Here is a 72,089-nt window from a genome sequence, read left to right as displayed (position 1 = left end):
TGGAAATCAGTATTGGGAATTGAAGAGAGTTGCTTCAAGAAAGTAAGATTGACACTACTAGTTAGGAGAGAAATCTAGTGATTATAGAAGCAATAGTAAAGGTTGAAGGAGTCTTTTCCACATCGACTTTTTTTGTTCTCAAAGTTTAATTGTTTCTATGAAAACTTAATTTTTTAAAGCAAGACAGAATAAATTGGATACCAATTGGTGGTATAGGAATAATGACATTTGGAATAGCTTAGCCCATCTTAACCAGGATGGGACCCATTGATAGCTTAATTAGGATGGGACCGATTGATACTGCACAACACTTTAAGTAATTAGCACCCCCACCCCCCCACACACACATGCATGGATGCACACACACATGCATGGAATTGAGGGGCTTGATACCTTGTCAAGTTTAAGAATTGTTCAGCACTTGAGGCCAAGTGGGTAGATGAGGAATTCTTCTCAGATTATTCTTTGTGGATCTACTGGATATATCTTCCCATCTAACCACAAATCCATAGGTGTTTTTCCTTAATTTTGAAGAGCTACCAAATCACTTTCACTCGCCAAGGAGGATTCATTCCTATTTAGAAATGGTCTGCATCAATTTGAAAATGGATGTCTACCTTTTTATTTTTCTTGAGGGTCTCCATGGTTTTATACACTTTACGTCTAGCATAATATAATATTGACATCAGCAAACAACATATATATTCAACACACAAAACTAATACCACGTACACAGATGATGTGAATAATAAATAAAATTACCTTGCCTTAGGGAAAAATAGTAAGAAACTTAACTTAATAAATTGCACAGAACATAATAACATTAAATACACAAACATAATACAATTAAATATCACAAATATTGTTAAACTATGCATGTAAAGTAAATCAAAAATTTAAACTAACTATATCAAACATGCTTTTAAAAATAATATTAATAACAAAACAAAACTAATATCACATACAAAGATATCACATAAGAAATAAATAAATTGACTTGCATTTAGCGAATTTAGAGGCACACTTGACTTTGTAAATCATAAATAACTACAAATCCAAATCACATTTGAATACTACAAACATTGTTAAACTATCAAATGTAAAATAAATAAAAAACTTCTAAATGAACAATACCTAAGTCTTAGTGGTCCCTCTTGTATTCTAGGAGGCTGAAGTTGATGGATTTTGCTTCAAAAAAAATAATATTCTCCCAAACGTCTCGAAATCTATTTGAAACAATATTTTGCAGAAAACTAATACATTGTAAAGTGATAGAAAACAAAACTAATATCGCATATAAAGATAGCACACAAACAATAAATAAATTGGCTTACATTTAGCAAATTTAGAGGCACACTTGACTTCGTAAATCATAAATAAACAACACAAATCACATTTTCATACTAGACACATTGCTAAATTATCGAATGCAAAATAAATCAAAAACCTTTGAATGAATAGTACTTGATTCTCAGTGGGCCCCCTTGCACTTTTGGTAGCCAAAGTTGATGGATCTTGCTCCAAAACAAATTATATTATGGCAATATTGAAATCTATTACAAATAATCTTTTGGAGAAAATTATACATGATAGTAAGACTATAGTGACTGCTCTTTCTTATAATAAAGCCTCTATAAGCTTACTTTTCTTTCAAAACAAAAAAATCTTTCAACATTTTCAAACAATGCAGTAAAAGAAAACAACACAACTACATAAAACGAAGTATAAACTAATTGTTTCTTCAAAGTTACATCATTTCCACTCTCTTACATTGTTCCAAAGGATATCTCACCTCAACTTCCATGAAAGCTACATCAAGCTCTTCACATTCATGTCCCCTCACAAACTAGTTTTGAGATATGGACAAAGTCAAGATTGATTTTCATGCATAGCCAAAACAAGACTTATCTATATAGAGTTTGACATGAGAAGTCTTAGACTTATGCATTATTGCCTTGGTATTGAGTTTTTTAGAGACTTAGAAGCACCTTCACGAGCCAGTAGAAATATGTGGATAGCCTCCTAAAGAAGTTTCATATGGCAGATTGCAAGGTTGAAGCCACTCCCATGGGACAGAGTTTAAAACTTACAAAATATCCAAGCAAGCCTACAATTAATGATTTAAGTACTATTGGTAGCTCATCAAATCTCTTATATATCTCACTATCACAAGGCCAAATATTTGTTATACCATTAGTTCACCTGCACAGTTTATGGAAAATCCAAAATAGTATCATTGGAATGTAGCCAATCGAGTATTAAGATACATTAAAGGTACAAGAATGTTTGAAATATAATACAAAGGAAGTCATCCAAGGATACTGTGACAATGACTATGCAGAGATTAGGATATGAATTTTCCCTTGGTCAAGGTGCTATATCATGGTTGTCAAACAAGTAGCCAACTATTTCTTTGTCTTCAACTAAAGAAAAATATAGGGCACTCACAACATGTGCATGTGAGGCTATGTGGCTAAAAAGTCTATTGTCAAGAACAGATTACTTTGATGAGTCAAAGACAACAATAATATATTATGATAATCAATTGGCTCAAGAATTATCCAAGAATCCAATATATGACTCTAGGGCAAAGCATATTGATGTCAGAGATAACTTCATTAAAGAAAGAGTATTACTTTGGTGACATCACATTGCAATATTGTGACAGCAATGAGAATCTTGCAGACATCTTTACCAAACCACTTGGGAAAGAGTTTTTTGAGAAACACGACAAGATCTTGGTTTGACACGATCTTGAGGGAAGATGTTGAGCATTCATGTCAGCATCATTTATTATCACATGTGCATAGAACTAACCAAAAGAGTGCTAAAAGGCACAAGGGTTGGAGATATTAAGCCTAACCCTAAAGGAGTTTATATGCATTCTTTATTTTCAACTAAATCTAGTGTACAGTTAGTCATTTGTGGTGTGCTCTCTAGCTATTCCCTCTGTTCTCATCTCCACTCTTCTCCTTTCCTCTCTCCATATTTGTTCCTTTGATACCAAAAGTACTGTGGTGGACTTGAGAGAGGTCTATGTGGAAGTTGCTAAAGAATTTCAAGAGGTGCAACTGTAGCAAAGCTTGTAGAATTGGATAGAGCTATTGCCATGAGTGAGAACCAAGTGGAGGAGCTAAAGGATAACATTCACACTCTCAAGATGAAGTAGGAGGAAATCAAGAAAGAGCTTACCCATGTGCAACATGAGACTATCATATTGACAATCATAATAGTCAAACTAGAGAGATATCCTCTTATGAGGCCATTAGTGAGAACCAAGAAAAGGAGCTAAATGAGAATGTATGCACTCTCAAGATGGGGCAGAAAGGAATTAAGAAACAAATTGCCCATTTACAAGGATGATATTATGATATTGACATTCATAATAATAGTTAAACCAAAAGAATATCCTCTTACAATGTGGCAGGGTTGTACGTGCAAACTCTGCAATGGGAGCATTATAGATGAGTCCCAGATTCGATGGCCCTAGTGTTACCACCCTATGAATGTGTTTTTCTTTGGGATGTTCGAGCATGCAGCCTCTATATGCAAAGATCAACTCTACTTGCCTATTAGAACTATCTATCCAAATAAAGAACAAATGGCATGTGCATTGGTCATAGAAATAAAGGCTCCCTTTGATGAAGGGAAGATATAGTGAGGATATAGTCCCTTGATGAAAGGAAGAAGAAGCCTCTATTTGATGAAGGGAAGACACAACCCCCTGATGAAAGGAAGAAGAAGACCATTGATGAAAGGAAGAACCCATTAGCAAAGAAAAGGCCCCTATTTGATGAAGGGAAGATACAACTCCCTGATGAAAGGAAGAAGAAGCCCATTGATCAAAGAAATAACCTATCACCAGCGAGGAATAAATACCAGTTTGATGAAGAGAAGATACAGAACCCTGATGAAAGATGAAGAAATACATGTTTGATAAAGGGAAGTTACAACACCCTGATGAAAGAAGGCAAAGCCCATTGATGTAGGGTTCTTCTCATCATCTGATGGACCATTCTATGGCTTTATAGTACTGTGTGTTTTATTCATGATAATTTTATAGATAAGGGGTTTTATAAATAAGGCTTGAATGCACGTGATATATAGGGTTTGTGCATAGTGACCCCCTTGAGTACAAAAAACCACTTTAATTAGCCTATGGAAAAGTGAATGCTACAAAGACATAAACACAATTGGCCTTGGAAGATATACTTACTACTATAGAGCTGCAAGCATGATTGTGCAAGTGACATGTTTTTCTTTCTGTGCTAAAGCACTTATACAATCATCTATCAAATCCCAACTCATATCATCATTCACAGTCTGTATAGATATTTAATCCTTGGTCCAAGTTGTAGAAGCTTCTGCTGAATTTTAGATGAGATGATGAGCAGGAATGGGAATATAGCTGCTAGACCCCGTGCCCCTCTTAATTTTAGATCTATGTGGGAACCAGCTAACTCTACTTGAAGAGAAGGCATTTGAGTAGCTCAGTTATCCGGTAGGTCATGGTTTGAACACTAGATGGGGGCCATGTGTCGCTTGATGGCTGGACGACTTTAGATAGAGTTGGCACGATGTCAACTAGGCTACATGCAAGTGCGGGAAGGCATCCCATGACTGACCACACTGAGGGTAGATTGAGCATTTCTCGGGGCAGCCCCCACTCTTGGGTTGTGGGGCCCGAGATGGATCCGGGATGGCTCTGGGCCGAACGGTGACCATAGGTCAATTACTCTATTCTGTGCCATGGTTCTAACATGTGGTTTGGTGGCCTATTTTGGGACTGACCTCTGGTCGGCCGTTTTGGGCCAACTGGATTGGTCACCCAATTGGGTCTAACCGACTACGACTCGTGGCTACACAAGAGCAAGCTTGTGAAGCCCATAATCATCACTGGCTACAACAACCCTGATTCCTTAGCATCTAGCCTCTGTCCTCTACTGTTTCTAGCATGCCATCAAAGCTTCTCACATAGGAGCACATGGCTGGGAGGCAGCGCCATCTATTGTATCAATTTTACAGTAATCAAATTTTTGATTCTCCATACTATCAACTTTTCTCTCTTGCATATGAGATCCTGTTATCTGTTGAGCACAGACATTGTATTGTTTTCTTACATGGTATCAGAGATTGGGCTCTAGCAAGAAGATTTGGTAGTGTGTTTCTGTTTGCGAGCAGATTGTGAGAGATGGCCCAGCCCGCAAGACTGCGAATCCCACCGTTCAGCGAAAGCGAAAAGTTGGACGGCACTAACTATCCACTCTGGAAGTTCAAGATGAAGACCATCCTAAGCACATACGAGCTTTGGGATATTGCTATTGGGGTGGATGTGAAGCCGGTTGTGAGACCGAATCCAACCAATGCAGGACAACAGATAGTACCAACTGCGGATCAGATTCTTGCATGGACAAGAAGAAATGCAGATGCATTGTGTTCTATTGTCTGTAGTGTAAGTGATTCTGTCATGGCATTAATTCAGCATGTCACCACAGCGGAGGAGGCATGGACGGTCTTGAAAAATCAGTATGAGACCATGAATTAGACACGAATTCAAAATTTGGAGATTCAACTCGTGAACAAGAAACTGTCTGAGTCTAAAACGGCACAGAAATTCATCACCAGGGTGAAGAATCTGCGCGATCAGATGACTGTGATTAGCATCATCACCAGCGAGAATCTAGCATCAAGGTGCATATGGATTCTCCCACCAAAGTACGATGGTCTTGTTACGATGTTGAATACACACAATAGAAATCCGCCCCTCAACTTTGAGGATTTCAACGCAATGCTTCTAGAGGAGGAGATGCAACAAAAGATGAGGACTGGAGAAGGTTCGACTTTCTCAGCTGGATCAAAGAAAGGAAAGGGTAAGGACTCTGGTAACCAAACTTCTTCTGATGATAAAAAGAGAAAGAAGAAGATCAAGTGCTTCTATTGCAATAACAAGCAAAATGAGTGCTGGAAGAAGATTGCATATGAGAAGAATGAAGTAAAGAAAGAGTCCAGCAACAACACACAAGCAATACCAGTAGAGCTATTCGTAGCAATTGAGGAGATTTGCGTGGAGGCAGTTCATGTACCTACAGATGAACCTTGGATTATTGATAGTGGTGCATCATGCCACATGACCAGTCAGAAGGATTGGTATAACTCTCTACATCCAGTAGGGAATGACATCCTAGTAGCAGTCGGCAATGATGCAAAATGTCCAGCAAAAGAAAAAGGTACGATTGCTCTCAAGTCAAATGGAGTTGTAAAACAGTTGTTCGATGTTCTTTATGTGCCAAATATCAAGAGGAACTTGTTGTCCCTTTCTACGATTCTAGATCGGGACCTCAAAGTTCACTTCCATAAGAATGGCACACAGATCTTGGATCTTCAAGGGAAGGTCATTGGTAAAGGTACATGGCACAACAACATCTATGAACTCTCAGCTTTCAGTGCTTGAGCCGATGTGAGCAACTAAGCTATGGCATGAGAGGTTTGGTCATCTAAAACTTAGTTCTTTAAGGGAGATGCAGAATAATTGCAGACCTACTAGAAATTACAGATCTGCCCGATGTATGTGAAGCTTGCATGATGGGCAAGCAGCATCGACAGCCCTTTCCTAAAGAGGCCAGCAGGGCAAAAGCTCCTCTAGAGCTAGTTCACATGGACCTCTGCGGAAAGATGGAGACAAAAGCTTTGGGTGGTTCCTACTACTTCATGATGCTGATCAACGACTATAGTAGAAGGATGTGGATATACTTCCTGAAGACTAAAGATGAGGCTTTTAGTAAGTTCAAAGAATGGCATGTAATGGTTGAGAAAGAAACGGGGAGGAAGGTGAAGAATTTGAGATCAAACAGAGGTGGTGAGTTCACATCAAGTGAATTCGAAAGTTACTGCAAAAGTAATGGGATCAAGAGGCAAAAACCCCCGCCACATACACCATAGCAAAATGGAGTAGCAGAGCGCAAGATGCGCGTCCTCTGCGAAATGGGTAGGAGTATGATGAAAGGGAAAGATTTGCCAAAGACTTTCTAGGCTGAAGCATGTAAGACGGTAGTTTACATTTTGAATCGTAGCTACACGAAGGCTGTGAATGGGGATGACTCCACTACAGGCCTTTTCTGGTAAGAAACCTTCAGCTGCACATTTCAGAGTTTTTGGATGTGACTATTTTGTGCATGTCCCTGATGCTAACAGGACCAGATGGGAACCGAAGAGCCGGAAGTGTATTTTCTTGGGCTACAGTGAAGAGGCAAAGGGTTACCATCTCTATAATCCTGTTACCAAGAAGGTAATAGTAAGTCGCGATGTGGTCTTCTCAGAACAGCCACATCAATTGGAGGAGGATGCTTCCTTCCCACACAACCAGGACTAGGATATCCATCTAGTACAACCACCAACAGCAGACTGAACTCCCCCAATGGTGCTTGCGAGGATTCAAGATAAAGAAGAGGAAGAAGAGCCTGCAGAACCACAACAGCAACGGCCATTCCCAAAGTGGGTAAAGTAGCTTTTGGATGGTAGAGAACCTCCAGCCATTGAGGAGGAACCATCCGAACACTGCCGGTCCAAGAGATTAGAGGAGCAAAGAAGGGCGTAGGAACACTTGGTCAATATGCTTTGATGACAGAGGTGATCCGTGCTAAAGAACCCGTGTCTTGAAGAAGCACAGGGTGATGATAGGTGGATGGAGGCTATGCAGTCGGAGTATGGCTCCATAATGAAGAACAACACTTGGGACCTTGTGGATCGACCACCAAAACGCAAGGTAATCGGCACCAAGTGTGTGTACAAGACCAAGTATAAGTCTGATGGCACGTTAGATAAGTACAAGGCTCGGCTCATGGCAAAGGGATTCGCATAGGTACATGGTTTTGATTATCAAGATACTTTTGCTCCCACAACTCGACTAACCACAATTCATAGTGTTTTGGCTTTAGCAGCACAGGAAAGTTGGCCCGTGTTTTAGATGGATGTAAAATCTGCCTTTCTAAATGGAGATCTCAAGGAGGAGGTATACGTGGAACAACCACCAGGATTTGTGATCCCCGGTTCAAAAGGTAAAGTCTGTAAACTGAAGAAGGCACTTTATGGGTTGAAATAGGCCCCACGAGCGTGGTACCAGTGGATTGATGCCTACTTTCTGCAAACTGGGTTCAAGAGGAGCCCATTTGATGCAAATTTGTATATCTACAGAGAAGGAGGCAGGTGTATGATTGTGGTCCTTTATGTGGACGACCTTGTCATAACAGGGAACCATGAAGAGAAGATCTTGCAGACAAAGCAGTTTCTAGGAAGAGAGTTTGAAATGATAGACCTCGGCTTGATGCATTTCTTTTTGGGGATTGAAGTTTGGCAAGAGCCAAAACAGATCTTCATCTCACAGCTGAAGTATGCTGGAGAGATACTGAAGGCATTTGGCATGGCTGAGTGCAAGATAGTTGGCACCCCTATGGAGGTTGATGTGAAGCTCTCAAACGAGGATTCATCACTACTGGTGGACGAATCGAAGTACAGAAGGCTTGTGGGAAGTTTGATTTACTTGTGCAACACATGCCCGGACATCAGTTTTGCGACTGGTGTACTAAGCAAGTTTTTCAATAAGCCCCAGGAGAACCATTGGAGGGCAGGTATGCAGGTGCTGAAATACATCAACGGCACACTTGATTATGGCATCACCTATACCAAGGGCAACACCTTGACCAGATTCTATGACTCGGATTGGGCAGGAGACATGGACAGCAGGAGATCAATGGCAGGTTACTATTTCTCACTTGGATCTGGAGCTATGTCATGGGTTAGCAAGAAGCAACCTATAGTTGCTCTTTCTTCTACTGAGGCTGAGTACAAATCAGCATGTTTTACCTGTTGTGAGGCAGTGTGGTTGAGGAGGATTTTAGGGGACATGGGTGCAGTGTAGAACAAGCCTATGAAGTTATCATGTGGCAAGTTGCATGGCAATTGCAAAGAACCCTGTGTTCCACGCTCACACAAAACACAATGAGATTCAATATCACTTTGCACATGAGCTCATCATGGATAGAGAGGTTGACTTGGTGTACTGTCTGACTACAGAGAATGCTGCGGACATCTTCACAAAGGCTCTTGGAAGAGACTTGCTGGAGAGGCATCTTCATCGACTTGGCATTGGGCCCAAAAAGTAAGTTCACTTGCGGGTGGACATTGAGGGGGGGTGTTAGATATCAATGCTCCACTCTCATGTAACTACGCAGGAACCATCTAACTATACTTGTAAGCCCCCCATATAAGGAGAAGGCATTCGAGTAGCTCGGTTATCCGGTAGGTCCTGGTTTGGATACCAGATGGGGGCCATGTGTGCCTTGATGGCTGGACAGCTTCAAATAGAGTTGGCACACTACCAACTAGGCTACATGCAAGTGTGGGAAGGCATCCCATGACTGACAGCACTGAGGGTAGACGAAGCATTTCCCGAGGCAGCCCACTCTCGAGTTACGGGGCCCGAGATGAGCCGAACGGTAACCGTAGGCCAGTTGCTCTATTCTATGCCACAGTTCTAATGTGTGGTCAGTGGCCTCCGACCTCTAGTCAGCCGTTTTGGGCCAACTGGGTCAGTCACCCAATTGGGTCTAACTGACTACAACTGGTGGCTATATAAGAGCAGGCCCGTGAAGCCCATAATCATCACTGGCTATAGCATCCCTGATTCCTTGGCATCCAGCCTCCGTCCTCTACTGTTTCTAGCACGCCATCGAAGGTTCTCACACAGAGCACACGGTTGGGAGGCCAACGCCATCTATTGTATCAGTTTTACAGTAATCAAATTTTTTATTCTCCATACTATCAGCTTTTCTCTCTTGCATACCAGATCCTGTTATCTATTGAGCACAGACGTTGTATTGTTTTCTTACATTCCAAGGTAGACATTGTTACTTCAGCTTGCTCCCTAAGGGACTTTTCATATGCAACCTTGCCTCTAGTCTCATGTGAGTGAGTGACCTCTATTATCTTTACTGTACCTAATTTAGGTTTCCTGGATGGAGGTATAAGCAGTATATTTCTCATTTTAAGATCATCCCAATCCTCTACATTAAGGATTTTGTCATATCTCCACTTGACCCTTACAAGTGTTTGGATATATTTTCTCATTATAGTCACCCTGTGGGCATGTGCTACTACCAGCATTGTGTCTTGGAAAAACTCTATAAGCCAATCTTCAATAGCTTCTTTGGAGAGCAAGAAGTGCAATCCTTTGCCATGGGTACTGCATATCCAATGGCTTTCTGGACCTTCCTAAGCTCCATCAAGATAGATCTTCCTTGGCTGACTCCTTTCTTCTTGTTCCTTGCTATCATATGGATAGGCTTGCCCTTCTTTGAGGATTTTACTCTTGATGTAGCATTGGAAACCCCTGTAATGTTAGGTCCCTTACCTTTCTTCCTGGGCTATTACTTTTGTTCTTGCCATACTCTATTGTTGTATTTTCCTAAACATAAATCCAAAAATACCAAGGAAATAAGGCAAGCAAACATATGCAAATCAAACAAATTTTCTTGAAAATACTATTTGGAGAAACAGATTTCTAGAAATTGGCAAAATCACATTTTAGATCAAATTTGTGTGCAAGTTTGATGCATAACCCTTCGAATTTTGATGTAGCATAGTCTAGAATGCAGATGAGTTGTACTAAACAAAAACAAATGATGTAGTGACTTTGAGAAAAAACTAGAGAAAGATGATTTTACATTAACAACGGGAAAAACACAATGACTCCCTTATAGTTATGAAGGTAATACGAGCTTGATGGGTGACATATTTCTTACTTTGGCTTGTGTCTCCTGATGACATATAGGTCTAGGTGATGGTTTAGGATGGAGCTCGAGCTGCAGTGGGTCTGTGTGATGGAGCTGGTGAGGTTCGGTAGCACAAGACAATAGGGAGGTAGCTGAAATTGAGATAGAGATGGAAAGGGAAGGTTAACTCTACTTAGTGGTGGCTTGGTCTCGAAATATGTGCAAGCAATGATTAGATACTTAAATTCACATGTACTTAGAAGAACATTTTTGGCAAATGTGGCTGACAGGACTAATGTGACTTGGATAGATATCTATACCATCTCCTCTTATCTTCACTTTTTTCCATCCCTCCAATAGTTTTGATCTTCTTCCCTTTTCTCCAACACCACATCCTCATCTGCATCTAGACAACATCATCCCGCCATCATCCCTGCCTACCTGCATCTGTGCAAGAGCCATAGACAAGTCACAAAGTAGCCATGGAGGGAAAAAATTCAAGTATTCATATACGCCACTTTGGAATCTACTATATTTGTGGGCCATAGTGTTTTCTTGATCTATGTTTGTGGGCATAATACTGCAACAGATCCTATGCATGGTCCAAGTCCATTTCTTCCCAAAATTATCTGAGTTTTTTTGAATCTCATTTTTCCTTGGAGCCTAGTCCTTGTTACTTAGAGGTTAGGATTCTTGCCTAAAAATGTGATTTGAGAGTATCTTAGCAAAAAAAAAACCCAAAATGCATTTTGGGCAAAACATGCTATTCCTGCACCAATTTACTTGAAAATGCAATTTGGAGAAACAGATTTTGAGAAACTTGCAAAATAGCATTTTGGATTGAATTTTTGTGCAACAATCTCTAGGGGGACGAGCATTTTTTGAGCGAAATCTTCCGAGCGTCCGAGCGAAGGAAAAAAAAAGCTTCCAACTATGCATAAATATGGCAAAAATCGATCAGAAGAAAACATAGTTTCACTTAGAAATATGCAAAGTATTATAGCAATGCCTATTTTATACAAAAATATTTAGGTGAATCTGTAGGAATGGTGAGAGCATAATGGGATGGCTTTTGAAGAAACCCACATGTAGAGTAGACTTCTCTATGAAAATTCCCTTATGATCCTTCTTACAACTTTTACTTAATAGGGGGTGACATTGAAAACCCTCTCTCAACCTATCTTCATGAAAGAGTTTCTTCAAAGAAAACTCATTGAAGCAAGCCATCCAGGTAGTTTCGCCAGCGAAACCCCTTTGAAGCAAGTCTCCCAAGGTAGTTTTGCTGGCGAAACTACCTTGGACAGCACTTTTAAAAGTGACATAACTTTCATATCCAATGTCCAAATATAGTCATTCAACCACTCAAATTGATCGGAACATTTGAGCACATCTATGGAGTTATATTTTGGAAAATCTTTCATATATAGTATTAAATATTACATTATAGTAATTTAAACTTCTTTAGAAACATGTCCATAAATATGCTATAAAAACACTAAAAAGATATTGCCATATGATATAAATGTGTTAATAAGTAATTATATATGCATAGTATTATTACATTGAGAGTGATTATGAGGAATGTTTCTTAAAGGAATCAACACTTTTTTAAGGTAATAACAGGGGTACAAAGGGATGTCTCTAAATAAGAAAATTATGTTGTGTAAAAATGAATGAGTGACTAGTCTGTATATTTTTATGATAAAGGGATCTAGTTCTAGTGAAAATAAAAGTGTAAAAACCATGTTTCCTAAAGAAAAAAATTTTTAAAAATCTCTTGAAAAACACGCTCGGATAAACCTGCTCATAGGTTTTTGCTCGTAAAATTGATGCATCCCAATCTCTAGAATGCAGATGAGTTATGCTAGACAAAAACACATGATAGAGGGTCTTTGAGAAAAAGCTTAGAGAAGACTATTTGATTAAAAATACTCCCTTATATGTATGAAGATAATATGAGCTTGATGCTCGCTTGATGGGTGACAAATTTCTTACATATATGGTCCAGGTGATGGTTCAAGATGGGAGCTAGAGCTATAGTGGGTTTGTGTGATGGAGCTAGAGCTATAGTGGGTCTGTGTGATGGAGCTGGTGAGGTTGGATAGCACAAGATAGTAGGGAGGAAGATGAAACTAGAATGGGCAAATATTGCACTAGATCCTAGGCATTTTTGTCATCGTTTGTATGATCTAAGACCATTTTATTTTTAGAATTATATGAATTTTTCTCGACTTTTATTTGGATCCTAGTTCTTGTTACTTTAAGGCCAGTGTGTTTTTTGAAAACACAATTTGAGAGTATGTTAGCTAGAAAAGACCCTATAATGCCTTTATGGTCAAAACATGTTATTCCTGCAATACTGAATCCCATGCATATGCTTCATCCACCAATGTGTGTTGAGGGTTGACTTTAGGCCACAATTCTTTTTCCATAGAAAAATGTTTTTTGCCTGAAAACATGATTTTAGGGTACATAATAAGAAAAACGTTCATATCGCATTTATATGCAAATATTCAAAGAGGGAACCCAACCCTTATGTGTGTTTGTGCAAGTGATGTAGCAAAACCATTCAGAAAGGCCATTGACTTGTTAGCTTATGCTCTAAGGGAAGAGGAATCTCCTGGTGAGAATTGCTTTTTTAGTCCTTCTGTTTACTTTAGCTACATTCTGCAGGTTTCAAATTTGATTTTGTATTATGGAGTCAAAAGAAGAAATCCCAATGAGCAAGGTTTAGACAAAGGTGGATAGGCAGATGTTAAGGGAAAGGAGAAGGAGGAAAAGAAGTCACTTCAATTGTAGCTTTTTGAATTTTTAAAGAATTCTAAATGTCAAATGCATTATCACAAATACTATGATATGTTCAATAAGGAGATGGATTTCCATTCTCTTTTGGTGCACCAGAAGGATTTTCATAGACAGGAGAATGTCTTTCAAGAAGCTAACAATTGAAGGAGCTAAAGTTGTAAACAATAAAACCTTAGTACATATTAAGGACATTGCCGAAAATGATAGGATTAGGTATCAGATGCACAAACTTTTTGATAGTTTGAAGACTGTAATAAGGGAATCTGCACTATACATAAGGGTGATTACAAGATACTAGAAGAGCCACTTGCATTTGCAATGTACATACACTATGATGATGGCTTAGTTGAGGAGGCAAAGGATAGTGAAGAGGAAGAAGAAACATAAGAAAGTCTAATATATAGGATGTGAAAGAGAATATCGACCCAAAAGAGGAGGAGCTTGCAGTTGTAGCATTGGTTCTAGGGGGGTTCTAGTGGCTTAAGAAAATCAGACACTAAGAGATGCTATTCCAGTGGATAACTTTGAGGTTGAAAGCTCCAACCTCACCGTGCCCATCCTTCCCTCTTTAAACATTGAGGGCAAAGAGTATGTCCTATTGTATGACACACTGTGGCTCTTCAATTTGAGAGAATTTTATGCAATTTCACTTATTGCTGACTCTTGCAGGGTCAACAAGGAAGTCAAGATTGATGACAATCCTTTGTTAGAGCTAGAGGACAAGTTCAATCCTTCAAAAGAATTGTCCATATGTTTTGAGCAAGCCCAAATGTATGAAGATGTGGATGAGACAATCTTCCAAGGAAACACAAGCATGAGTGAACCTCATAGAGTAAGCTTGGATATAAGTAAGAGCTCTGAGGATAAGGAGGAGATGGGTATCTCCTTGTTTAAGGATGATGTGATGTAGAAAGATGAGAATATTGAGGTAAAGCACCTACCTTTCTTGAATTTTAAGTTTAGATATGCAATTTAATGGTCTGTTTCTTAATCTGAGTGTGTTTTACGTATGGGAGTTGTTCATTAAAGATGACACATTCCTTCTGAGGGCAGCTAGAAGTAGAATTCTTGGGCTTGGTAAACTATCAAGCCTTTCGCATTATATTAAAGATCTGTCTGCTACAAAGATATTGATTTTTCATAGATTGCTTAGTGACAATGGAGCTGCTATTACATATTTTTTTAAGTGTTTGTCGAAACTTTTGGTGGTCATCCTATACCATGGCAAACAGATAATATCATTTTGATAGAGAAGCGTTCTGGTTTTATTATTTTTGGGTGTTATGCGAGTTGGTTACTTTTTTACATATACTTCCTGGGCACTTTGTTGTGGTGTAAAGAATCCCCTCACCTTGGAGGATTATGGAAAGCATAAGCTCATATGGAATCGAGAGCCTCCTTTGGTAGCCCTTCCCAAAAAAAAAAGATGAAGAACAAATTGCGACGATGCGAACAACTCTTGCACAAGATGAGAAGAGTTTCGTTGCTCCTCAATTGAAGAAAAAAAGGTCTCCAATCAAAGTTACAAGAAAGATTCCAATTAAAGTTAGCAAAACATTAAAGAAATAGCCAATATCATTTTATATTTTACAAGATGGAAGTAGAGTTGAATTGTGAGAACATATCATTTAAGAATGTCTTAGTTATGTTTATGTGTAGTTGTGACAAAAAAAATGTACATTTTGAAATAGAAATATATGTATTACATTTCAAATATTTCAATGGTTGCATACAATGACACAATAAGTGCTATCTTCTTATGCATGAAAGAGCCAAGTCATTATTCATTGCAAACATTTTTATGTTACATTAAATGACAACTATTGAGGAAATAGATTTAGCACTTAGATTCTATCTACCCACTTGTGGTTTACAAATATCTTTGAGTGCCTCCATTAAGCATGTGTCTCTTTTGCATTTGAGTTCTCCAAAATTTGCCTCTTTCTTTCCTTTTGAACCAATCTAAAAGCTAGCTTTTAACGTGTGATGTATTGGCTTTCTTCTTAGCTTGAAGCCTTTATAGTATGCCTCGATAAAACCACTCAAAGGATTCTTTCAAACTATTGGCTTTTTGTTTTCCTCAAAAATGTTCTGTATGTCTAGTAATCACACACAAGTAGGTCCAATACTACGTTGAGCTATCCCCGGTCAATATGAAATAACTAGAAAAGAACAAAGAATCTCTTACTGATAAATCTCATGCCAATAATAATGTTTATCTCAACAAGAGGAAGAATCTAGAGTTACTGGCATACATATTATTTTTCTCTCGATTCGAAACAAGTGCAAGAAGAAATGGCTAAGATTGTGTCTATAAACATCCCAAGCAACAATTATATGTTGCATGATTATTTCAAGGTGAGGGAGACAAACATTCCCTTTGTGATTTTAACTAAGGAGAAAGCCAATTCGTAAGGTCTCCAAGCTTATTTTGGTCCCAATTTTATTCAACTAGGAGCTTATAGCCCCTTTTTAACCTTCCTTATCAAGTTGAAAAATCTTGGTGTACAACCATGAAAGTAAGCTCTACTTGGATCATAAAGCCATCAATAATCTTGTAGCCTTACATACTTAGATTGTAGAGCCATGAATATACCTTAGTTTTATGTAATGAATATAAGAAGTGGCTCGACGTCCATGGAAGGAGAAATAAAGTGGGAACTATCAACTTTATCATAGGTCTAAAAGTTGTATACATGACTCCAATTGCTATAGCCTAGGATCATTATACATGAAGATAAGATCCATCTCTTCACATTGGGAATTCAATAGAGACCAAGGTTATTGTAAATAGCCCTGGTCAAGAGTAGAGGTAAATGTTAAGGTTCATGGAATAAAGCAATCTAGGAAGAGACAAGAGATGACCTCCTCTAGCCATGCCCAAGCTAGGGCTACCGCCGCCAAATCCACCCTGCTACTAGATCCTAACAACAACATCCTAACAACAACATGACAGATGTGGAGACAATACAAGAGAATATTGCAACAGCTTCAAATGATGCCAATCATGCAGGGGACTCCACTGGAAGAAAAGACACGGAAATGACCTTTGAGGATGACGACCAAAACATTCTTGGCATGTTCATATCCTTTCCTGCCTTTACAATGTACCTCAAAGGAAATGACCTGACAGAACACTTCCTATCAGAGATAAATGTTCACACACAGACGAAGAAGGCACCAGAAGCAACAAAAGCAAGTTGGGATCAAAGGATGATCCAGCCACTACCGAGAGCCTATAACAGTGCTACAAACACCCACACGAGAAATGGAATGGTGCAAACACCAACAAAAGACCTCTCGGGGGTGGGAACCATGCATGAGTTGCAAGGAAAACCATCTTATGTCAGAGTAGTTTAGAGTAGCAATCGTAGCTTCTTTAAAGCCCCCCTAGTGTTGAGACACACGTCATGGGAAGCCCTCAGAGCAAGGCAAGGAAGATCTTGCAAGGCCCTCCCAAAAGAAATGGAGATGAACAACAAAGCCAAGGAGCTCACAAAAATGATCACAAGATGGAGAAAGCCTGTCAAGTAAGCTCCCTTGTATTAAATTCCACACTAGTCTACTAAATGAATCAACAAAATGGCTTAGATCTTGGGTGGTGGTCAGGTACATCCACAGCTCAAGACCACCACCAGCATTCCTAGAGGGATGGGTGCAAAACTCGTGGTCGCAAAAAGGCCTAGTGGTGGTGACCAACGTCCGCTTCCTAAGGAATGGATTCAAAGTCATCCTTTTTGAAAAGCCAAAAATGACAAGCTCAGTGGTTCAAAATGGAACTTGGACCATTAGGAGTCGGCCTTTATCTATGTAGATGTGGGATCCATCTTTCTCTCCACATATGCCTCCTCCATCCAAAGCCCCCATTTGGGTCGAGTTTCCTAACCTTCCACTGTCTATCTTTCCTCAAGTGGAGACGTTGTGTGCACCACTGGGGAAATTTCTAGGGACACATAGAAAAAATTATTAACTTGTGAGGCAACTCACAGGCTTGCGTGCTAATGGACTTAGTTGTAGACCCCCCCTGCAATCAAGATAGTAGATGGGGATGAATGTAAGCTCATCCAAAAGGTGTTTTTCAAGAACATCCTGAATTCTTGCTTCTTGTGTGGTTTAAGGGGTCATTCCATTAGAGATTGTCCCTCTCATATAGGTAGAAATGTAGCAACAAAAACTGAGGAGGCACCAACAGAACCAAATAAAGAGGAGAAAAGAAAGATAAAGGAGGAGAAAGAGAAGGTCAAGGCACAAAAAGAGAAGGGAAAGGCAGTTGACCTAACAAATAGACTCGAGGCCCTAAGGAAGGAAGTACCATGGGAGGAGGCCACTGAAGATACCAGTTCAAAGAAGGAGGAACAAGTAGTCCCAAATATGCAGACTTTTGGGGAACAATTAGTCAGATTGGATAAAGAGAAGGTAATTGAGACTCCTTTCATAGTTGTAAGGGGGGGAAAATCAACCCAATAGGAGAAGAGGGGGAAAACAAGCAGGTCTAGGGAACCACCCCTTGGATCATCAAATCTTGAGAGGGAGAAAAGGAGATTGTCAAGGGGCTTCATGGTCTCACCCCAGCAAAGCTCAATACAATTCAAGAAGAAGAGAAGAAAAAACGTTTAACAACAATCATGCATGACACCCATCAGAACACCTTTTCATTTCTTAGTGTTAACATCCAGGGGTTGAACAACGATTTGAAACTAGTCATTTTCAAGTGATAGAGGAGTAAGTCTAGATTAAAGTTAGATTTTTTAGCACTACAAGAGGTCAAAGTAGGAGTAGAGAAACTAAGATGGCAACTGAAATAGATAAATAGTAGAATGCTTTGGTTCATAGAGGAGCAGTGCGAGGAAGGGAGAGGTGGTGCAGTTCTAGGAGTAGGAGCCCATCTAATAGACTTTCTAGGAAGGCTACTCACTCTCTAGGGAAAGGCAAAATTGGAGTAGAGTTTAGACACAAGAATTTAAAGTGTGAATTTTTTTCAGTCTATGCTCCAAACACGTCAAGGGAGAGAATATTGCTTTGGGAGATGAGCGCCCTTAGCAAGGATAGTATCCTTTTGGGAGAATTCAATATGGTATAGTCTAGTGCAAATAGATGGAACAGGCTTGGAACGATTATTAGAGGGAGTGAAGCCAAGGCCTGGCAAGAGGTCAAGGAATCAATAGAGCTAATCGACATCTCTGACAGAATCGCTTTCACGTGGACTAATAACCAATGTAGACCATTGCATAGGAAGGCAAGGATTTACATAATCTATGCTTCTAAATCCATTTACGAGAGGATGTGTTGATGATCGGGGTCAAAGGGCTCACCATGCTCCCTTTCTCAAACCATAACCGGTGTGTTGCACCTACATAAGAGGAGGATAAGAGAGAGGGAAGAAGAGGCAAGTCTTGGTTTAAGGCTGACACCTCCTTCTTTCAACTACCTTATGTCAAGGACAAAATTAGCCACATTTGGTAGGTGGCCTTTGGGGGCACAGCTAACACTTTTGACAAATGGGTCAGGGCAACAAAGAGAACAAATTTTTTCCTTAGTTAAGAAAAGAGAGGAAAACTCATGAAGGGAGAGAAGGGAAAACTAGAGCAAGAAATGAAAGCAAGAGAAGAAGATTCTACTGAACAGAGTCAAATCATGTACTCAGAATATAAGGAGAACCTTAGAAGAGAAGCGCAGCAGGCATCCCTCTATTCAAGAGAATGGTGGGCAGGCAAAGGCAATAGGGCAAATGAAGGGATGCATAAGATGCTCAAGCTACTTAGGAAAAAAACACGCTCAAGAAAGCAACAAAGAACTCAATGTTGGGGGACACACACTAAGCAACCAGGACTAGATTCTATAGGTTGTAGCACAACACTTTCAACAAATATTGGGGGAACCAGAAACCCTTTCTATCAAGAAGCAAGAACAAGAGGAGCGGTGATCAAGCCCATCGTAAAGTGGTAGCATGTTTTGACACGACCTTTTTGGAAAGGGAGGTCACAATGGAGGAACTAAAGGGAGCAACCAATCAAATGGCAAAGGGGAAGACACCAGAGAAGATAGCCTTCCAATTGAATTTTTTTAGGTTTACTAGGAGACTCTAAGCTTTTTCCTTATGATGTTGTGGCATGAAACTATAGAGGTTTACTTGGAGACTCTAAGCTTTTACCTTATGATGTTGTGGCATGACACTATAGAGAAAGAATTTCTTGACTCTAGGATTAACACAGGAATGATTGAGATAATCCCGAAAGGGGGTCCAAAGGAGAAGCTTAAGGACTGGAGGCCGTTCACAATGCTGAACACCTACTACAAAATATTTGCCAAGGTATTAGCTCTTACACTAAAATGGAAAATGTAGGTCTAGATTAGAGAGGAACAAAAAGTCTTTATACAAGGACAACACATCCTTGAAGCAATCATCATGCTGTATGAAGGACTGGATATGTAGAAGACATTTGTTTCATAAAAGTCGACTTTGACAAAGCATATGATAGAATGGAATGGGGCTTCATCCTCTAGTCCTTATACAAGACATGGGAATCAGACTTGTCTTTAGGAACTATATCAGCGCATTGCTACAAGGGGCAAAAGAGAAAGTGGAAGTCAATGGCAAAACATCAAATGCTTTCTCTCTAAAGAGGTCCATTAGACAAGGATGCCCTCTATCTCCACTGCTCTTTGCCATAGCGGGGCTGACTCACTAGGATGGCTAATTCCAAGAGAAGTTGAAAAAGGGAGCATCATGGGCATCCAACTAGAAGGAACCAAAATAAATTATGTGCCAGCAATTCACTGATGACACAAACCTCACCTCAAAAAATGACCCCAGGTTAGTAGACTCAGTGCTGAACTCCCTTGATACCTTCTGTCTAGCTTATGGGTCAAAGGTTAACCCTAGTAAGACTAGAATTTTTGGCACAATATCATAATCACCAAATACTCTTCTAGCAATGGGGTGTAAAGTAATTAAAGAAGGTGAGGTTTTCAAGTTGCTTAGAATCCCAATGGGCTTCAGATTCTCCAAAAAAAAAAGGTGGGAATGGGTCACAACAAAAACGAAGATCTCAAAATGGCAAGGTCTTCAACCCACTCTTGCTAGGAGAAAGTTTGTTTCAAACCACTACAATTACCCTTCAATAATCTACTTTATTGTCTACTGGTTCCCTTCAAAGAAAGCACTCAATTTAGATCAATACACTCTTCAAGACTTTCCTATGGGGAGGTGACTTGGGGCAAAGAAAGACGGCCAAGGTGCAGTGGAGATTTTGCATAACGCCCAAAGAGAAAGGAGTTTTGGGTATAGTAAATGTAGAAATGTCAGCAACAAGATTCATGGAACAATGGATCATAAAGACATTTGAGGCACCTCACACTAACTGGGACTTTTGGTGAGAAAAAGCATCAAAAATCTCAAACCTGCTAGATGCAAACACTGGAAAGATCTCCCTAAAGGCACAGCGGTCTTCAGTATAGGGAACCCTTTGTGGCTAAGGATCTGAATTATGGAAGGGGATGTGGAAAGCATGGGAAATTTTCAAGGATCTGAATTATGTAAGGGGATGTGGAAAGCATGGGAAATTCTCAAGCCGCATCTCCTTTGGAAAGGGTTTTTTGAGGAAAATAGGAACCTTTTGTAGCCAGGACTTTGTTTAGTTCTCGATCATCCTAAATTCATGCCCGACAATTGAATGCTCCATCAAAGAGGCCACCCATCTTTTAAAAAAGGAATTAGATGTTGGCAAGACTTGTGGAACAGACCAAATAGAAAGCATAAGAGTGATGAGGCAATAGTGATAGAATTCAGACTAAACTAGTTCGATGCTAGCCTAATCAAGGAATGACAGAATCTATGGGATGTGGAATCTCTAGCATGGATGGGAGGAAGGGCCAAGCCTTCAATCAAAGAATTCAGATGGGTGGGGCAAAATCAACTCAACCCAATGCCCATCATTTAGGAGCACCAAGAGGAACTAGTCGTACATCTCAACTGGAAATGGATAAGATGAGACTCGATGGGAAATGGGAAAGGGGTTTTGAAAAGATGTGGGGCAAAGAAATCCCAGAAAAACAATCGTGCTTGCTATGACTCATCATGCACAAGGGAGTCTAGACAGCAGCAGGTAAAGCCCAAAGAATTGGGCGAGGGGATGGGAAGTGTGCACGTTGCAAAAGGGAGACAGAGGATATTCCCCACCTTTTCATGAACTATAGATATGTGATCAATGTATGGAGCCTTACAAGAAGCCAAATAATGGGTGTTCCTATGCATTATGCATACCTTCTCTTGGGAGACACTCCATCAAGAGTATTGGGGCATTGGTAAGTAGTACGAGTGCAAGCACTTTGGGTGTTATGGACTCAGAGATGTTCTATTCTTTTTTAAATGATTTTATTGATGCTTCTCTCATGTTACTAATGTGGGGGCTGAACTTAGGAATGAAGAAAAAATTGGGAGGCACTTAACAAGATGACAAAGGAGGTAAAGGCGGGCCTTGAAACGAAGTAGACACTCGCAGACAACAGGACCACCTCATGCAAAAGACGTAAGACCTCATGGCAACATATGCAAACAAGCTTTTGGAGAAAGAGAAGGAACATGAAAGTTCTCAAAGGCAATAGATGTCCCCCCTCCCCATAGAACCAATGGCGACCCTCAACGGCACCAAGTGCAGCAATCCCCTCTCCTATCTCACCGAAAGGAAGCATCTCGTACGTGTAATACAAGGGACCTGTGGCCCAAACCGATCCAAGAAGTGCTACCTACAGAGTTTAGAATGAGATAATTGGTAGAGTCAGTAGGCAATAGCAACTCAATGCTTTTTGACTCAGGAAAGTCTGCAGAGATAGGTTGAACCCCAGCACAATGTAGGGCTAAGAAACACACAGCAGACACATCGAGCTTCTGACACTATTGTTGTATCTATTACCTTTTATCCTAACATGTTTGTCCCAAAGGAAGAATATTAGATTCTCTAAGCAATGATGGTTGTAGTTTCTACTGAAAGGAACAATTGTATTTACTATAACACTTCACTTTGACTTTTTAATATAAAACCCTCATTTATTTGTTTAAAAAAGAGTAAAGCAGTCCATACTCAGCCATTGTGAAATGGCAATGTAGCTCATAGAGAACAAGTCAACCTAGGGCTTATGTAATGGCAATGGCAATGTAGCTCATTGGGTATCAGCAAAGGCATCTGACATGATGGCACAAATGGGGGACTCACCCCAAGGTGTTCACCACATAATATGTAAGATTGCACGTGAGTTCAACATAAGGGGTTTTATTTCCTTATGGAGTTACCAGAAATACACATACAAAGGCGGTATAAGGGGTACTTAAAAACCCTTTTAAGAACACACATGATATATGGGGTTTTCACATAGTGGACACCTTAGGGAACTCACCTGGCTGAGTAACAATTCCAACAAGCTAGCTGTTGTGACTACCTTAATGCAGACATGACAAAGAAAATCTCCTCTTAAGCTTATTGGAGTAGTGTGCGAGTAAGGAGAAGCCTCTCCCTTTCTCCAATGTTCATGTTGATATTGTCTGGCTATCCTCAAATTGTGGCTAGAATCTCTTTAGAAGGCACACCTCAAGTGAAGGGCCAAGGCTTATCCTTTTTGTCATGTATAGAGGCAACCCCTAAAGATTGCATGTAGACCAAAGCCTCTCATGGAATCTTGTAGCTACCTCCAATTCCTAATTGCTTTAATTGTTGGGGAGAGAGCCGCCTTCTCCAATGTGAGGTGGCTTAAATTCTCATTATTCCTCTCTTTGATCTAATGAGGCTTTTGATCTAGCTGTTGGTAGGGATGTACAATCAGCCTTCCATCTCTGCATGGTCTAGCTACTGGTTTAATTAATTCTTTTTGGTGGGGTAAAACTAATGTTCCTTGCAAGACCCATTTGTACCCCTCACAAGTTTATAAATTATCCAAGGTAAGTTCTCAACAAGTTGCAACATTTACAACTATTAGTCTCACTATCTCTTGGATTCCACTATCCACCTACCCATGTCCATTAGTCATTTAGGGGAGGGGGGAATAACTTGGTATTCATCAACATCACTATTCCTTAAATCATTCCATGGAGTCCTACTTAGGATGAATATGAAAGTATTAGAGGGCATAAGCCCACTTACCCCATAGTCCCTATTACTTGAAATTGCCAAATTAAATAAGGGTCCCAATGAAGTGAAAAATGAGAAGAAGGACTAATCATGTCATCATCCAAAGGATTGCCAAATCCTTATATCTATATCAAAATCCAGTTGGGTATAATGAATTCCATATTAGCCATTCCATATAATCATGGGACTCCATTTAATTTTCTTATAACCATAGGTCTCTCCCCATTTCTCTATGTTTATCTTAGAGAAGCAACCCCCATGTCTAATAGTTTAAAATAAATAAATGAATGATTGAATTCTAAGGACGTATTCTAGTCCTCCAACTATACTTGATCTAATCAAGGTAAGCTAACATCCTTCTCAAAAAATAAAATAAACTGACAAAGCTCGAGTCTGCTCTAGGAAAGTCTAAGGGGCCTTGAGACTCTTTTAAATATGAAACGTTCCATGTATGGCATCCCTTCTCTGTAGACATTACATGGTCATATGGGATGTATATAGTCTCCTTTTTTCAATTTATTTCTACAAGGAGATATCCTCAAGATATTCTCCTCATCACTTAAGCATAGTCCTTTATTAAAAGCAAATAAAGAGAAGAGAAAAAGAGAGAAATTAGTCCCAATTATAACCAAGTAGTATTATTTATTCAATTCCTCATGATATAGGCCCATTACTCCATGGTGGAAAGTAAAACCAAGGGGAAAGTGAAACTCACCACCAAGGATAAAAGTTATACGCTAAAATTTATCATGAGCTCAATTCTATAATCATGTCAACCAAGTTTAATAATGTTTATCAAACTACATGTACAACCATGGAAAGTAGGGTTCCCTAAAGAGGTGTGTGTGTGTGTATGTGTGTGTGTGTGTGTGTGTGCGCGTGCGCATGTGTGTGCATGTGTGCACGTGTGTGTGTGTGTGTGTGTGTGTGTGTGTGTGTGTGTGTGTGTGTGTGTGTGTGTGTGTGTGTGTGTGTGTGTGTGTGTGTAATCATGTGCATGCAGTGTGCTCACACAATTTTGTGTGCAAGTATACACGTGTGTTGTGTACCCATGTGGATGTGTATATGTGTGGTGTGTGCATGTGTAGATGTGGGATGCTGATAGTCCAAGAGTCCAAGGTGGTATTCCAAGAGCTGATGATAATCCATGGCTCATGCTAGGCTCACGGCAAGTTCTCTTAAACGGGCTGCAATATCTTCTAACAGAGTTCTTCTAGTCATGTTCTTTATCACATCATTGGGATTAACCCTGATTGAAACTTGAATTATGGGCACTAGATTGGCTTGGTTAGAAATAATTGTGAGAGGATAAGTTAGATGGAAGTTTTCAACCATCACCATTTGGGGGGAAATTTCTATCTAATACTGTGTCCAGATTAGATGACAGAGTATAAATTTTTGTTGACCTTGAACATTTATGTATGATCAAATCTTTAAGTAATACAATTCTCTATTTTCTATATTCTACCTACTACCCACCTAGAAAACATACACACCAGGTTTTGGGCACGTGGCATTGGAGAAGAGCTAAGTAAATGTTGCCACATGCCCCCATTAGACCCTTCAACTATTTATTCTACTGATTATGTAGAGACCCCAAAGAGAAGAAAATCATCAACACGCTTTTGCCATTTGGTAACATGGAGGAGAATAGCTTAGGAAATCTTGCCACGTGTGAGACCCTTGAAGACTATCATTAACACTTAAGGAACATTCAATTTTGGTCCAAAATTTTTGAATCAAGCAAACTGCTTCATAAAAGTATGAAAGTAACTCATTAGGAAAAATCAGATCTCATATAGGGACTTTTTAGCCCAAAAGGAAAATAGCCCTCCGCCAACCAAATGAGGGCCAACGTAACGTTGGAAAAAATAATAAAAAAAGAGAAAAAAAGAAAGACCGCCAACAATAAGGATATCTGATCTACTTTATTATATCTAACCTATAGAAGAATTTGGTATTTTGATCTCACCGACATGTCTAGAGCCAAAACCCATGAAACGGCTTTGAAAATGCTGAAAACACACAACCGGAGGCTCAAAAGAGGCCTAAAAGGCTTTTAAAAAAAGTGTACAATTGAATGCGATTTGAGAGGGTGTGTGGTCTGAGAGGTTGGGGACCACCCAACCTCTCAAATCACATTCTTTTCTACACCTTTCTTGCAGTTCCTTTTTGGCCTTTTTCGAGCTTTCGATTGTCTGTTTTTAGCATTTTTGAAGTCGCTTCGGAATTTTTGGCCCGCTTCGGATGTATCAATGAGGTCAAAAACACCAAATTCTACACCCTATGTCAGATATTATAAAGTAGCTCAAGTATCATCATTGAATGCATGTCTTCCTAGAGCACGTACTTTGGCAGGTTGCTTTTAGATATTATCCATTTTTAAAGCAAAAAAAAGAGAGAAATATAGCGAGAATATAGCAAATTCTCTCGGGGCCCCAAAATGAGCCCTCATTTTTCCTAATGCATGTGAGAAGTAGGTCAACTTCTCTCTTGTACTATCTAATACAATACCAGTACAAGTTAATGTAATCCCATTTAATGCAGCTTATCAAAGCCTAATTTGCTCTCAACCTTCCAGCCTACGTCAACATGTTGTGTGATACGAACCTTTCAAACCATTGGCCAAGTGTGACTGTGCCTGTAGATCACCTCCCTTGGACTATCATTAGCTCTTAAATTATCACCCTTTAAGGTCTTGGACTTTAAGGGACTCATGAACTACTATAAGCTCTTAGACTACCACCTTTTGACTTAGTAGACTTACAAGAGACTTACAGAAGTTCTTGGACTACTACCCTAGGACACATGAACTACCACAGCTCTTGGACTACCACTATCCTTATGATTTACTAAGGGGTGCCATCACAACATCAAAACTATGTATAAGACTCTGTCTCTCATCTTCCTAACCAAACATCCTACCTTGCCTTTTGCTTGTCAAAATCCATGATTACCAAAGGCCATGTCAAATTGATGCTTGAAGATTTTGTCATCCTTTCCCAACATATTATGCACCAAGCTTTATTTCATGCTTCAAAATCATATATATACTATTGAGAGTTACTCTCGAGGGGGGAGGGGGGGTCACTCATAAATGTGTAAATGTAACACATGGATTCAACAAAAGGATTTTTTTAAATCCCCATTTTGAAGATTTTTCACATGCAAAAAGGTATCATATAAAGAGAGTATTCACAAATTGAATACAAAAGGTTGTATTCTATTCATGATAAAGTTATAGATAAGGGTTTTTTACAAATAGGCCTTGAATGCACGTGACTAAGAATCAAGAAGAGTGTGTAGAATATGTGATCAAAAGAAGAGTCCTCATGCTTCAAAACATGAGCTATAAGATCTTTATTATGGTCAATCATTCATGATAAGATGGATCAACAAAAGACATGCATACCACAGCTACCAACCTATTGCAAAATCAATGGGCCATGCAATGAAATTACTAGTGTTATTGTAGCACATGGCTATGGGCAAAATGCATAGACAACTTTTCAATTGGTGTCTGATGTGGAGACCCCAATTTCATAGTAGGATTATTGATTTTGTGTTTACAAAACTTGGACAGAAAAGACAAGCATCCTTTTGAGACTTGTTGCTAGTATAAGAAGAAACATCCCCAATAACCAACATTTTTGCATTATTTACTTCAAGGTTAGCACTAGATAATAGCATGAAATCAAACAAGAAAAAAATTCATAGGCACCATGTTAATTTACTAAGGCACATGAAAGTACAAAGCGACAATGTGTGGGATGTAGCCAATAGGTAGGTGATGCTCATTGTATGTAGGATGTGGGTTCTAAAATTTCACCTTTAATTGATTTCCAAATGCGTTGATGCTTCAATTAGACAATTTCATATCAAAGACTAGGTATAATATATGAGTATTTGCATTTCTTTTTCACTTGCTACAAAGTTGGCCTTTGAGATTGTTTGATAAGGATTCCTAGTGGTTGGACATACATATGAGATATTGATTCAATGTTTAATTTAGTATCAAGCAGTCTTAAAACAAGTTCCACATTTACATTCCCCCATTTAATGAAAAGCTTCAATGAGTAAACAAATAATTGAAAAGTGATCATCAATAACCAATAAAAAATATATATTTTAGTACATTTTAAAAATTGAATACACGTCATCAATTTCTAGAGCATCACTATCATTGGTTACATTGGTTTCATCCCAAACAAAGTGGAAGCAACATCTTTCTTTGCACCATCAATAATAACATTGTCTTCTTCCAAATGAAGACGATGAATCTCCTTTTTTGGCAACATCATTTTTAATTCAGACTATTTTATTACAAATTATGAAATCGAACAAGTGAAAAGTTAACATTATTACTATTTTTGGAAGAACCAAGCCTTATATTTTGGAGAAGACTTATTTGTAGGCTCACTTACTCAAGGAGAAATGTGGAGATCTTCTTAGCACGACTACTCTGTGAGGATAATCTTATAGTGTTTAAACATGGCAAGGCACTCATTTCTTCATTGCTTAAAATGATTTCAAAAGATTCCATTTATTATCATTTTCTTAATTTCCATGATAATAAGTTATTGTTTCAATAATATTTAGTGTCAATTATCAATTATGTAATAGTGAAACATTAAGAGTTCATAATTTATAGGTGAACCTTATGCCAAACCTTATGTTGAAGCATGAACTTGATGTTCAACATAAGGCTGAACCCTTAATTTGATGCTAGACATCAGTTGAAGATTCAACTTAATGTGTGAACATAAAACATCAAGTTGAAGGTTCACATCACGGCGGTTGCAGGTCCAACTTGATGTTGAACATCTAGTTTAACCTTCAACTCAATGATGGACATTGAGTTCAAGTGCGAACTTGATACTCAACATCAATTGATGTTCAACATCGAGTTAAAGCTTCAACTAGATATCAAAGCTTTAACTAGTTGTTGAACATCTAGTTGAAGCTTCAACTCAATGTTGAACCTCGAGTCCAATATTCAAATCGATGTTGATCATCAAGTTCTTTCTTGTATGAACTTTCAAACATTACACACAAGAAAAATGATGTGGATTTTGTAAAGCCTTGCCTTCGTTACAGAAGGATCAATGCCTGCCCATATTCTATATCCGATGAAGACTAGAGCATTGAGGATATAGGTTTAAGGGATGTCCTTACACTCTCATTAGGGGGGATAAGGTAATGTCAGGAAGTGAAAGTCGAGTGTGAAAGAAATTTATTTTTTGCTTTTGCATAGAGTTAACTTCCCACTTGATGCAAAACATCGAGTTGGAGGTTAGCTCGATACAAAAGTGAAAAATGAAATAGATTCACACCCACCTTTTAATTGTTTGCATGCATTCTACAAACTTTTTTATTTTTTCAGCATCTTGTGCTTCCTTCCACCTAGCCCTGCTCCTCTTTGCAATCCCCTTGTTACACCTTTTTGTCAAATTTTCCCTCTTTTTGATAGCACTTCCTTGTTGCGCTTTTCTCTAGACACTTCCCAAGCTCTTCATTAGCCATTATCTAAGCTCTAGATGTGCTCAGTGCCTTTAGATATGTGTCTAGCATGTGATATAGCAAGTTGCAATGCAAATGATTATAGAAGAGATTTATGAGCCTACCTTTCAAACAATCACCTTGAGAATGGACTAAAATTGTGGATGCAACTGGATTATTCCTTGCTTAGAGAGGTGTCCTTTGTGATAAATCATATGTAAAGGGACCTTAAAGTATGCAAAACATTGAGTTAGCCTTCAACTCGATGTTTTGCATTGAGTTGAAGCCTCGAGCTAGTGTTTTAATACACTTTCTCCTCAATGTGATCGGCTTTTCATGCAATTTCCCTTTTTTTAAGGTGCTATATATTACGTGGTGCTTGACAGACAATCACAGCACTTGGGGCGGAATAGTTGGACCTCGGTATAAGTTCAAAAAAGTTGAGAACATGATATGCAAGTCGAAACCTTGTATGTTGGGTGCTACATTGCCTGAATGTTTGGGAAAAATACTTCAAAGTTCCTTACGTATAAAGCTTTAGATGCAAGAAGTCAAATGAGATTAAGAAATGTAGATTGCAAGAAAGCTGGTCAACAGCAGCTGAGATGATATGAAAAGAGCTATCGCTCTATGTGCCTGAATTGCAAGATCGATCTTCTCTTCCCATGTGACTTTGTAAAGGGGCTCTATCGCTAGTGTTGCATCGTTCTAGCATCCTTATCCACACTTCATTCCAAGACTTGGAACCCACATCTTTGATCTATTTCCAAGCTCCATATGCATTGAGGTATCGTGGATGAAAGATATCTTGCCCATTTAGGACTTCTCCTTTGACTTACCTCCACATTCTGTCACTATTGCAAAAGTTTTTTCAACTCGTCTGATCCATCAAGGGTGCTGGGTCACATAGGCAACAACTATTATCCATAAATTTCTGCATTGGCCCAAGCTTGATTCAAGAAAACCCATGGGCAAATCCTTTAGGTGAGTGATTTGAGCACTTCGTTGGGTCACTTTCCTTTTTCATGACCTTAGCTTCAATAGTAGGCCTCAATGGTGGCATAATGCATTGTTGGAAGTGTTGATTTGTGTGGCATGAAAAAGTTATAGAACCTATGTAGCTAGCCACTAGACATTATCCACAGGCCATGGTTGCCCTTCATCTTAGCTGTTTTAATTTTCATGCGTGAATCATTGTCCAAAAAAAAAAAAGTTGGATCATGTCTACACAAAACTTTGAGGATGAATTGGGCTTGTTGCAGGTAGATTAAGTTGGCCTATGGAAGTCGAGAGTCTCCCTGACCTTCACAAGCTGGCTTGCTACCATTTCCTCATGTACGTGCAACTTTGAAGAAATAAATTTCATAGTTTAGGTGAAGCTATCTCTCTAAGGCAAAGTACTTGCTCAGAAGTATCTTTATCTAGAACAAAACGTGCAAAATTTTAATTGCATTATGTATACAAGACAACCTACATAAAGATCCACATGGTCGTGGGATTCAACCAAGACTTTCCCTTGTGAGGTTATTTTTTAGAGCATTCCAATCGTTGTAGGCAGCATAAAATGTAAGCAACCCACCTAGGCTCAACTTTAGCTATTCTGTGAAAATGATAAGAAGATTTTATTCATCTTCTCATGATATGCAATGTGTGGGTAGGGAAACATCAACTGCAAAGAAAATCAATATCAACTACATCATTGACACTTAATCAAATGGCGATATTAGCGAGAAGAAAGATCTACTCCTACTTCAAAACTTAAATGTAGTAGGTTAGATTAAACTATGAATATGTTCATCACGAGAGCAAGTAGGGTGGCCATGTTTCTAATGACATTTGCCACCCCTTATCTTTTAGGTCTTGACATGATTGTGTAATAATCGAATGGGGCATTCCAGAGCCACTAAATCACAATGAGGTCCAAAGAAAGATGTATAAAGTGATGCAATTTGTTAAATGCAAAGGTCTACTAATGATAGGGGTGGACATAAGCAAGCTAATATGTTTACCAGTCATGAGCCGCATACTTATGTTTATCTCTAACGTTAACTTCTACTACAAGGGAGTTCTCTTATATCAACACAAGCCCACCTGATGAAAGGACTTACGTGTTGAAGCGTAGGGGGGAACTAGAAAAATTGCACCCTGAGAGCAATGACATATTTTTCAAAGACATCATCGCAAAGTAATTGCACTGACATTTGTCCTTACATGATGTTTGTTTGGCGTCATTTGTGAGTGAATATGGTAGAAACCAAGGTGCTTCTAAAAAATGCAAACGTCAAAAGATAATGCGCTTTAACAATTACAATAAGGACAAGGAACCCGAAAAATATTACAGGGAATTGTGCTTGCTCTACTTGCCTTTCCTCCAATAAGAGCACTAACTAAACACAAATATTCTCACGTGGCATGATTTCTATGTTGCAAATATTGACTCGATAGAAACCAATAGAGTCCTCTTTACCAAACTCATAGTATGTAAGCCAACTTCATCTAATGAAAACACATCCACCTCTAAGTCGTCTCCAAGCTACAATAACTACTCCCTAAAAGAAGAATTGGACTTGGGGATAGAGCTTCCTAAAACACAAAAGCATAGACACTTGATAGAAACTACACACTTCACTTACAAAACTCAACCAAACGATCAATACCATGCCTCAATACGGCTTTTAATTCAGATCGATGCACAATAGTTGAGGACGTTCTTCTAAAAAAATGACTTCATCCAACCAAGCCATTACACATATTCCTAACCAGTAATGCGGGCACTGGAAAAAATTCACACTCCTTGTGTTAGTCCAAGCATTGTTAAGGCACTACAATAATTGTGACACATCTAATGCAAATTTACCAAGAATTTTAGTCTTGACATACACAGGGAAAGCTGCATTTAATGCCGACGATACAACAATACACGCCACACTCCACTTGCCGTTCATGACTTCAATGTACAAATCCGTTTCTTATGAAACACTTCAAACTCTTTCAGCGCTGTATAAACACTTGGACTTGATAGTTTTTTACGAAGTTTCATTGATAGGGAGAAATACAGACATCGTTTACTGCTGCAAACATGCGAATGTGTGAGATCAAACACAATCACTAGCAACTGTTTGGGGGGGTCGATATCTTACTTTGTGGAGACTTATGCCAAGTAAGCCCTACAAACGATGCATGGATCTTCTCAAGCAAACCTGCAACTTTATCTCTGCTACCATCCATTTGGCAAAACCATGTATTCTATTATGAGCTCCAAAAACCAATGTGACAAAATAACCTTCAATTTCTAGGAATCTTAAATCGTATTCATGTTGGCACGCAAACACATTTCGATGTTGATTATTTGAACAAATTATATCATCGCAAACCCCAACATCATTGCAAACCCCAACTCAAACAAGAAACACCGTACCTCTATTACACTAACGCAATGAAAGACCAACACAGTGAAGAAGTATTCCATTTGCTAACCTCAAAACCACACTTCCTAAAAGCAGTCGACATTAAGCATAAAACATGTAGCAAAACTATCAACTTACCAATAGACCCAAAAAACACATGAGGCCTCCACACAAAGCTAAGGCTCAAGCCCGGTATGATAGTAGAACTTTGCTCAGAAAATCTTAACATTGCGGATGGCCTAGTAAATGGAGTAGATGCTTTTTTTATGGATTCTAACATGGGAAAAAAGCCATTCGTTGTGTGGGTTCGTTTCAACAACACAAAAGTAGGATGCAAAGCAAGGGATGACAACTCAATACTCTATACAAACAATATTCATTCTTCATGGACTCCGATTTTTCAAGCTACTCGTGAATACCAAATTGGACAAAACTACATAAACACTGTTTGTAGACATCAATTCCCATTGCAACCAGTAGCAGCTAGTGCAATTCATCGTTCTTAAGGGCTTTCCATGGATTCATTGGCGTTCGAGCCAACATGCATTAAATCACATGGCCTTGCTTATACAGCATTATCAAGGGTTAGAGATCCTTCCAATCTCTACATATTGAATACTCTAGTAATGAAACATATTAAAGTTGACACGACTGTATTGTAAGAGATTAAGCATTTGACAACAACATGTGCATGGAAATTTAACTATATCAACTTCAACAAGCAATATGCTAATGTGCCTATATTGTAATCATTGAACACAAGAACATTTCAAAAACACAAGGAAGACATCCTTTGTAATGAAAATATTCTTGCTTCGAAGATATTTTGCTTGCAAGAAACACACAACAAAATCTTTCCAAGACACAAATATACCAAACTTCAAACAAATCACCCAAAGAATGGGTGCTGGAATTTCAATTTATTACAAGAGTGAGTTAACTTTACTTGAAACAGAGTACTCGTTCAATGACAGAATCCAATGCTTGCTAACAATTTCAAAAAACAAAGCTCAAACAATGCCGCAATAATAAATGTATACAAGCCACCAACATAAAAAATTAACACTCTAATCAAAACACTAGATCACTTGCACGAACATTTTCATAGAAACATTCCAACATACATATTAGGGGATTTCAACATTGATTATAGTATCCAAACAAGTAACATGGACAAACTCCACTTGTACATGGAAAAATATAACATGAAACAAGTAACATGGACAAACTCCACTTGTACATGGAAAAATATAACATGAAACAGCTCATTTGTGACCCAACTACAATTCATGGTTCAACATTAGATCACATTTGGACCAACACATTGAACACTAACTCTCTGCTGGTTCACATTACACATATTGGTCAGACCACATTACACATATTACTCCATAATATACACTACATTTCATATACATTAGCGGTATAGCGACCATGGCAGGCCCATTGAATGTAATTCACCTTGTTAAAAGAAAGTAATGAGCTTGGTTCAATTGAGCATTCAGCATCGATTTCTGCCACTCGAACATTTGATATCTATTCAATGCACCCCGATCCACTCTCTCCAACAAAGCAGCTACAGCTCAAGCTCATTAGCTCACTGACATTACGAAGAATTGGCTACTGCATCAATGAGTTAACACTAATGTGTAGAGAATCGTGATGGAAGATGAAGTATTGTTTGCGACTAAGGAATTCACTGGATGCATAGAGATCGAACATGTGGCAGGAAAATCTGTTGCCACACGATTGTTCTCCAAATACCCCCTCAAACTAATTATGCCTTCGAAAGTAAGTTTGGCAGACATATTGGGTTTTGTTCTTTCTCGGTCAGGATGGGTTTCCATGGCTAAGTGATTCAAGATGGTTCACCTTGATGTGGCAGGTTGCGTCGTCCTCTGTGGATGTGGTGTGGATTTATGCTGTTTCCTATGGAGGAGGCTTTGTTTCGGTAAGCAATACTTGTCGCTACAGTTTCACTTGTTTTCTTGTATTTGAAGCATGCATTCCATGCCATAGGCAGGTTTTGAAAGGTCATAAAATTTATCATTTCATGGACAGGGGGATTCTGTTTATCTCAAAGTAAAAGTTGCCACATGCTGCACAGCTGTCTTGACAACTCAAGCATCCACGAAGGTTGCTTAACCAGTTGTATGAGTCAACAAATTCAGTGCAATGTTTCATTGTTTTTGGGCGAATGCAATCTTATTCACAGACAAGTGTAAGACCAAACACTTTCTCAACGTTTTCTATCTCATCTTGTTTGTATTGCAGGTATATAAATCAGTTGATGGACAATTGTGTGAGCAAATGCTTCAGGTATCTCTTTGAATCAGATCTAAAGTACTTGTGGTATATGGGATAAACTGGGAAAGAGTGTTTACTATTCCCTCTCTGACACCTTACAAAGTCAAAATATAGCAATTCTATTCAATGTTTATACCAAGATACGTAATAGAATAAAGCCTGGAAGAGCCGCTCTGATGGACATAATAATGTACTGCCAAATGATTCAATGGTTCTGAAATCAACCTGGGAACCCTAAAACGTGGTCCTGAAGTGTTGAATCCTTCGTTGAATTCACAGCAACTCGAATATTTGGTGGCAATCCTGCCCAATACTTCCTGAGCGAGTTTTTGCTGAAATTTCTTGAAACAGGGCTACCTGCAAATATGCATCCCAAAACCTTTGATTAAAGGACTCCATTGTTTCTCCCTCCTTCATGAGAAGGCCATCCCATGCGATATGGACCTTAGTTTTGTGAGAAACTGCTGATAGAAATACTTTTTGAATTTCTTCCAGGTCTTGGGAGCAGTTTCATCTAACAGTTTGGCACTCCACCATGCATTTTCTGTACCTATAAGGTGTAAACTCACCATTCAGAGCTTTTGATGACTCTTGATAGTTCTCCATACCAAAGACACGTCAAACTGACATATAAACTGCGTAACCTTGTTATCTGCAAGTATGTCCCATCATACGTGACAAAGTGGAGAGATTTTCCTACGTCCTTGAATTTCTTAGCCTTGGAATGCTTTTTGCTTCTGCCTCAATGCTTGCCTTGTGTGGAGTAAGAAGAGGAACAAGAAGAAGATGAAGAGGTCAAAGATGAGCACAAACTACTATTGGGGGTTCTTCGTTTTGCGTTTTCTGTGCTTGGGACTTAAGGATCTATTCTTCGGTGCTGCACTTCTCCCTCTACGTTGGGATTTTTGACGTCTCCTGGGTGAACCTGTTGTAGAGGACGATGAGGGGCTGGCAAAACACTTGCCTTTAGATTTCTTGGGGGAGGTAACTGACAGTGGCTCGGTAGATTTCTCAAGAGTGCCTGCTTCAAAAAGATGCTGGAATCAGGGTTTTTGCTTCAAGAATTCATTTCCCTAGATTCTGGCTTTGACAAAATCTTCGTCAAGATCATCCGCTGGTACCTCAGGTTCCTTCTTGCTGGGCAGCCTAGTGCTCAAACTTCCATGTTCTCCTAATCATGCCATCTGGATAGTCAATAGCTGCAACAACAGAACACAAGGAGACCCCCTCTGGATGTGCCAGGTCATGACGTTTAAACAAAAATACATACTGGTCACATATTGCCACCTGAGTCAGGGGGAACAACTCCTTGTGGCTTGAGGTCCTGCTTGAAAGCTTGCCTTTATTACAAGACTACTTCGCCACTGCACCTGTCCGGCAGGTCCCGCTGCTACATACAAGCAAGCAAGCCTCCATATGGAACCAGAAAGTGGCTGGCAGCACAACTTGCCTCGTGCTAGTAGAAGGCTGGAATAAACGACGTGGCTGCTGCAGAACCGTCCTATTGCTCACTAGTCCCCTCACGGATTCTTTGAGGACATTGCCGCCGATAGTGACCTTTTTGGCCACACTGGTTACCTGTACGTGAGGCCTTGAGTGCTTCTTGTTCCTCAACTGTCAACTTCTTCTTTTCTTTCTACTCAACTGCTAAAGCCTTATGTTGACCATCTTAGGTACAATCTACAAATCCCTGCTCCTGGTCGAGCACCGTTGGGACCAATTCCTCCAAGCTCAACGTATTCATCCTTCCACTGGTTATCAAGGAGGAATAGAATGCACCGTACTGAGAAGATAGTTGGGACAGCAATGTTATGGCCATGTCCTTGGAAGATATCTGCTTCCCCACCTAGAGGATCTCTCGTTGAAGTTCCCGTAACTTGTTGATGTGCTCCTGTATCAACAATCTCATCTGGACTTCCAAAAAGACCCTCTTCATGGGAGAGGTTCGATTGTACAGGGACGCCAAATGCTCCCAGATACTTTTGGCCACTGTCATATGCTTCACATGATTACATGAGGAGTACAGTTTAACAATATGAACGACCTTACCCTTAGATTGACACGGTCCCACAGCTGAGACAGGGTCTCATCCTCCTTCATCTGCAAGACCCCAAGGTTGGATGCAAGGGGATCAGGACTGTCAGCTCCCACCAATATGAAGTCTGCCAAATCATAAGAGTGTAGCACAGACTCTATCATGACCCGCTAGACACCGTAATTGAAGCCATCCAATTGACGCTCGATCGGGAAGGTGGGCAAAACTGTAATTTTGGCCTTGGTCTCTACTATCTCAGCCAGGTAGACATGTCAGAGTGAGGAGAGAGTCGAACTGGAAGAGAGAATGGATGGGAAAGAAGTTAGAGAAGGGGAGTGCTGGAAAAAGGAGAGGAGAGGGCTGAAGAAGATGACGAGGCTTGGGGCCTATGTACCTTCACACCTTCTCTGTCCCTACCCTCGAGAACTCTCCTTTCGAATCTGAAAACACCTTTCAACGACATGCCTTTGTTGACACCTGTACGATCCACACCTTTGCACACTCCTCACAAAACACCTCCGAATAGCAGCCCTAAAACTTGCTTTTAGTTTGCACTCCCTCCACTCCTCAGGTCTCTAGACAACTGTGGCTCTGATACCATGTGAGAAGTGTAGCCGATCTCGAGAGAAATGGAGAGAGAGAGAGAGAGAGAGAGAGAGAGAGAGAGAGAGCCAACCTCACACACAATTGAGAAGGAGAGGAGAAAGCACAAGAGACTGCAAGGGATATCAGGACAAAAGCCCTGTCCAGTGGGGAAAACCTCTGCTGTATAGATAGGCACAACTGCTCCCGAAGAGATGCAACAAGTGAGGGAAGGGGGGCCTATGTATAGGCAGCTCCCCCCTCCCTAGTCGGCTGACCAAATGGACGACCCCTGCCCTAGGTGGGCCGACCCCTACAGCCCATGGGGGCTGGCACATAGCCCTATAAATGGGCTCCCCCCACTAACATGCACTGACTTGAGGTGGGCTGATCCACTGCCTCCTAGGGCCGCCCCCCTCTCCTACAAATAGGAGCTGCTATGCAGCCCTACAAGGGGCTGTGCCCCTGGCCCTAGAGCTGATTCGCAGTGGCTGACCTGTTAAGACAAGCAATCTCCAAATGCAGAGGCCAGGGCCAAACAAATGACCAGAAGGGCCAAAACTGGCAAATCTCCAAACACAGGAACCAGGGCCAAACAAATGGCCAAAAAGGCCATAACTGGCCGACCAGAACTGGCCGACCTGACCGACCAGAACTGGCCGACCAGATGGGTCAGGCCTATAAAAGGCAGTAGCCCCCTGGCTACTTACACACCTCTTGTTGGAACAGGCTGCTGCACACCTGCGCTCCAGCATTTCTGCCGCCTCTGCCTCCTGTGCCTCCACTCCTGCATCCTCTCCAGCATTCTCTGCCTCCACTCCTGCATCCTCTCCAGCATCCTCTGACTCCACTCCTGCTTCAGCTCCAACATCTCTGCCTCCTCTGCTTCAGCTCCAACATCTCCGCCTTCTCTGTCTCCGCTTCATCATCCTCTCCTGCTGCTGCTCCAGATCAGCATCGACTTATTTCTCTACTGCTGTATTATTTCCTCCAGATCTGCAGCAAACCTTTGCTCTTCTGGCAATAGGTTGCTGACCCAGATCTGGTTCAGTTCCAGCTCGTGGAGCTAGTGCAGAGCCCACTTCAGTTGGCTGTTCTGGAGGACTGCTGTTTGCTCCCTCCACAGTTTCTTTCTCAGATATCTCTTATCTTGTATTGAGTTCCTTTGGTGATATATATTTCTTCTTCAGCTATCATTAGTCTGCAGTGTTGTTTTATTTGTCTCCAAGTACTTTCTTTATATGGTATTAGAGCAAGGTGTGCCTATCGACACCTGAGCCTTGACCTGGAAAGCTTGGAAGATAGATGATCAACTGAAGATGTCTTCTCCTTCTTCCCCGAAGCGATCTCAGCCTGAATCGACCTCTATTCAACCACCAACTTTGTCATATGTCGAGAGAGAGTCTGCAAGGATCAAAGGTGATGAATACCTCTCCAAACTCTTTAAAGAATTTGCTGAATTTCAGAAATGGAAGGAACTTGAAGCAGGTATCCGCACACCCTGTGCTTCTTCTTCTCCACGTTTTTCTCCGATACGTCAACAAGGACCTCTATTCAACTCGGAAGAAGCAGAGCAACATTTCAAGTTCGGTGCCGACGAAGAACAAGTATACCCTGATGAAAGAGGACAGGCCGGCATGAGGACAATGGATTATTCGACAATGCCTATCCCACAAGAATGAGTGCAAGGTATGTTGCCCTATTCCCTTGGTGCAACTCCGTCTGTTATGCAAGGCATAGGAACGAGTAATCACGAGGACACAGATCCATACATGCATGTGAACACTCGTAGACAAGAAAGGAGAAATGCGTCAGACAATGAGTTTGCTTTCGGTTCTCATTCTTCCTTCCCTCCCATCCCTCTCATATCTTCTGCTCCCATCTTTCCTCTAGTGGCTTCTCATCCTCCGTCTTCTCCCATGCCACTGGGCTCCTATAGTTTATTTCCCTCTATCTCTCCGGCTGCCCCTTTTTCCCCTCTCATGTCGTATCCCGCCTCTCATGTTTATCCTTCCCCCTCAGAATCCTTTTGTTCCTCTGGTGGTGCCGTCTCTCCCTCCTTCTCACTCCGCTCCTGTTCTGCCTCTCACGCATCCACCGGTTGCTTCTCCCTATCATTCCCTTTCTTCCTCTCACCCTGTCTCTGCAACAGCCAAACATGCTTTTACTGATATGACTCGTTTTAATGGGTCTAATTATATCACTTGGTCAAATCTCATGCGCCATGTGCTTGATTCTCAAGACCTATGGGAACTCGTTCAAGGTACTGAACCGCAACTTGATCCTCATGTTTATCCTTATCAGGTAGTTCACTCGTGGCGACATCGTAATGCCGCTGCCATTGTCGAAATCATGCAAGGGCTTTTGCCTGAATTTCACTCTCAATTACAACATTTTGACCTTGCCTCTGAGCGATGGGCACATCTCACTCACCGCTATGTGGTCCGAGATCGTACTCGTCGCATCAATCTTGACCAGGATCTCTAGCAATTCCAGATCACTGCCGACGATGATCTTAAGGTCAGACTGGCAGACTACCGGCGGTTAATTGCTGAATTTGCCATAACTGGTCCTCCCAAATCTGAGGATGACCAAGTTACTTTCTTTTTGAACAAACTCCCACCCAAGTATTTTAGTTTTATGCAGCAAATCACTTCTCAACCCTCCCTTCCTACTTTTTATGAGTTCGAATGTCAACTCTTGCGTTATGCTTGTCTCTACTCTCAGGTCCACCAAAAACATAGTGTTCCGCTCTTTTCTCCGGGATTCAAAAAGATCAACTCAGCTCTGGGAAGCCCTCTCCCACTACTGACTCCAATAACTCCTCTGGTATTAAACCCGCCTGGCACAACCTTCCCAAAAAGAACCGGTTTTGTCAGCATTGCCAGAAAGTTGGGCATGTTGATGACGAATGTCGCTCCAAAGCCAAAGGCATTCTCCCAGAGCCCCTCACCACGACTCCTCTGCCACCTCATTGGCACCCTAGGAGTGGTCCTCCTCTACCTAACGCTGGCCCTTGGAGACCACAGGGCCATGTCACTAATCATTTCACCCCATCCCCTCCCTTCATCACTCCCGAAGGCCTGTCTGACTGGTCCACTGGAGATTCTCTAGACTTCAATTCTCAAGCCTTGACCCATATCACCGAGCTTGACTCCTCCCCATCCATATCTGGATCAGCTTTTCATACTCTTCCATGTGGCCCTAAAGCTCCTTGGATTGTGGATAGTGGAGCCACTCATCATATGACCCCTCATCGTGATCTCTTCATTTCTCGCCAACCGGCAACAGGGGGAGTCCGTTGTGGCAATAACTCTGTCGCTCCTATTCGTGGCGTTGGTCCAATCACATTTGATACCGACAAAGGCCCCAGTCTTGCTGAGTTGGATCAAGTGCGTTATGTCCCCCAATTAGGGGTCAATCTTCTTTCTGTCCATCAACTTTGCCTTCTTGGCCGCGCGGTGCTATTTACAAAGATGCATGTCGAAATCATAGATGAGACATCGGGACTCCTTTTAGCTCGGGGTGAAGCCCAACCTCATGGTCTGTACCTCATGACACAATTTCTTGCCACTTACTTCCTTCACGAGCGTGGTATCCAACGCCATCTTACATCTCCCAATTCGCCCTCCCAAAATGCTCGTGTGGAAAGGAGACAGCGCACAGTCATGAACATGGCATGCTCCATGCTTTTTGCAGCCGAGTTGCCCGAACGTCTTTGGCCAGAAGCCGTGAACACTTCTGTCTATCTCCTTAATCGTTGCCCTACTGAGCCCATCCCAAACATGACGCCTTTTGAGGCTTTCTATGGCTACCGACCCTCTATTTCTCATATCCGCATCTTTGGATGCCGCGCGTACTCATACTCCCAATGATACTCGCGGTAAACTAGAACCTCGTGCTGAACTTCTACTTCTCGTTGGCTACTCAGCGGAAGCCAAAGCTTATCGCTTATTTGATCCTCGCACAAACAAAGTTTTGGTTCGCCGTGATGTGGTCTTCAATGAAAGAGATGTTCTAAAAAATTCCTCTATTCTCCCTGCTGATCACGCACCTACTCCCGTTCCCCCCGAAACCTCTTTCTCTCCCCCGAAACTTCTTTCTCTCCCCCCGAAACTTCTTTCTCTCCACCCATTGCTTCTCCCGTTCCTCGATCCTCTTGTCACCGCTGCCACGCTGGTATCGACAAACTATGAAGGATTACGGGATTGTTCCCTTAGAACTTCCTCCTCCCGGTTTTCGATGCTCTACCCGGACAGCTTCTTCCACTACCACTGCCTCCATTTTTACCACAGCCTATATCGTACATTCTGAACCTGCCACTTGGTAGGAGGCAGTTCAACATTCTGAGTGGCATCGTGCCATGGAACAGGAGCTTGAGAGCATTGATCGCAATGAGACCTGGATTTTGGTCGATAGACCCAGTCACAAAAAGGTCATAGGAACAAAGTGGATCTTCCGAACAAAACTCAAAGCAGATGGAACACTGGACAAGTACAAAGCTCGCTTAGTAGTGCAAGGATTTCACCAAAAACATGGTATCGATTATGAGGAAACCTTTGCACCTACTGCTCGATTAACATCCTTTCGCCTTCTCCTCGCCCTAGCGGCTCATCACAGCTGGTCTATCTATCAGATGGATGTCAAGAGTGCTTTCTCAATGGCTACCTCGATGAGGAAGTCTATGTGGCTCCCCCACGAGGTTTTTCTCCTTCTGGCCATGAAAATAAGGTATTCCGTCTCCGCAAAGATCTTTATGGGCTTAAACAAGCACCTCGGTCCTGGTTCCACCGAATAGACACTTTCCTCAAAACTAATGGGTTTCATTCCACTCCTTTTGATCTGAACTTATATATACATTAATCTTCAGAGGGGGTCTGCTTTATCTTACTTTACGTGGATGATCTTTTGCTTTTGGGCTCTACCCCCACCACACTTTAATTCATTAAAACACAACTCAGCACCACATTCGAGATGACCGATCTCGATCTTCTCTCCTATTTCTTGGGCATGGAAGTTGTCCAGCATTCTGGTGATATCTTTGTTTCTCAACAGAAATATGCTCTTCAACTCCTTGATCAGATCATCCCCCACGAGCCTAAGCCAGCTGCCACTCCTTTGGATCCCACAATCAAGCTCTCAAAGGACTTGGAGTCTCCTCCCTTTGATGAACATCTCTATCGTCAGGTTGTTGGCAAGCTGTTTTGGCTCATTCACACTCGTCCGGATCTTTCTTTCTCAGTTTCTATTCTTAGTCAATACTTTAATGAACCCAAGCAACTCATTGGCATGCATGTATTCGTATCTTGCGGTTCATACGTGGTACTTACTCTTATAGTTTACATTTCAGACCAGGACTAACACTACAGGGATACACTGATTCCGACTGGGCTGGCGACTTGGACAATCGCCGTTCTCATGGCGGCTACATTTTCTTGTTCGGCTCGGCACCTGTTTCTTGGTCTAGCCGTAAACAAGAAACTATTGCTGGATCTTCTACTGAGGCTGAATACCGGGCCTTGTATGATTGTACCACAGAGGCCATATATCTCCGGCAGTTTTTGGCAGAGCTACACTTTCCTTGTACTGAACCAACGGTCCTCTACGTCGACAACAAAAGTGCCATCGCTCTCGCCGGCAATCCCATTTTCTCCAACCGCACCAAACATGTTGGCGTACACTTTCATTTTACTCGTGAGCAAGTGGAATTGGGTACTATTTGATTGATATATGTTCCAGCTGTTGATAATCGTGTTGACATTCTTACCAAGCCGGTTAACCGACCTATTCTTGAGCATCTTAGCCCACGGCTTGGGATTGGTGCACCACCTCCTTCTCCTTAGCAGTGCTTGAGGAAGTGAACAAATCCCCTGCGAGGGCACTCCTTAAGCACCTCTCTTTTTGTACTTTATGATTGTACCATCACTACTGGGCATTTAGCGAAGATGAAAATCTACTTTGTAGGCATCTCCATCTAAATGAAAACCCTCTGTTTAAAAAAAATAAAAAAAAGGGCTGATGAAGAAGATAGATCACCCTTGGAACCATTTTTTGATTACCCCTGGAACCATTCTACCTCGGACATTGAGAGGGGGTGTTAAGACAAGCAATCTCCAAATGCAGAGGCCAGGGCCAAACATATGGCCAGAAAGGCCAAAACTGGCAAATCTCCAAACACAGGAACCAGGGCCAAACAAATGGCCAAAAAGGCCATAACTGGCTGACCAGAACTGGCCGACCAGATCTGGCCGACCAGAATTGGCCGACCAGATGGGTCAGGCCTATAAAAGGCAGTAGCCCTCTAGCTACTTACACACCTCTTGTTGGAACAGGCTGCTGCACACCTGCGCTCCAGCATTTCTGCCGCCTCTGCCTCCTGTGCCTCCACTCCTGCATCCTCTCCAGCATTCTCTGCCTCCACTCCTGCATCTTCTCCAGCATCCTCTGACTCCACTCCTGCTTCAGCTCCAACATCTCTGCCTCCTCTGCTTCAGCTCCAACATCTCTGCCTTCTCTGTCTCCACTTCATCATCCTCTCCTGCTGCTGCTCCATATTAGCATCGACTTATTTCTCTACTGCTGTATTATTTCCTCCAGATCTGCAGCAAACCTTTGCTCTTCTGGCAATAGGTTGCTGACCCAGATCTGGTTCAGTTCCAGCTAGTGGAGCTAGTGCAGAGCCCACTTCAGTTGGCTGTTCTGGAGGACTGCTGTTTGCTCCCTCCACAGTTTCTTTCTCAGATATCTCTTATCTTGTATTGAGTTCCTTTGGTGATATATATTTCTTCTTCAGCTATCATTAGTCTTCAGTGTTGTTTTATTTGTCTCCAAGTACTTTCTTTATATGACCCCTACTACCCTCTAACAGGGCTGCCACGCAGCCTATAAGGGCTGGCCCCCTGCCCTCCAATGGCTGACCAGCAGTTTGGCCCACTTCTGCCTACGAAAGACCTCCAAGGGCCTGGACTGCAGCACCATAGGGTAACCAAACTTACCCTCCAGATGCACATTGCGCCACAATCGGGGCAAACCCATGGCCACCAACAAGCCTAGAGGACCCCTAGGTGGGGCCTCCATAGTGGACATGTCTGCCTAATCCTACTCTATGCTCACGGGGGGCGGCACACCCACAACAAAGGCCCTCACTCAGTCCTACCTAACCACTCACGGGGCGGGCACACCCACAAGCAAGGCCTCTCTCTCTCTCTCTCTCTCTCTCTCTCTCTCTCTCTCTCTCTCTCTCTCTACAATGTGACATCAGGAGATGTTGACCTCCAACACTCTCACCCCCCTTTATGTAGTCCCCCTCTCTTGTCTGTGCCTCATCCATCACTTCTTCCGACTACAGGGTTGTTTTCAACATCAGTCATGTGAGGCCCTGTCGAAAACTTCATTCTTATTCCCCTCCCTTCCTCCCACTCCATCCTTCTCCCTTGCCCCCACTTCCTTCTAGCCCCCCCCCCCCCCCCCCCCCCCCCTTCCGCGGCTATTTTTCCTTCCCTTCCATCACCCTACCCTACCCTCCTCTCCACCAATGCTACCCACCTCGAGGTTGCCTCTCCAGGGCCAAGAGGGCGGTAAGGCTAGGTTCACTCCCTACCTCTCCCTCCTCGACTTCCTACTTTCTGACGTAAGTGCACCATTCCATTGCAGGACAATCCCTTATATGATAAGTTTTGCTGGGTTTGGGCCGTGAAACCACATGGATGTTCCTCGAACTATCCCCATAGTCTGGAGGTTTTTGTCATTTGTATTCGCCTTGAAAAAGAGGGGGTGCTAGGGACTTGGGTAGCAAGGTCCAACGGTCAACCCAGCTTGGGGTTTCGTCTTTGCTAGAGTAGGTGATGAGGTGTGGTCTCTATAGACTTTTGATTGGATTTTTAGGGATCAGATATCGTTTATGGGTTGATGGCTAGGAGCTATGGGGAGCACCAAGTGGATCATGTATGGGGATAAGGAAAAGTGTGAGATGACCTTGAAAAGCAATTTATGCCACATGGTATTCTACAATGCACTCCTAGGGCAGTTGGTCATCAGTGGTTAGGAAGTTTTAGCTAGATTTTCTTGGCGGATGATCGTACTCAATCTACTTCTCTATGAGTGGTAGGCTTGTTTAGATTTGGGATTATTTCCATCTAATACTCATTCGTGCAGTTCCTTCCACTAGAGGGAAGATAGCGAGACAACCGCTTTTCCGTAACTCCTTCGTACCGTATTAGGGTGTTACCCTTGGCTGTAACATGTGTAAACGTAGGGAGGAAGTTATACTTCTTTAAACATCCTTAAATGAAGAAAAAGGAACATAAAGGGGGTGGAGAGGAAGGGGGAGGACAAGGCACAGGAAAGGAATGGGGGATAGTGATAGGAAGGCAAATAAATGGGTGATGACAAAAAGGGAGGCTGTTATTTAGCTCCAACCACAAACTGCCATGTGTAGAGTTGACATTGGCTGCAAGCGTCCTAAGCCCTATCCTATAATTGTGGTTAAGCCTTAGAACTCCCAAAAGCCACAAGAGAGAGGGTCTAATGGGGTTCATTGTCCTCTATATATTCAAGGCATACCAAGGCCACACGGGGTGTGTGGGATAAAGTGCCCAAATGCCACATATCGAGATCACACAAGGCCGTCCTTCCATAATCTCAATGAACCCATAGGGTCTCTACGTGCCAATAAGAGGTTGGGCCACACTTGCTTTAACCACCCCCATGGATCAACATCGAAGGTGTGGGAATTCAACGTGGATTTAACTCTAGCACATAGCACGAGGTACACAATTGCCTCAACACACGAGTAACTAAAACATGGGTAGTTATTGGCCATCGAGAACTTGCCACATGGCACATTATGCTAACTATTTGACACATGAGCCAGCTGACATCAACATCAATTGTCACGCATGAGCCATCAGTTCCCATGAATGTTGCCAATAATCTTGTTGCATTGCCAGTCTGACGTAGGCTACCACCCCATACCAACCTATCCAAAGCAACCCACAGCTCGATTGACCCACCTGCCCATTGCTGCGTGGTGCCACCTTTGCGAGTAGAGAGCAAACAAGATTTGATACTTTGTAAATCACCGACTACATATTGCCACGTGTAAAGGTGATTATTGGCTGTGGGGTCCAATTCTCATCCCATAAGCATGCCTAGCAAAAGCTCCCAAAGAATCCCAAGAGGGATGCTCTAAGGGAGCACAATGTCCTCTATTTACTCAAGGCGTACCAAGGCCACACTTTGTTTATGGGACTAAAATCTCCCAATGCCACGTGTCAATAGCATGTAAGCGCCTTTTATGCCCTCTTTCCATACTAATACCAATGGTTCAATAAGGTCTCTATGTGCCCATGAGGGATTGGGCCACACATTCTTCAACAAGGGCAAGGTGGAAATTTGAAGGTGCTAGTTGATAGAGAGCATTTAGGTGAGAGGAGGGGAAGGGCTGCAATAGAAGGGAGAAGGGACTTTTGCAGAAATTTGGAACTTGATATGCAAACCATTGTAATTAAATTGTTTTATATCATTTGATTTCGGCTTCTAGATAACGTAGACTAGTGCTTTGTGTATGATTTATTAAATATTACTCTCAATTTTTGGAAAATTTCCTTTCACTTGGCTAAGGGGCAGTTAAATTGGGATCAACAGTGTATTGTCAAGAGAGTGAACACAATTTGTAAGCGGAAGCTTTGTGATCGTATGATCATTGGATGTGTTTACTTCTACTTTGCAAATTGTAATTCATTCAGAATATCCATATGCTATGCCCGGGCAATCTATTATTGATTATGACTTGTTAACACTGTATCAGGTTTCTATTGAGAGCAAGGGTATCTTTGTATTCCTTCCAGACCCAGTGACTTGCTTCTCAGCTGCCAAATACAAGCAATTTCAAGCTTTTAGTTTGGCTATAGATGCAAACATGGTGCTTGTGGATTGGTGTACAAGTGGGCGACGGGAGCGTGGTGAAGTTTGGTCCTTTGATATGTACAGAAGCACCAATCAAGTTTTCCTTGATGGAAAAGGACCTTTGTTCCTAGATTCGGTAGTATGCTGGAGTTTTCCTTTTTCCTTAGTTCCTAGATTGGTACTCATCTGTATGCTGAAGTTTTCCAAGGTATTATTTGCTGCATCCAGAAACTTTGCAGCAATCCCTTGTACTTAGTTTCATATTTGTTAGATGTGTCTTGAGAATGGGGCTGGTCACACAATCTTGAGGCGAATGCAACCATTTCAAGTTGTAGCAATGGTGCTTGTATATGGGTAAGGATCTTTTACTTTCTTTTGTCTTCTAATAATGATGTTGCAAAAGTGAAGTTTTACTGACTTTTAATCATGCTTGATTTATCGAGTTGAAGTCAATAAGTAATCAAAGATTTTTTGACTTCGTTTGGATTGAGACAACATATTTTTCTAAAAGATCTTGTAAGCATAGGTGAAACAATATTAAGGAGACTCAGCATGGGTCCAGAGCTGTAGCTCTACTCATTGTGTTAGAATAGGTTTAGACAAGTCTTACAAGTACTTGTAAGTGCCCCTGTCATCTTCCCCAGTAAGTGTACTACTTTGAACTTCCTCTGCGATTGGAGGTAAGGTGGGGTCTTCTCCCAAAAAAAGGAATAATCACGGATCTAAGGTCGATTAGCTTTTAGTAAGCACACATCGCAAATGTAGCAGAATAGAAACACGTAATCAAAAGAAATGGAAAAATACAGGTGGATACATCTTTGGGTCCTGATCTATAAAGGGCTGTAAAATTTCCTCCGTTGCTTAAACGGTTGACTTAACAATAAAGTGCCCTCGTATGTGTCAAGGATGCATGCATATTCAACTGCCCATCTGGCATTTGCAGATGGGGATCTTTTGAATTCAAGAGATATCTCTTCCCTCTCATCCTTTCTTGGCAGGGAAAGGACTGCCACGTGGGCAGATCTAGGATGGCATGCAAGGCTGCCACATGGGCAGCATGGAAGCAAAGGAAGCTGTCTGACGGCTGCGACAGAGGCAGCAGCAGCGTGGAGCAAGAAGACCCTGCAGGGATAGCCAAACTGGGCTTTCAATACCAAGTTCAAGGCCTGCAGACAGACCTGCAGACCAGCACAGGTTCAGGATCAGTCTGGAGCAGAAAGACTGGTCAGAGCAGGCAGAAAACCATCAGCAGACAGGTGCAGTCTGCAAGGCTGTGACATGGCAGCTAGGTGTCATGTTGTGGCAAAGATGTGTCTGCAGATCTGGGTTGTTAAATCTGCACACTAGTTGGTTTCCAGGCCCCACATAAAGGGCCCTAGGGCGGACATTACTTGTTCAGTCTTCCAGATTCCAGGTGCCTTAGATTGGGCTGCCTACACTGCAGCAGGGAGATCCAGAACACCTACGGGAGGTCCTCATGTCAGGCTGACTACACAGCAGCAAGGAAAACATGAATCAAGAGAGACTTGTGCGTCACCATTGGCTGCAGGGACAACAAGAAGGTCAAGGATCATGGAGCAAACAGCGCTTCACCATTGGCTGTCATGGGAGCATAAGGAGGTGTGTTTACTATGCAGCTCACTGAAGCTCTAGGAGAGCACACAGGCTGACAGTGTTTTGAAGGTGCCATGAGGAGGTAGGAGGACAGTCTTGTAGCCATAGGGCTCCACATCTAGGCAGCACCTTGCTGCTAGATGGTGGCACATTGTGCACACCTTTTGTGCAATTTATGTTTGAAACAAAATATATTTATTGTTTCTACTCTCTTGAGCATAGTTCAATAACTATCTGCATCTCTCTCTCTCTCTCTCTCTCTCTCTCTCTCTCTCTCTCTCGGTAGTTTCATCATACACTTATCTTGGGGTCGTCTTTTCCGGACCCACCTTCACTATGAGACCCGCGATGCAGGCACACTTGGGCAGAGGATATGCTTCATTGGCTAGACTAGAGAGACAATGCTTCCGTTCTCACTTTCAGGATCCACGGACCAAAGGGTTGCTTTTTGACTCCTTGGTCCGTCCAGCAGGGATGTTTGGCAGTCCATGCTGGGGGCCAGACTTGTCGGATACAGAGTGGGCTAGGGTGGAGCGGCTACAGGTTCTCATGTTATCACGGATGATCCGTGGTAAGCCATCCGTTCCTCACCAGATCATTCGGGCGGAGTTTGGGTCACCCCCATTATAGCTAGATGCTACATTTCAGGTCATCACGTATCTGCACCGAGTTAGGGAGTATGGGGGTTACACCTCTGGGCGTAGCAGGCTACCTTGGCTAGCATTGTCCTCTTCTATGGCACTTGTAGTAGGAGGAGACCAGAGGTGCTACTGGTATGCACACACAGAGATATGGTTCAAGGGATTGGGGCTCCACATGGACAGACTACCCTCATTCCAGTACAGCATGGATGCTCCGTTTTCTCCCCTCCTATCACACGAGGTCAACCAGGTTATCTGTGAGGATCTACTACAGCTACACACATTTTGGACTTGGCTGGGCCCGAGTGATCTTCCAGTGAAGATGGGCTTCTAGAGAGATCACTTCTTACATATCACAGCGGAGGGTTTCATTGACCCACCAGGGTACACTTAGATTTATTTACCCCACTCAGTGAGGATCTCTCTTGGGCAGTTCTAGGTCTCTTCACATAGACTTCGTATCGAGAGCGGCAGAGTAGAGCGACTACCCAGGGAGAGGTGCCTATGTACTTTGTTTGACATGCAAGAGGTTGAGACAGAGGAGCACTTCATCTTTAGGTGTCCTGTTTACTATGAGATCCGCGGGCGTTTCTACTGCCTCTTCAGAGATAGCTATGGGGTTTTGGATCGGCTCATCTCCTACCCAAACCAACGATGTTTGGCAAGTTTCCTTCATGAGGCACTCAGACTCCGCGAGAGGATACTCCGAGCACGGTGACAGGAGCAGACTTCTTCCTCGGCTGATCCCTCTCATAGTTCTATCATGGAGTTTTTCTAGCCAGATCACATGGACACCCACGGGATGAGGCCTCGACATGACCGTGACTCGGAGCTTGTGACCCGACAGCTCAGACAGAGGGTTGACACACAAATCACACTTGGGGACATCCCCTCCATGTTTAGAGTCGGGTCTTGCCCGACGGGGGTCACAGTAGCCCTGGTTAGACGCAGAGCTATGACTAGGAGACATACCAGGGCTGCACCTTTGAGTGTACGACAGCACTCTATCGCCAGTTTCATGCTCCCATTGCCACATCCACCCTGATGCCTTGATGGTGATGATGGTGATGATGATGATGAGATAGTCAACTACCGACATGACATGAGTATGTTGTATCTAGGATTTAGTACTGACATTCTGCATATTTTGCATTTGCATTGGTGTGGATGCTCATTTAGTAGCTCCACCACCACAGCTCGTTTGTACCAGGTTTTTCACAGTCTCATAGACCCATCGGTCCTCCAAAGACTTTAATAAACTTTCTTTCTTTCTTTCTTTCTATGCACCAATACACACTCTAACGAAAGAATCATATGAAATAGCTGTTGGAATGGTCACCTCCCCTCTGTAAGCCCCCATATGAGGAGAGCATGGGGGGGTGAACCTAGGAAAAGAAAGAGGGAGGCGGCTGCCACATGGGCAGCACCTCACACAAAGAAAGGAGAGTACCTGGCAGAAGGAAGCTTGCCTTGAGGGCAGATCTGGCAGAGAATGGCCAGGTGACTGTCAAGGACAGAGTAGAGCAGATCTGCGCAGCATCTCCATCAAGGAACGAAGGTGCGATGATGTCAGCCACTGTACGGTGGATCTGTACAGGCTGCCGCAGGGTAGTGTATGGAAGGTGTACGGGTAGGACATGGTGCCAGCAAAGGGCTGCAGCATGGTGGGGATCTATGGGTAGGTGTACAGCCTGCAAGAAGGTCTCCAGCAGCAACAAAGGGCAGCCTGGCAGCAGCCCAAAAGGGCTTGGTTAGGGCCCTTAGATAGGGCTGGTTGAGCCAGCCAACCAGATCGACCAGTAGGTCGGCTGGTTAGGGTTGGGCCAGCCAACCAAATTGGCCAGAGGGAGTCGGTTTGTCCCCCTGCTGGGTCGGCCATTTTACAGGGTGGTTTTTGGGCATACGCTTTTACAATCTGCCGCTTTGCAGGGGGCGTTAGACGTAGCAAGCAACCTCCACCTCTGTTTTCCAACATGGTATCAAAGCCATGAGGAAGACTTACTAGTGCTGGAAGCTCGAGGGTGAGAACCTTTGGAAGGAGATCTTGGTTCGAGCTTGTGAATCAACTTCTACGTTTGAAGGACAAGTACCTTTGCGAGAAGGAGGGTGATCCACTTTTAGACAGATATACTCCTTTGGAGCCCTTCATTTCCTCCTCATGGCTGCTAGAATATCCAGTTTCAAGCTTTGGGAATTGGGTAAGCTTGATGGAAGCAACTATCCTCTATGGAAGAGAAGATCCAGAGCCGCTTGGTGGTTCAGATGGTCTTGGAGATAACAACAGGTTTGGAGCTAAGGCCACAGGATATAAAAAATAAGGATGGGGTACTGGTGACACCCGCGGATCTAGTTGTAGTTAGGGATTGGGTACTGCAAAATGTAGAGGCCTTGGCTATAGTTATTGTAATGACAGATATACTCCTCCGGAGCCCTTCATTTCCTCCTCATGGCTGCTAGACTATCCAGTTTCAAGCTTTGGGAATTGGGTAAGCTCAATGGAAGCAACTATCCTCTATGGAAGATGAAGATCCAGAGCTGCTTGGTGGTTCGGATGGTCTTGGAGATAACAACAGGTTTGGAGCTAAGGCCGCAGGATGTCAAAAATAAGGATGGGGTACTGGTGACACCTGCGGGTCTAGTTGTAGTTAGGGATTGGGTACTGTGAAATGTAGAGGCAGTTATTGTAATGACTGTGGACTCGGTCCACCCTGGCATTCACAAAGTTTTCAGCATGGACCACGCTGAAGGATATGTACGAGATCAACCATGTGGCAAGAACCCTCGACCTGGAAACGGAACTCTACAACATAAGGATGGAGGAGGGGGACACGATGGGGCATTACATTAGTGAAACGAAGGTGGTGAGGGATCAACTTTCTGCAGTTGGTCAGCAGACGGATTCGTGAGATTGATAGGCTTTTCCTTGCATGTTCTCCGGGTTTGTAACGACCGTGGTTACAGGACAACAGTTGGTAGTAGTTACTTTTGAGGAGCTAGTGCCTTTGCTTCCATAGGAAGAGCTTGGGAGAGAAATTATGTCGGAATCTAGAACAAGGCCTTTTACACAAGACAAGAACAAGGACGAAGGGAAGGGCAAGCTTGGCAATGGCCAGCTCAACAATAAAAAGAGGAATGATAAACTTGATGATGAGGAGGGCTCTTCATCTAGTGGAAGCAAGAATTGCTTCTACTATGACCAGCTAGGGCATTTTGTGAAGGACTGCAGAAAGAAGGCTGACTAGAAGAGGAAGGAAGGAGTCAAATCAAGAGTTAGAGGAATCAAAACTAGTAGCCAATGTGGTAATATATTCAATGGAACTTTTCTTGGTGACATCTCCAAGTGTTGTTGTGATTAGGTATGTAGATCTTGGTGTACTACGTGTATATTTGACATTGAGAGATGGCTTGATGAGTCAGAGGGACCAAAACCTTTGTGAAGGTGGACAACAATATTTACTCAGATTGTTCTGGAAAAAAGCTTGATATCATTGGCATGAGGGATGTGTCTTTGAGTGAACATAGTCAAATGGATACCAGCACATTTAAGATGGCACTACAGAGGTACACATGGATGCTTTGGGTGCCTCCAGGAGGTACTTGGCTTGTTTTCAAAGCAAGCATGCAAATGGGTGGATTCCTCGGTATGTATATTCTTTGTGCATACATTTATCTGTGACACGTCCCAGCACTCCTAAAATTGCTGACCTGCAAGCAAACACAAGAATACACCAAACATGAGGAATCTGAGCAGGCCGCTCACCACCCAACCATGACACCTACGGGATGCAATCCTGAATCAGGAGATGTCCCCTATGAGCCACGAGCTGAGCTACTGGCACGAACTCCCAACTAGATCTTGACCAGCCTGGTGTACCATACCACGAGGTGGTGCCTAGAGGCCTTGGATCTGTTGCTGGGCCTTGGGCTACGCTAAGATGCAAGTGCACGTCCGCGACTCAATCTAGGATTAGACCTAGCACTAGGGAACTAGACTTGCTCCCCTTGGCTCTCTGAAGACTGAACCTCTGGGCCCCTTTTATAGACCCGGGCCCAATTCTCCAAAAATAGCGAAGACCTCTATCTGGTTCGTACCCTTGCCACTCAACCCGAGATTCAAGCCTGCCTAGCCCTAAGCCTCCCCAGGCTACCTGAGCTAGTCTTGTGTACGCCAGTACACGTCAGATACTAATCCGTGCACATGACATACTTCTCCTCCTCTAAGAACTCACTCCTGAGTTCGCAAGAAAACCGGGCATGTCTTCTGGAGGTTAGGTAATGTCTTCCATGTTGCATCCTCCTCAACATGATCTTTCCACTTGATCTTGTATTCCGTGATAGTTCTATTTTGAATCTGTCTTTCACGAAATTCAAGAATACTCGTAGGTTCATGTGGAATAAAAGTCAAATCTGTAACTTATATTATCTTTTGAGGAGAAACAAGTTGATCATCCGCACCCAGTAACTCTTTCAGTCTACTGACATAAAACACTGGATGTACTTTAACATCAAGAGGCAATTCTAGTTTATATGCAACTGGTCTAATTCTTTTAATAATCTTGAACGGACTGCAGTATTTGGGGGATAGTTTCAGAACCAAACAAGTACTTAGGCTCTTGGATTCCTTGGGAATACGTAAATATACCATCGTCTCTTTAGAGTACTTTCTGGGCGAATGATGTCTATTAGCATGAAATCTATCGTAATCTTGGACACTTCTAATAGACTCCTTGGCAAACTATAACATTTCTTGCGTGTCTTGCAAGAATGTCCTTGCAGCATCATTATTAATTCCCTTGAACCCAACCATAACTGGTGACTTAGGTTGAAACCCGTACATAAGCATAAAAGGACTGTAACCTGTACTTGAATGCTTTGCACTGTTGTAAGCAAATTCAAAATGGGGAGATAATCTTTCCATGAAGACTGTCTCCTAGAAACATATGCCCGAAGCATATCTTCAACCAATTGGTTAACCTTCTCTGTGCTGCCATCGGATTGTACATGATCTGAGGAACTCATACTTAGAGTGGTTTCTAACTTCTCAGAAACAAGTGTCCAAGAGTTACTTGTAAACTTAGAGTCCCGGTTGCTAGCTATGTCTGAAGGCAAACCATATAAAGTTAAACAATTGGTCCACAAACTCGTGAGCTAACTAAATAGCTAAGATGGTTGATCTAGTAGGTAAAAATCTAGCCATCTTGGTCAGACGGTCGACTATGACCCAAATGGAGTCATGACCCTTGCGCGTTCTAGGAAACCTCGTAATGAAGGCCATGTAAATACTTACCTATTTATTACTAAGGATTTGCAATGGCTGTAATAAACCCGCGCTTCTAAGGCGTTCGGCCTTAGTAACCCTACAAACCCGACGACCTACGACATAGCTTTCAATAAATGCACGCATCTTAGGCCAATAGAAGGTATGTTTCACAAGAGACAGATGTCGGATGTATGCCTGGATCTCTAGCACTAGGGGCATCATGACACTCCCAAAGAATCTTGGATCGAAGATTTGAAACATCTGGCACACAGGTCTTTCCATTCCAGAACAGCAAGCCGTTCCTAATCATCCACTGACCTCCCGCCGCTTGTATAGGTGACACAATCTCTGAGTCCTGGTAAACCATGGAGCTCCCATCCTGGACTTTCTGCCAATAAGAACTGAAATGACTATTAGTTGCACAGAGCCCTCTCAAGGATTGGAATAGGTCTGAGGATATTTTCGTAAATGACATAGCATTTACAAACTTGACTTGACTTAAGGCATCCACCATACTATTCATGGAACCCTTTTGATAACGTATTTCAAAATCAAAATCTTGCATTAACTCTGCCCATCTAGCCTTTCTTCCTCTCAATTCCGACCCATCACACATACTTGATTAACTAATGATCTTTCAATACAAGAAACTTGGAACCATACAAGTAGTGTCTCCAAACCTTTAGAACATACACAACTGCACTCAGTTCGTTTTCTAGTATGGGCCAATGATATTGGGTGTCATCTAGCTTCTTACTTTTAAAAGCTACAGGTCTGCCCTCTTTGACTAAAGCTGCTCCAATCGCAAAATCACTCGCATTGGCCTCTAAAACATAGGCTGGGTAGGATCGGGTAATGTAAGAACAAGAGCTTCCTTGATAGTGTGCTTCAAGGTCTCAAAAGCCTTGTTCAATGCATCATTCCAAGAAATCGGGTGGGTAGACCTGCATCCACGACCTTTCAGTATGTTGGTCAAGGGTGCCGTGATGTTAGAATAATCACGCACGGACTTCTGTAGAAAGATCATAAATCCTAGGAAAGAATGAAGTTGTTTCACTATCTGAGGGATGGGCCATTCCAAAACCTTATGGATACGATCTAGATCAATGCTGATACCTTTGGAAGAAATCTTGTGTCCTAAGTAAATGATCTCCTTCATAAAGAAGCCATATTTACTCATCTTGGCATAGACCTTGTGCTGTCTTAAAATAACTAAGACAGTTCGGAGGTGTCCAATGTGATCCTCTAGCGATCAGCTATATACCAAGATGTCATCTAAGAACACGACAACGAATTTGCCCAAATAATCTTTGAACAAATTGTTCATTATTTTTCGGAAGGTAGCGAGAGCATTGGTCAAACCAAAAGGCAATACGAGAAACTCGTAGTGGCCATACCTAGTACGGAAAGAGGTTCTATGTGTTTAGCATAGATACAGATTTGACGGTAACCCATACACAAATCAATCTTATTGAAGTACTTCGCTCCGGCCAATTGGTCTATCAAATCATCTGAACGAGGAAGAGGGTATTTGTTCTTAATTGTCACTTTATTCAATCGTTTATAATCTACACGCATTCTCCATGAGGAACAGGTGCACCTCAGGGTGATTTACTTGGGCGAATATAACCCATATTCAGATAGTCTTGTAGCTGTGAAGCTAACTCGTCCTCCTCGCGTTGGCTCATCCTATAAGGTGGAATACTAATAGGTTGAGCCCTAGGTTCTAAATCTATGCGATGATCTAATGCCTGTTTTGGAGGTAAACCTACCGGTAGTTGTGCAGGGAATACATCCATAAAATCATCTAACAAGGTTCTCAATTCTCGGTGTTCAAACACGCTTAAATCATTTTTGTTATTAATAGAGACAACAAATGAAGAAAGCGGAATCAATACACACTGATACACATCATAATGAGAAGTGTTTAATATATTCCGAAGCTACATCGCAGATACAATAGGTCCCTGAGAAGAGGGAATATAATTACAATGAATACAAAATTGGGTATCCTCGTCCAAAAAAGAGAGTGTAAGGTCTTTCCATCCAATCGGAATATCGTGGGTTTTAAACCACTCTATTCCGATCAACAAGTCTACATGTTCCAAGTGCATAACATAGCACGTAAGAGTAGCATTGAATCCGGATAGAAAGTTCGTTGACCTTATGATCCCAAAACTGCTTCCCAGCTGAAAGCTGCACCTCATAGGTGTGATCGCTAGGTGTTGTGGACAGCCCCATCCCCTGCACAAGTTTGTAGTTCACAAAATTGTGAGAGCTGCTCGGGTCAAAGAGAATGTGAACTCTTTGGTCCCTTACTTCTCCATAAGCTCAGAAAAGGTCATGGGGGCCAAATAACGAATTATTAAAAGTGCAATTATAAGAAAGTAGGCAGGTAATGACAGTTATAGAAAAATTTGTCATCGATGCTTGGTTAGCTCCCTTCGCTTTGGTTCCTTGGCCTGCATGGAGCTTTGGTCCTGGCTCTTGCATCTGGTTCTTACGCCTTAGGACAATCATTCCAAGTGTGGCCCCGCTCCTCACAAATAAAACAACGTCCTTCTTTCTTTAGCTTAAGGGTGCGTAGGAAATGGGCTCGACCATTCTTCGTCTGAGTTGAATTCTTCTTGGAGGCATTGTCAACTGACTTCAACTTCCCTGTACTATTTGGTGACTGGAAGAACTTCCTCTTGTTCTTCCCACTCGTGTCGGCAGTAGTGGTTCCCTTTGTGCTGGCCATAGTATCATCATATATGCGCGCATAGCTCATGGCCTCTTGCAAAGTGGTACACTTGTTGTTCTTGATCTGAAGCTTATACGAGTCAGGCAAACCATCCACAAAGAAGCCCAATAAGGTGACGGGGTCCATCTTTGTAGCTCTGGTCTGCAAATCATGAAACTTCTGAAGATAATCTTCAAAAGTCAAATTTAGTTTGGACATATCGAGGGCCTTGAGCTTGCCTATGATATCATAATCCTTCTCCTTCAGGAATTCTTTCCTGAAGACCTCTTCAAATTCATCCATGTGGAGAGCTTCGGTTGTAGTTCCTTCCACCACAGTAAAGCCTTCCTTGATAAATAGCCTGCTGCAAGTTACATCTTCTTCTCATCAGGATAAGGGTGAAACTGGAAGTGTACTTGCCCCTTGTGCAACCAACTGTCAACCACTTCCTTGGTCTTGGATTTCTGATCTCTGGGATAGGGATCTGGTATAATATTCGGACCCAACACTGAAGCCAAAGCATCAACATGTGCGAGTGCTTGAACAGTGCTGGTCAAAAGCATAATAGAAGGCTGAATCCCTTGGAGTTGCTGCGTCAACCCCGTTTGATTCGAATTGCTCAAACTTTGCGTCGAGAGCTGTGGTGAATTCACTGAAGGCAGTCTTTGTAATCAAATCATCCGGGAGACCTTGGTTGTCCCCTCCGTGGTAATCCATATCTTGATCACCCTCTAAAAGCTTGGCTTCTACTGAATCATCCATGAAGAAATCGGGAGCAAAGCAAGCGCTACAGTCGAAGTTGGAGGAAAGAACAGACTTAGGAAAGAGGAGGCAGCAGTGGGGACTGAAACTAGGAGCAAGCAGTGAAGGAAATACTGCCACGGGATTGTGCCAAGATGAGAAAACGGCGAGGCTAGGTGGCGAAAAAGGGAAAGTAGCTGATCCGAACTGACAAACTGCAGCGGACCAGCCCTAGCTGACGGGATCTGATAGAGAAGGCGGCTGAGGACATGGTTTCGTGCGCAATACTTCGAGCTGGTGAATGCAAAAAATTCCTCCAGGATATAGGCGCTATGAGCCCTGGCTTTTAGAAAGCCTTGCCCTCCAAAAAAGCACATCCCTAAACTCGGTAGGACTCGTGCTTTTTTTAGCTTTCCAAGCCCCGAATACTGCACAGCCTAGTCCCGAACAGACTGGCGCCTATTGCGCACACCCTCCTGCCCTCTTCTCTGAGCACCAACTCCACTACGCTCATCTAGGAGGATGCACGTTGGCTTCCGAATCTTGCCATAGCTTATCGCTTCCCTCTGTCTGTCTAATCTAATCGTCTCGCCATTCTCTCACCCTACGATCCCCTCCAATCCAGTTTCCTCTTAGAAGATCTTTCTCCCCCTGAACTTCCCGCAACTCTGCCAACTTACCTTGCTTCACATCGAATTCACCAAGGCTCTCACTCGCCTCTCTTCTATCCCAATCTAGGCAATCAACAACCCTAACTGACGAATCAACTAGCACTTGCAGGGTATCACTAGGAATTTCGAATTTGAATCGTATCTGGAGGAAATCACGTCCAATCTCTCTTGCAACAAAGATTCATAGCTCAGGAGTTGGCTCTGATACCAACTGACATGTCCCCAATACTCCTGAAACCTCTGACCTGCAAGGAAACACAAGAACACACCAAACGTGAGGGTAGGCCGCTCACCATTCAACCTTGACACCTACAAGATGCAATCCCCAATCAGGAGATGGCCCCTCCGAGCCACAAGCTGAGCTACTGGCACGAACTCCCAACTAGATCCCGACCAGCCTGGTGTACCATACCACCAGGTGGCGCCTAGAGGCCTTGGATCTGTTGCTGGGCCTTGGGCTATGCTAAGATGCAGGTGTGCATCCGCGACTCAATCCAGGATCAGACCTAGCACTAGGGAACTAGATTTGCTCCCCTTGGCACTCTGAAGACTGAACCTCTGGGCCCCTTTTATAGGCTCGTGCCCAATGCTCCAAAAATAGCGAAGACCTCTATCTGGTTTGTACCCTTGCCACTCAACCCGAGAATCAATCTTGCCTAGCCCTAAGCCTCCCTAGGCTACCTGAGCTAGTCTTGTGTACCCCAGTACACGTCAGATACTAATCCATGCACATGACAATTTGGGTCACGTCCCTACATGTGAGCACAAAGGGGAGGTGTATGGGTAGGGGTTTAGAGATACCACATCGGCAATGAATGCGACTGCTGAAAACCCCCTTGTCCAAGCGTCACGGAATTGTATTTATTCCAAGAAATAAAGATAGATATACTATTTTGACTTGTGGTCAAAGAGTTGACTTCGGTTAACTAGAGAAAGTTTCTATTGTACGTGCATGGTGGCGACACCCACCCACAAAGGACTAGGATTAGTCAAAAGCATGGGAATGCATGCATTGGCTAACAATTAATGGGTATGTGTTCGAATTGTTTATTTGTGACAAGGGACTAAAGAGTGGTAAATTCACCCATTATTTAAGGGGAAAAGGCCACTAAAAGTTGGGCAACTATCTTTAGAGCGGGTGCTAGCAGTTACATTTAATGAAGGGCCGAAATTTTGGGGATAAAGCAATTGTTTTTGGGAAAGCCGACTTTTTGGCTAAAAGCATGCACAAGCTTTATTTTTATTTTTTTCAAGAAAGAGACTTCTATTAAGCATGAAAGAAACCCTCAAGAGCAAGCTCGAAGTGGGAGTACGTCATGCATGGCATGAACAAAAAGGCCACCCAAAGTCGGTCAACCGAAAAAGAAACCAAGGAAGAGGCTGAAAGTGCCACTTGAATCTTTCTATAGACTCAGAGAAGAAGGGAGAGCCCCTCCATTCCCTAAGGAAAATATCCCAAATGACAGAGGCTGCCTGGGAGGAACCTTGCATGGTCGGCTATTTTTCATGCGCTTGAGTTCTGGTTTTCAATTCCTGTTTTGGTAACTCACTTCTTTGACATAGAAGCGCGTAATTTTATTGAATTTTGCCCAAAATTTGCGAGCTGAGTTTCATTGGTATCAGAGCAAGGGTACCAATCTCTTCTTAGAGGGTGACGATCCAAGAAGCATGGCAAGTAGATTGTTGGCACTAGGTTCAATTTCTTCCAGGGAGATAACTGTCATAATTGGGCGGAGGGTATCCAAGGTCGAGGTCCTGCACATGGCATGCAAAGATCTATGCATAACAATCTACGTGCAACAGGCATTGGTGCAGCCCCATGAAAGGAGTAGTCATTGTATAGAGGTCATCAAGTCTATGCGTGGCAGCAATTATGGCTGTATATAGACCTTGGCCAGCCATCTTTGTGGAAGAACATCGCCCCAAAAAGGGGACTGTATTGGTGGCCAGAAAAAAAAGACGATTTCATATCAGAGCTTATTCCTACTTGTTGGAATAATGCACAGCATGGGCAGGTAAAAATCTAAAAGGCTGCACTGAATTTGAGAAAAAATGATCAGTCAAGGAAGCTAATCAAACTCTTAGGGGAGGAGAAGCGATCTGCTCTACGAACCAGTTGCTGCCTCGAGAGCAGCCCTTTCTTGACTTTTCTGCTGCACAACTTGGAAGTTTCTTTGAATCAGAAAATTCATTTTCTTGGCTGTGATCGTGCGCTGTACAAGAGCAAGTATTGAAGGATAACCACTTCAAGATTAGATCCTGATTTTTAGAACAGCAAGTATTTATCAGCCACGGTTGATAGAGAAAGCATGAGCGGCCAACAGCTGAGTTCAGCCAGCAAAAGGAGATCTTGGGTACATGAAGACCTTGATGAAGCAACAGCCAAGGCCAAGATTTTAGAATTAGAAGAGCTCAAGAAGGATCCCCGATTCCAGCATCTTTTTGTAGATGCATGGAGGACGTGTCCAGCCCTTAAGCGGAAAGCTCGGACAAGTATTGAGCAGGGTGAGTGTCTCAGAATGGAACATCATCTGTAGCCCACTTGGATTTTCAGCAGGTTTTCTTTAGGGTCTTCTTCAGGTGGTCTTGTATTCAACTACACGGCTCTATTATCCGTGAGGATCTATTACAACTACACACATTCCGGACCTGGCTAGGTCCGAGTGATCTTCTAGTGAAGCTGGGCTTCTACATAGATCACTTCTTACATATCACAACGGAGGGTTTCATTGACCCACCAGGGTACCCTCACTGAGGATCTCTCTTGGGCAATTCCGGGTCTCTTTACATAGACTTCGTATAGTGGCAGAGCAGAGCGACTACCCAGGGAGAGGCGCCTATGCACTTTGTGTGACATGCAGGAGGTTGAGAAAGAGGAGCACTTCATCTTCAGGTGTCCTATTTACTATGAGATCTGCGGGTGTTTCCACTGCCTCTTCAGAGATAGCTATGGGGTTTCGGCTCGACTCATCTCCTACCCAGACCAGTGATGTTTCGCAGGTTTCGTTCATGAGGCACTCAGACTCCACGAGAGGATACTCCGAGCACGGCGATGGAGCAGATTTCTTCCTTGGCTGATCCCTCTCAGAGTTCTATCACGGAGTTTTTCCATCCAGATCACATGGACACCCACGAGACGAGGCCTCGACATGATGGTGACCCAGAGCCTGTGACCAGACAGCTCAGATAGAGGATTGACACACAAATCACACTTGGGGACATCCCCTCCATGTTTAGAGTTGGGTCCCGCCCGACGGGGGTCGTAGTAGTCCTGGTTAGACGCAGAGCTATGACCAGGAGACATGCCACGGCTGCACCTTTGAGTGGACGACAGCACTCTATCGCCGATTTCATGCCCCCATTGCCACATCCACCCTGATGTATTGATAGTGATGATGAGGATGATGATGATGAGATAGTCGACTACCGACATGACATGACTATGTTGTATCTAGGATTTAGTACTGACATTCTGCATATTTTGCATTTGCATTGGTGTGGATGCTTGTTTAGTAGCTCCACCACCACAGCTCATTTGTACCAGGTTTTTCAGTGTCATAGACCCATCGGTCTTCCGAAGACTTTAATAAACTTTCTTTCTTTCTTTCTTTCTGTGTAAACAGCATTATTCTGGAGTTCCTTTGGACCTTCGTATGGTGTTGTGGGTCTTTCACTCCCTCCATTCTCATTAGTTTCAGTAATCTTCCACTGCAGATCCGTCTATAGTGCATGTGCCCTGGTTTCTCATGCATGTTACAAAGACCCAAGGTCACACGCAAGAAGAAGCTCCCTTTCTATCTTGGATTTTGGTTCACATCCATCTTTTATGGGCAGTGGCTATAAAAAGGGTAATTCTGATCTGTGATAGCTGAGAGAAACTAGTTTTGGAAGGGAACAGAAAGAACCCAGCAATTGAAGAATTGAATAAGAATACAAAATATGATAGCTTGATCACCCTGGAAATCAGGCTATCCAGAAAATAAACAAATTAAAGTTACAAACTATTAGCAAAACTTTCAACTTTGGAGAGGAAGGAAGGGGGGGGGGGGGGGGGGGTTATGTTTATGCTTAAAAGTGTGTACACGCCGGGAATGGTTGAGTAAATTTGTGTGTGTGTGTGTGTGTGTCTCTGTGTGTGTGTGTGAGAGAGAGAGAGATAATACTAGGGGGGATAATAGTAGTGAGTGCGTGTAGGTGTGTGTGTGATAATAATAGGAGGGGGTAATAATGAGCCAAAAGAAAACCAAATAATTGAATAATCTAAAGGGAGTGGTAAAGACGGAGGGGGAGGGGGGAATTTGGGGGTGACCCTGCTGTCTGAGATTGTTTTAATTACAGCAGAAGTATATTGGGAGATCTTTGTTATCAATGCTATGAATAATTTCACTAAGTTTGTGGATGTGACACTTATAAGTTGTGAATACAGGCCACAGTTGTGGTTTGTCCGTAAGCAGCTCGAGGAAGTTGTGCAGATGTGTAACCACAGGATTGCCAGAAGGAAGTCACCCGATTCTAAAGGCAAGACATCCTTCCCTTCAGCATCAGGGGAGACATCCTTGTCTGAGGGTGTCAAGCATTCAAGCCTTGCACATCCAAACTTTCTTGTTTCTTGTAGCACCTTTGGTCCGGCAGTAAGTATTTGAAGAACTGTTAGTTCTGGAAATGTCTGAATGAATCTCTGAGATATCTGCATCTGTTTTGGTTTATATTTTCTTGGTTTTGATGTGCTTCATTTTGATGTTATATGGGGCCTTCTGTTGTTGCAGGATGATGGTCTCGTGGTGCGCATAGTTGCAACTACTACTGACCTTGTCTATGATTTTTTAAGGCATAATCTCGCATGCCTTTCTTCAATAATTGGTGCGGTTCCATATACGGGAAAGTAAAGAGATTGCAACAATCTTTATGACCAATCCACATTAAGAGAAAAGCCTTGTTGTAGTTTATGCGTTGCTTTTTCTGCTTGTAAATCTCTCTCTCTATCTCTCTCTCTCTCTCTCTGACACACACACACACACACGCATGCTCACATGAATGACCCCCCCCCAACACATGCATGCACGTGTGTTGTAAGCCCATGCACAATTCCTTAGACACATGCACATGCATGCATATGAAGTCGCACATTGTGCCCCATGTGCACATGTACTCATAATCATACAAATTTGGGCTAGTGAGCGACACATGCATGTTGGATACATACGCGTGTGCTCACAGCATTCATAACCACAAACATGCACACACAAGCATGTACGTACACAACACACATGTAGATATGGGTAAATGTCCTTTATTTAGTCATTCTTATTGTCTCTTCAAATTGTAGTTCTCCTATGGCAATTTTCTCTCTCTTAAAAATATTTTGCAAGCATTATCATTGGCTAATAGGTATGGCTCTATAAAAATAACAAATGTTGGACTTCGTAAACACGAATAGGTATTGAGCCATTGTATTGAGCTGATGGAACTCAATATCTTTAAAAAAGAATATTGAACAGATTCATCAAGCAAGGTGGCTAGCAGTAGTGGATCTTTGCTTGAGCAAGATCTAAGAAAAGCCAAGGGAGGTAAATAAATCCATGTCAAAAGATGTTGCGATCTTATATTTCGAGATAGGTCCTATCACCATCTATTGGCCGATGTCTTTTAGGAGATAGGAAATGAGTAATTGAAAAGATCAAAGCTAGCTTGTCACATAGGAGACTCGATGTGCTCTTCAAAACTTGTTTACTTGTTTAATACTAAAAAAAAATCATGAATTCAAAGTCTTGTTATCCACGAACACATTAGGGCTTTATTACTTTAGCACTCTAGTGTTCATACCAATTATTTATGTTGTACTATATGTCGGTGCACATTAAGCATACATATGATATTAAATTGGGTTTTAGTGCCTTTCCTCAAGACGTTGATGAAAGAAAAGTGGTAGGGAACCTAGTGAAGAGCCTATGCAACCGAAGGCAGGACGGGTGTGAAACAACTCTCTTTCATTCCATGGAAATGTTTACCAGTCCAGCATGCATGGTCATGCCTCGGACAACCAGGAGTATCTTTCATGAAAGCAAAAGGAGAAAAAAAACAACTAGCAATCACCATAATTCAATTAGCTCTGTAGCTAAGGTTGGGACTACCTATGGGATCAGATTAGCAATATGGGCTCCAATAGAAATAGAGCAAATGCACAACGCCCAGAGCATGTACCCGGACCACAGTGACTTGAGATGATACCCTTAATAGGCCACAAACAAGCACAAAGACACCACGAAGACTCTCAATCGAGATGGCACAAGTGATACGATGAACAAGACACAATCAAATGGGAACAATGCACCTCTGTGGTGCCACAAGCGATAGGAATGAGCCACAACTCTTGCAGATCATCCAAGATCTTTCAAACTTCAGTCGAACAGGTCTTCACCCTTCCTTGTCCACACGCATGGGCAGCTTCCCTATTAGTGTTGTCGTCACGTACGCAGCAACCTCTCCTCAATGTATGAGCAGTCTCCTGTGCAATCCTTTGGCTCTTCTTCTCAAATTATCGTTCACCTCAAGAACAAGCGATTAGCAGCTCTTCAAATTCCAACGACAGAATTCCAGTGAAGGGGGGGTCAGCTTCATACGTGCGCCTCAAGCAAGCAAAGGCTCTCTCACAATCAGCGCAGAAGGCAGTACAGACCACCAGCGACGTACAATCAGTGCACACTTCTTCCTCTTCTCCAAATTCCAGATTTGTCACCTTATCTCTTGCTTTTTGGAAAGCCTCTCCCCTTCTCTACAATATGTGCTCCTCCTCCATAACGCAACATCAACTCCTTTTGGAAAATCCTTCATGCCACCCACGTAATGAGCCAAGTCCCCACATATTGCAGCATTGGCTCCACATAAAAACGTAGCTTCCTCATGCAAGCCACCTCTCTATGTAAAATTTCCACGTCATTGTCTCCTTTTACCACTCTTCTACATTGCCTTAAAAACCATTGCACCAAGACCATTGCTCACACAATTGGGGTCACATTTCACTAGCACACAACCATCCTTCAAAACAAGGTATTTTGATGCATGTCCACACATTTACCACATTGGATGTAGCATAGATATTGACATGACAACATTCTATGCACAGAAGACCATTTACCACATGTAAAAAAACACAAAAAACTTTACAATTGACATTCAACCATCGACCTCGTCACACATGGGTACATTGCTCTAGAGTGCATCCATATTGTGTTTTCATCACTTCCCATAGGAAGTTCCTACAAACATTTTATTTGATAGTCAAATATCATCTTTTTTTAAGAAAAGATGTCTTTGGAGCTAGAAAAAAACCCATCACTAGCTAACTATGTGCACCTATGTGTCTCCCTACATTACCCATAATGCTAGTATTTTATTGCCTTTTTTGTCTTATCAACATCCTCTAAAGATAAGAGAGAAGTTTGGAAGGACTAATTGTCATGGTCCTTTACTTCTATTGTGTGGAAGTGCCCTTTATTTATCGAAGAGTAGATCACTTCGCATGGTTATCTACAACGTAATCTTTGTCAGCATGATAGGTAACTTTTTTCTTTTTTTCGATGAAACATGTTCCACTTGTTTAGTAATATGATGATATAGTGGTGCTAAGAAAAAATTATAAACTTTATCTTCATCTAGATTTTATGTTCTTTGTGCATTCCAATGTGATTATTGTACTTTGACATATATTACAGTGTTGAGCATATATGTCAAGTTAAACAATGAACCATTTATAATATCTTACACTCATTCTAGGTTTGTGCTCACCTTTGCTTAGTCTAAAATTTTACTTGTTGGACAAAAACCCGCACATGTATTTGACTTGTAAATGTATTTCTACCATGACAGTAGTAAAATAATAATGTGAGATTCCCATAATTTTTATGTTGACTTGCAATAATACTTCTTGAGGTGCTTCAGTTCTTCATGCTGCAATAAAATCATCCACCTATAATGATGCATTAATCGCTATGGATTTTTGCCACCATTGATCATTGGTCCCCATAATTGTGGTAAAACCATTCTTAACCATGTTTTCAATTGGCTGAAGCTCTTTTGGAATCAAAGATAATTGGCTATGAATGCATGAAATCCTAAAGCTTTGGCCATTTGGCTTTAATGCCACCATTGACATTGCGAGTTTTGGCCAAGCCAAATACAGGATGGAGTAGCGGTATACTACATGGAACTCCACAACAAGGAACTGCTCACTGTGGTAAATTAAATAGAGATTCAAACCTTAACACTAGGTTAAAAGCTCCTCACAAAGTAACATCTAGAAAAGGTGTCCACATGAGTAGACTAAAAGGAGATAGGAATCTTGCTAGGCTTCTTTGCATTACCTTGTACTGTGCCATTGGCATTCAATCTCAAGGATCTTGTGCCTAAATTTCCACGTCCCTTGATTCAAAAAAACAAACGCAAGAAATTTTGTTCTTGATATCCCATTTGTTGCCAATGCTTCTCTAACTTTCTTTCAAATCAAGAATCCTATTATTGCAAATCTCCCTTATCCATTCTTCTCCATCTAGTTCCAAGACATTGTTGTCTAGATCACCTCTTATATCGAAAGAACCATTTTGAGGTACTCAAGTTGAAAGGCTTTCTTTCCTCACCCTCTAGTGCTAAGGACCCTTATTTCCTTGCCGCCATCAATTCAATGAGATGTCCTTTCAAATTTTTATTTATCGAGGAGGATCGGATGTACTTCCTTACCAGTTTAATCATCTAGAATACAAATCCTTTGTGCTGCTTAGAGTGTAAACCCATCCCATGCAAGAGAAGAGGTGTAAGTTTCCATAGCTTCAATGTGTAGGAAAATTACTGGTCCGTGAAACGTGGATGCCCATGAGCATGGGCAGGTAAGACCTCATGCAACCAAGGCCCTCCACCCTACCCGACCCATTGCTTACAAAGGATATGCATGCCAATAGCTTCGAAGATATACGCTCCCTGTGAACTTCTTTATTTTTTAGTTTTGTTTCATCAAGCATTTGCTAAGTGTGTAAACACAAACTGCTCATCCTATGTAGGCATCAGGGATTGTGTACCCACCCTTAAAATGGAATTTGCACTTGAGAACAAAAAGACATTAAATCCTTTGTTCTTCTTTGAAAGGATTTGCTCATGAGGACAGACACAATTTGAATTAATTGGTACAATCATAGTATATCATCAAACTAGAGCCTTATATTTCTTAGGTAATGTTGCCACCAATTTTATATATTTTCTAGTCATTCATCCATCTCCACCAACCTCCAAACATATCTCCAACAATCCTTTAGTTTCTTTGGTTTGCCATCCTTACCATCCTTATGCTACTTGTGGCTACTTTGGTTGTTAAGCCTATTGCGATATTACATACCTAGAGCTCTTGGAGGCTTCGGCAATGATTGAAGCTTTGATCTCCTTATGCCTTGGGAGCCTATCGTGACTCCTAAGTGTTTTCAGCTCATCCCTTGGCTCTTATATGTAGCTCTCGTACCTCACAAGTCCTTTCTCCCACAAAACCAGTGAGCTCTGAGGTTCAAGTTTTTTAAGGGGAAAAAGCATTGGAGGGCACCAAACATATAATTTTTAACATGGATAATTACTTTCCCCCCCGAAAACGTTTTCCCCACAATGTTGTTTGGGCTTTACAAGCTCATGGTTCTTGTGCCTCTATGGATGTTGGTGACTTTACTTTTCATATACAATCGTGTGGTTCAAGGTGTGTATGATTAACTTATTTCCCATGTTTGTGAATAGGCCTTAAGGCATCACACCATTGTGCTAGTTTGTCCCACAAACCTAATGAGCTCTTGGGGGCAATGGTTTTATGGGAAGATTTCAAGATTGAAAATGACATAAAATTTACATTTTTACCAAACGTAATGATATTTAACATATGGAATTATTTTCTCACATAAAGGCATAAATTGTAACACAAAAAGCATCTGACCAAAAATATTTATGTGAGACTAGAACTCCAAGATCTTAGGGGAACCAAATGTTTCCATTATCAATCTCGTTAGAGAGTGATCATTATCAACTTCAATTTTGTGACTATTTTTGTCCCTAGACTGTAGTGTATTTGTATTCGAATCCATCTTACAGTTTGTTGGGTTGATCTTGCTCTTTTTGGGTTGATCTTGTTTTTCTTTTGGGGGGGGTGTTTGCCACTCTTAAAAAACCATATAAAGCACATTCAAACAAGCATGTGATTAAGATACCCCTATATCTAAAAATTTACATTTTTTTAAAACTTATTACTCCCTTGTATATGTATAGATGTTTGGACATTGAATTGAAAGCTCCCCTTTGTGTGTTATAGAAATTAATTACATTGATAAGTATTTTTAAAACTCCCTCATGTATCTAAATGGCTTGAAGTACCACGATTAAAAAGATCCTCTAATAACGAAGGTGCTATTAACATGTTTATAAGGTGAATCACATCAATTTCTCTATTTATTCCTTGTGTATCTCCCTCAATTTCTCTCATAATGACCATATTTTTGGCAATAACATCATAAGTCTTATGATAGTATTATTTTCATAATTTAGTTTTCAAATGGAAAGTCTTGAGCCCACAAAAGGTTCTTTTAAAAAATTTATTAATGACTAACATCCATCTACCAAGAAATCTCATGCCTTTTAAACTAACGGGTTAAGGTTGTTCTTGCATTTAAATCGATAGGTAATACACATAGGTATCAATTGGTCAACTTCAATCCTTAGATGTGGGATGCATAAGCTATAAAAAGATAGTGTGCATCTAGATGGGGGATCTTTTGGTGTGCTCAAATTAAAAGCAAATGATAAGAAAGAGTTGAATTACTAAGTAAGAACATGCCTAATATAAGTGTTAATCCAATGTTTGGAGTGTTCCACCTTAAATTTGAATGTATCCCTTGGATGTATTCTCAAAAGAACGGATGGAAATGAAGATTACACATCTACAATGGGTTATATATCATCTACGTCTTTAAAAGCAAGTCCACCTCATATGTGCCATGGACACAAAGGAGGATAATTCTTTAAAATGACAAACCCCTAATCAAAATATATATTACTTTCTTTAAAAGGCAATCACCCATTAAGAGACATTGGATGGAATTGAGCCATAAAATGCACCTTCCTAAAGAGGTATATTGTCTATCAACCAATATGGATGAGAATCCAAACGACTTAGGGAGCATGAATCCTCATGCCTACAATCATTTCCTACCATCATAGAATAATACATCAAAAAAGTTTGGATGGGGCCACTAAGGACAACTAAGCATACTTTTGTAAGCCATGATTATGCTTGACAAGGCACAAATGATCAATGTAGCTGATGCACCTCCACAAATCCTACCCCTTAAGTTTTCAAATGGCAAAAGAGCTATCTTATTACCAACCTGACATTTGGTGGATCTACAAGGGATGGATAGATTCATAATTGGACGATAACCTTTTGCCAAAGCCACTATGAAAATTAATAAAATGCCCAAAAAGGAAACCTACAAACACGATACTTGAAATGATAGTTTTAACCCACTTACTAAAATAGGATGATTCATCTTTAGGGCCACTTTTGTGGTGGTAGAAATACCTCAAGGTTAGTTTTAACCCACTTACTAAAATAGGATGACTCATCTTTAGGGTGGTGATAGAAATGCCTCAAGCTCTTGAGTCATGCATAGGCTTTCTTAGGGTAATAGAATTAGGGAAAATAGATTTGTAAGAATGGTTTAGGGAGGAAAAGGAATTACTAAGGATGTTAACCTTGATGATCTACTGTCATCACCAGAGACCAAAAGCATCACAATCTATGGAGTACATTAACATACTTACCAAATCCCTAGATCGAAGATCTCAAACTCAAATAAAATTAGTGGTCAAAATTGAAATACTTAAGATGCAAGAATTCAAAGACCCACAACTACAAGGTCTAAACAAGTGGTTGGAATCATTATAGAAATAAATGCTTAGGTAGAATGAGTCTATTGTACAAAGTGGTTGGGATCATTGTAGAAAGACATCCTCAAGTACAATGAGTCCATTACACAAGTGGTTCGGGTCACTGTAGAAATACGTCCTCAAGTACAATGATTACATTCTATAAGTGGTTGGACTCTTTGTAGAAAGACATACTCAAGTAAGATGAGGCCCTCATGCCACAAATGTTGCCCAACATATGGGGATAGTTCAATTCCCTCCAACCCTTGGATAAACCTAGGGATAATGAGTGGAAAGGAAGTTGACTCAACCGCCTTTAGACCAAGTGCCAACAAAAGCCTAAGGAAGTAGTGATAATTGAATTGTTGACTTGGAAGTCAAGAATTTGATCCCACACATCTAGATGGGGATGTTCAATGTCACTAAGGATAGGACTACCTCATCCAAGGCTTTAGGGGTCAATGCTAGCTTGGGTGTAGCCAATCGCGGAACTATTTTCGAGGTCATTTTGTGGCCATGACACGATGCACTTTTGGGTGAATATTTGAATTTTGCACGGACTCGTGCTCCCGTCGAAAATTTTCTCGACGTCATGAAGGCACACTTGCGTAATAATGGGATGCAATCTATTTGTTCAAAACACTGCATAGCTCGACACGTGGCATCTCTGCACTGCTTCATGCAATGCAGTCTCTGGCCTATGCCACCTGATCACTTATTATTGCGCAGCCTTTTGCTGTAGCTTTGCCACCCACTAGGCACGCACTCATGCAGATCATTAAAATTGAAGGTTGGCTTGGAGAGATGACCGTGCTGGTTCTTGCTGTAATAATTAGATGCAATCTATCATTCTGACCCCATTCTGAACACCGCCGTAGTGCAGTCTCTGGCTTGACCACCTGTCATCATGCAACCTTTTGCTGCTTCTTTGCCCGTAGCCCATGCAAATCATAGGTTGGCTTAGAGAGACCATCGTGCTAGTTTTTGTAGTAGCAAGGTCTCCAAGGTCATGCATATCCGTCCTCTTAAGGTTGCTCAAAAAATTGAGAGCAATCCAATTGTTAGGTTG

General features: G+C 41.9%; 1 protein-coding gene across 2 annotated transcripts; it reads left to right on the top strand.

Annotated features, from left to right (window-relative positions):
- The first annotated feature begins 33,995 nt into the window (after positions 1-33,995).
- Positions 33,996-64,004, top strand: URED (urease accessory protein D). Of its 2 annotated transcripts, XM_087391804.1 has the most exons (8): positions 33,996-34,389; positions 34,484-34,549; positions 34,660-34,734; positions 34,873-34,917; positions 47,331-47,564; positions 47,700-47,782; positions 63,504-63,708; positions 63,844-64,004. In XM_087391804.1, the coding sequence occupies exons 1-8, from the start codon at positions 34,261-34,263 to the stop codon at positions 63,961-63,963; spliced, it is 957 nt and encodes a 318-aa protein (XP_087247930.1). In that variant the 5' UTR covers positions 33,996-34,260; the 3' UTR covers positions 63,964-64,004. The 2 variants fall into 2 exon arrangements, with proteins under 2 accessions (XP_087247930.1, XP_087247931.1); XM_087391805.1 differs by lacking the exon at positions 34,873-34,917.
- The last annotated feature ends 8,085 nt before the right edge of the window (positions 64,005-72,089 follow it).

Source organism: Dipteris shenzhenensis, chromosome 20 (assembly GCF_047967505.1).
Source record: "Dipteris shenzhenensis isolate YYH24624 ecotype China chromosome 20, Dip_SZ_1.0, whole genome shotgun sequence".
NCBI lineage: Eukaryota > Viridiplantae > Streptophyta > Polypodiopsida > Gleicheniales > Dipteridaceae > Dipteris > Dipteris shenzhenensis.
The sequence above is the reverse complement of the archived record's forward strand: the minus strand, read 5'-3'. Positions and strand labels throughout refer to the sequence as shown.

Coding starts and splice junctions, on each gene's coding strand:
- URED (XM_087391804.1), top strand. CDS start 34,261: ATGGAAGATGAAGTATTGTTTGCGACTAAGGAATTCACTGGATGCATA. Junction 34,550..34,659: donor ATGGAGGAGGCTTTGTTTCG/GTAAGCAATACT, acceptor TTTCATGGACAG/GGGGATTCTGTTTATCTCAA. Junction 34,735..34,872: donor CAACTCAAGCATCCACGAAG/GTTGCTTAACCA, acceptor TTTGTATTGCAG/GTATATAAATCAGTTGATGG.